This window comes from Carcharhinus amblyrhynchos, chromosome 21 (assembly GCF_965287045.1).
Source record: "Carcharhinus amblyrhynchos chromosome 21, sCarAmb.v2.hapA, whole genome shotgun sequence".
Taxonomy (NCBI): Eukaryota; Metazoa; Chordata; class Chondrichthyes; order Carcharhiniformes; family Carcharhinidae; genus Carcharhinus; species Carcharhinus amblyrhynchos.
The window spans coordinates 12,135,110-12,188,363 of NC_137344.1; the positions used below are offsets into that span (position 1 = coordinate 12,135,110).

A 53,254-nucleotide genomic window follows, 5' to 3' on the forward strand; every position below is an offset into this window, starting at 1 on the left:
CTCTTGTTCTGTCCAGTTTCTCCTGGCAAAGTTGAGAGATGCTCGTTCCCCAGCGTTCTGTCTTCAACTGCCAACAAATTCAGCTGAAGCTAAAACTTAAAAAAAAATTGATTCTTTGAAGGGCCTCCAGTTGCTAAGCAATCTCTACTAGTTCTGTTTATTCTTCATAATGTAACCCTCTGTAAGCACAATAGAATCACAGTTGAACAACACCCACACATACAAACTATTTGTCCAGCATGAATCTAACTATAGGTTTTATCCTTCTAGACACAGAAATATTAAATTCATCCCTCTTAAAACTATACCTCATTTATAATATGTACCAACACAAACATAAATCCCTTAAAACTATCTTTATTTTCCTAATAAAAGTCACATGTAGGCTGGATCAAGTTCGGACAGCAGATTTCCTTTTCTAAAAGGGGCATTAATGAATCAGATGTGCTTTTAAAAACAGTTTCATAGTCACCATTACCGAAACTAGCTTTAAAGTCCAGATTTTATTAATTGAATTTAAATGCTGCCAGATATTATACCACTATGCCTGTGTTTCCCCCTATAAACTTTCCCCTGAAAATGGGAATCCATAATATAGGCTCAGGTTTCTTCCTACAGTCCAAAAATGTGCAGGTTAGGTGGATTGTTTTAAACTTGATTTATTAGTGTCACAAATAGGCTTACAATAACACTGCAATCCCCAAGTCACCACACTCCGACGCCTGTTCAGCGACACTGAGGGAGAATTTAGCATGGCCAGTGCACCTAACCAGCATGTCTTTTGGGAGAAAACCGGAGCACCCGACCCGGTTTTCCCATGGAAACCCATGCAGGCACGAGGAGAAGTGCAAACACCACACAGACGGTGATCCAAACTTTGAGCTGACTGCAACTCCACTTACCGCGTGGAATAAGCCTCACAGTGAAGTAACCTTTAATATTAGTGCCAATGTGGAGAAAATGCAAGAATCACCACTACAAATGTCAAACATGTGAGGACAAGGATAAATTCGAATGGAAAGTTAAGCAGCAAGGGAAGGAATCCTACAAACTCCCGGAATCCTGATACTTTCAACATGGTGACTGTTAAGGAGTTTGAAAGTTTATTTATTAGTGTCACAATTAGGCTTACATTAACACTGCAATTAAGTTATTGTGAAAATCCCCCAGTCGCCACATTCAAAAGCTGGAAGGGGAAATCTGGAGATGGTGGGATGCAGAAAGCGTTTGGACCAATGTAAATATCGAGATCAGCCGGCTAGGCTGAATCTGAGCAAATCGTCATATTGTGTGAAGATGTGCAGCAATATTCCTGTTCTTTGTGCAACCGATCATTGAGGAAGGAGGGCTATTAAGGGCTGGTATAATAGATATATCTAGGCTCGAGAGAATATGCCATGTAACCCGTTTGCAGCCAGCATCATCTGCCCGGTGTTTGTTGTAAAATCGCTTTTAACTGATGGCCACAGCGTTGGAATTTATCCATCATTCAAATAGTCAATGATGACCATTTGACCGGACAAAGAGTGGCAATTATAATGTAGACCAGATACCTGTAAATTAAACTCATATTATGGGAGGAGGGGATTTAACATCTAACTGCAGACATACCATTTTGTACTGTTTATTTTCTGCCTTTTTCGTTCGCCTCATTATTTTTTCATCTATAATTGCGAGCAGCCAGAGGAGAATGAGGGTGGTTGTGTGAGCACAGTCCCGCACATAGGAAGATGCAGAAAGGGGAGGACTCACAGCGACTGTATGATCTCGCCCAACACACTGGCGACATTTGGGTTAAGATGACTGTTGGAACAGTCTGCCTGACCGCTGGCTTAATGGGACTCTCAAGTTTTGTGTTTCTGGCGGTGGCGATCGGTACGGATTATTGGTATGTCATCGACGTTTCCAGCTCCAGATATAACTATGGGAAAGATTGGGAAGATTTAAACTCTCACTCTGGCCTCTGGAGAATTTGCGAAGGTAGGGAAATCTATATAAATCTTCACCGAGTTATATTTCATAGAGACAGTAACTTGTGAATGATAAACTATGGGGCATTATCGGAGTATTAATCTGGCTATTTGACTGTGCAGTGACCTATGTTAATCTCATTGAGTGTCACTGCAATCTTACCTTGTTTTGGACCTTATCTTGTACTTGCCCAGAATGATGCTTGTTAAGGTTCTGCTTAGCTGCCAGGTAGCGTGCCGCAATGTCTCACCATTGGAACTGAACTTTCATATCAATTTCTTCCCCTCTTTGTAATGGAATTATTGTTGTCGAACAATCACCTCCCGAAATTAGCCTGGATTTGAAATGTATGTACAACTTGTACTCCGGGGTAGTAACTATCTTCCCTGTTGAGTTTAACCCCTGTCCAACATTGTCTATCCATTTAACATCAAGACCAGCCTTTTTGGCAGAATGGGCGCAGCTTCATTTAGTAACAAGAGCAATTGCAGTCGCATTGTAAAGTACTTCTAAAAATAAAATTTAAAATTCAAGGTGAAGCCAGCACGGTGTTTATCTCCAATTTAGCCATTGAGATTCAGATGTGAAGGATGGGGCTGTGTCAGCAACATGGGGAGCGGCTCTGTTAGAATCAACAAAACGCCAGTAAACTGAACAGCTACTTGGCTGGGCGGGGTTATATTCCACCTTCACAATGCTATAGGGAATTTTGATCTCTATTTTATACCCTGCCCCTCTAAGAGTGTGGGATTCCAGCCACGATCATCTCCTAAATATCTTTTTTTTAAATACAAGCGACGCAATGCCTTAATTCCTTCAGACACTTGGGGAGAAGCAATAAAACAACTTGACTGTATTTGCTGGTAAAGTTTGAGGTTATACGGCGCTGTTGAATAGCAACAGGATTCCATTGAAACAGCAAGGGTTTAGTTAGCAGTGTCTGTGGCTGCTTAAGGTGTAGAGCAGAAGAAGCATTGCAGATCTACACAGCGACCTGAGCCGGATTCTCGTTCGCCCCTACCATTGCCAGTATGTTTATGGTTCTGATAATTCTGTAGTAAACTAGAAAATAGACTTGCTGAGATTTTCCAGCATTTTTGTTTTTGTTGTCGTAGAAAATAATGTTTACTGGTTTGGATTGAATGTGATGACCACAATCTCTCCCACCTGTTGGGTGGCATGCTGGCACAGTGGTGGCACTGCTGCCTCACAGCGCCAGGGACCTGGGTTCAATTTTGGCCTTGGGTCACTGTCTGTGTGGAGATTACACATTCTCCCTGTATCTCTGTGGGTTTCTGCTGGGTGCTCCAGTTTCCTCCCACAGTTCAAAGATGTGCGGATTAGGCTGATTGGCCATGCTAAATTGACCTATTGTCGGTGGGATTTGGAGGGTAAATATATGGGGTTATGGGGATCGGACCGAGGTGGGATTGTTGTCAGTGCAGACTCGTTGAGCCAAATACCCTTCTTCTGCACTGTAGATTATATAATTTATCCCAAGCAACATTCTCAGATTGGAGGTAAGGACCACATAGAGCACTGCCAGATTCCACTCTCATCTGCTCCCATCCTGAGCTGCAAAGATAAGTCTGGTTTCTTTGTTCTACCTTAGGCTTCTTAAACTTTACTTGTCTGTCTCCTCCACCCTCAACTTTAACAAGTGTGAGGAGCTTATTGACTTCCTTATCATTAGGGTTGAGATCAGCTATCTCTGCCACCTCTCCCAGCCCAGCGGAGTAAATTTCTCCAGATTCCCCAGGCCCGAGCTTCCATTTTTCTCTCTCTCCCATCTTCCCCCCAACACACTCTCTAAGTTTGTTTTGTCCATAAAGCACTTTCTACTCCCTTGACCCAATTCTGAATGAAGTACTCACCACCCATTTTTAATTGGGAGGGGAGGTGATGGCCTAGTGGTGTTATTGCTTGACTCTTAGGCTAGAATTTTAGCACCCCGCCCACCACAGGAATCGGAGTGGGCGAGGGGCGGACAATGGAAAGGTCCATTAACCTCTGGCAGGATTTTACAGTTTCGGCACAAGTGAGGCTGTAAAATCTCATCCTGTCTCCAGAAACTCAGCTAATGTCTAGGGACGGGGATTCGAATCTCACCATAGCAGGTGGTGGAATTTGAATTCAATAAAAAATATCTGGAATTAAGAATCTATTGATGACCACGTTGATTGTCGGACAAACCCATTTGGCTCACTAATGTCCTTTAGGGAAGGAAATCTGCCATCCTTACCTGGTCTGGCCTACATGTGACTCCAGGTCCACAGCAATGTGGTTGTCTCTCAACTGCCCTCAGAAATGGTCTCATTCAAGGGCAACAAGGGATGGGCAATAAATGTTGGTCAGTCTGTGACACCCAAATCCATGAATGAATAAAAAAGGTTTTCCTTGTTTGGTTTGATGTTAGCTCACAGTATATCCTCATGTCCCCTTCTCCTTCAGATCTGCTGCCTTCATCCCCTGTTCCCCTGTTTTTGCAGTTTCAACGTCAGTTCTGCTCCAAAATCCTTGAAGTGCTGTCACCTCCCAAATCGATGCCTATTTCTCCAGGGACTCCATGTTTGAGTCCCTCTGCGGTGACGTCTGAATTGTTGAATGGTTTCAAGAGGGAGATAGACATATTTCTGATGGGAAAGAGGGATGTGGGGAGCTGGATTTGAGAGCAGGGAGAGATCAGCCATGATCTGATTGAATGGCACAGTAAGCTCGAATGGCTGAATTTGCCCATGTCTGCTCCTAATTCCTATGTTCCTATCAGTTATCACAGGTCTGCGACACCAGCAGCGACGTCACTAACTTTTATACATGACAGCTCCTTAAGCCAGGCAGTACTTTGCATTAAAGAAAGGATAAACCTGCATTGCTGCTCAAGCCCTTTGAGTCTTTGGAAACTCCTTTGTTAGTGAAAATTAGACCTCTATAACTGAAATGAAGGAAAAGCAAACCAAGATATGGAAGTAATGTGATAAATCCAAGATGTCAAAGTTCCTGGCACCACCAGTCCCTTAAAACAATTCAGAATGATTGATAAATATCCAAGTCTGTTCTTGTAGTCTCATCGTAACCGTGCTAGAGCAGGGATGTTTCTTAACCTTTTTACTTTCTAACTCTGCCCGTGATGCTCTTGGCTGTTAGCTGAACCCAGAATTAATTGAATTAAAGCTATTAACAATGTGCTTTATTTCAATAAAGATCACAGAAGGCAGCTCCCTGATGTTCTTCTAATCAATGATTTCAAACGCTTCCTGGCATTAATGGTTACAAAGTGCTTTTAGGAGTGTTGTGTTTTTTCAAAAGGTGACTATACAAGCAGAACATTACTGAGGTGGTACTGCATTGTTCTGATTGGATTTACCCTTGTCTTCCTCCTATTTCTTATCTACATACTGCTCCTTGGCACCATCCTCTGAATACGTAACTTCAGGTTCCACATGTACATTGATTACACCCAGCTTGGCATCACCTCCATTTCTACCAACTCCTCTGTTGCCTCTATGTTGTCAGACTGCTTGTTTGACAGACAATGAAGTGCATCATGCCGGCTTACAGCAAGATCTGGACAATACCAAGACTTGGTCTAAATTTGTTTTGGTAACATTCATGCCACATAAGTTCATGGCAGTAATAATCTCCAATAAGAGTCTAACCACAATCCCTTGGCATTACCATCATCAAATCTCTCACCATAAATACCCTGGAGGTCACCATTGAAGCTTAACTGGACCAGGCACATAAATGATGTGACCATCAGAGCAGTAAAGAAGCTGGGTATTCTTTGGTTGGTGACTCACCTTCTGACTCCTCAAAGCTATTCTATCCACCAACAAGTCAGCAGTGTGATGGCTTACTGTCTGCTTGCCTGGACAAGAGCTACTCTAAAAATACTTACGGAGCTTGACACCATCTAGAAAAAATAATCTGCTTGATTGGCAATCAATCCATTTCCTTAAATATTCACTCTCTATACCATCAGGATAGGACTATAGATAGGGATATAGATAGTCTAAGTGAGTGGGCGAGGGTCTGGCAGACGGAGTACAATGTTGGTAAATGTGAAGTCATCCGTTTTGATAGGAATAACATCAAAATGGACTATTATTTAAATGGTAAAAAATGGCAGCATGCTGCTGTGCAGAGGGACCTGGGTGTCCTTGTGCAGGAATCTCAAGGAGTTGGTTTGCAGGTGCAACAGGTAATTAAGAAGGCAAATGGAATTTTGTCCTTCTTTGCTAGAGGGATGGAGTTTAAAAACAGCGAAGTTATGTTGCAACTGTATAAGGTGCTGGTGACGCCACACCTGGAGTACTACGCACTGTTTTGGTCTCCTTACTTGAGAAAGGATATACTTTCAGAGGAGATTATGCAGAGGAGATTCACTAGGTTGATTCTGGAGTTGAGAGGGTTGGCTTATGAGGAGAGACTGAGTAGACTGGGACTATACTCATTGGAATTCAGAAGAATGAGGGGAAATCTTATAGAAACATATAAGATTATGAAGGGAATAGATAAAATAGAAGCAGGGAAGTTGTTTGCACTGGCGGGTAAAATTAGAACTAGGGGACATAGCCTCAAAATAAGGGGAAGCAGATTTAGGACTGAGTTGAGGAGGAACTTCTTCACCCAAAGGGTTGTGAATCTGTGGAATTCCCTGCCCAGTGAAGCAGTTGAGGCTACCTCATTGAATGTTTTTAAGGCAAGGATAGATTAATTTTTGAACAGTAGAGGAATTAAGGGTTATGGGTGAGCGGGTGGTTAAGTGGAGCTGAGTCCACAAAATGATCAACCATGATCTTGTTGAATGGTGGAGCAGGCTCGAGGGTGCCAGATGGTCCACTCCTGCTCCTAGTTTTTATGTTCTTATCAGTGCAAAGTGAACACAATGTGTATAATCTATAAAATGCACTGCAGCAACTCACCAAGCCTCCTTCAGCAGCACCTTCCAATTGCGTGACCTCTATGACCTAGAAGGACAATGGCAGCAGATGCACAAGAACACCACCACCTGAAAACTCTCTTCCAAGCCACGCAACATCCTGATTTGGAAATATATCACCATTCCTTCACTGTCGCTAGGTCAAAATCTTTGATCTCCCTAAAAGTCCTGTGGATGAACATATAGCACAAAGACTTAAACAGTTAAAATGGTAGTTCATCACCACCATGTTCATAGAGTCATAGAATCCCTACAATGCAGAAGGAGGCCATTCAGCCCATTGAGACTGCACTGATCACAATCCCACTAAGGCCCTATTCCCATAACTCACATATTTACCCTGATAATCCCCTGACAGCAGGATCAATTTAGCATGGCCAATCAACCTAATCCGCACATCTTTGGACTGTGGGAGGAAACTGGAGCACCCGTTGGAAACCCATGCAGACTCGAGGTAAATGTGCAAATCCATACAAACTGCCTCAAGTTGGGAATCGAACCTGGGTCCCTGGCACTGTGAGGCAGCAATGCTAACCACTGTGCTACCATGCTGTCCCAAGGGCAATTAGAGATGGGCAATAAACACTGGCCTTGTCAATGATGCTTAAATCTATTGAATGAATAAAAATAAAATCCCAATTAAAATTAAAAATAAAATCCAGTCATGGCAATTAGACATTAGTCTCTTGCTGGAAACTCTCTGGTTCTGCCCTAAACCAAACAGGACTGTTGACAATCTTGTTGTTCTAATTGTCCCCGAGCGGAGATCCTGATCTTTGTATTCTACACATCACAAAAGCTGTCTGCTTTCACTGCTAAAGTGTTCATTCCTTTGAAATTCATGTCTGTGACTTTGCCAATTGTACGCTCGCTATTCCATTGCTTTTCTAGAAGCTGAGCTTCTACCCAACAATTCTATACATTTCCGCTGATCGAAAAATCTATCTTACTCCAAACCAAGTCCTGTTCATCCATCACTCTGTGTCCTTGCTGTCCCACATTGATCCTCTCCATGAAACATCTTGTTTTAAAAATTCTCAACCTCCCAACCAAATCCCTCAATGGACTAACCTGATCTCTGTAACCTCCTATAGCCTTACAATTCTTCAAAAATTCTACATTCCTCTAACTGTAGCCTCAGCTAAAGCCCTTCACACATCTACTGTCCAGGCCCTGAGCTCTACAATTCTGTCCCTAAACTCCCCATCCCTGTCTCCTTCTTTAGAATTTTTAAAATGCAGTCTAAAAATAACATCATTAACTCACGGAGAAATTCTCCCATTAAGTTGAGGAAGGAGAGGCATAAGCCTGCACAGCTAGCTTGTCATGGCCAACAGAATCCCTGTGAGGCACCTGAGGATACAATATATTTATATGGGCTGGATCCCACTGCTTGCTTCTGTACTCTGCAGTTCAAAGGCTGAACCAGTAAGAAGTCTCACAATACCAGGTTAAAGTCCAACAGTTTTATTTGATAGTAAATGCCACAAGCTTTGGGAACGCTGTTCCTTTGTCAGGTGAGTGGAGAGTTCTGATCAGAAACAGGACATATAAAGGCACACACAGTTTACAGAATACTGATTAGAATTTGAGTCTTTACAGCTAATCTGCTATTCTGTGTGTGCCTTTATATGTCTGTTTCTGATTAGAACTCTCTACTCACCTGACAAAGGAACAGCATTCCCAAAGCTTGTGGCGTTTACTATCAAATAAAACTGTTGGACTTTAACCTGGTGTTGTGAGACTTCTTACTGTGTTTACCCCAGTCCAACGCCGGCATCTCCACATCGTTCAAAGTCTGAACCAGACTTGTTTGGAGTGATGGGGTCTAAATTCAATTGGTTTCATCAAGGCACAACTACGATGTTTGAATGAGAGGTAAGTAATGTTAAAGGGTGAGATTGCGGTGAGAGTATTAAATCAGACTTAACTGAACCTCCCATTTTGTAAGACATTGGGTGGAATTCTCCCATTTTTGAGACTAAGTCCCGTGATGAAGGCAGGAACATGGAACGTTTCTGGGCCAGCTCTGATCCCCCCCCATCCCGGAGTGCCCCAATGCGCAGCCCATCCCCCCTCCGTCCGCCCCAATTGCTGCCCTCCCTCCAGACCGATCCTGTCTGCAGCGTGGCAGAGGGACCCCCCACTCTCACTGATTGCCCCTAGACCCCACCCACAATAGGCCCCCCCCCCGGTACTGCCCGATGCCTGGTGGGCAGTGCCAAGGTGCCCCCTGGCCATGGCACTTGGGCAGTGCCAGAGACACAGGCTGGCACTGCCAAGGTGCCCATGCCCGGGGACACCACTCTCCCACTCCCTTGGGGGTTCCCAGTTGTCCCCCTTCATTGTGGCAGGATTTCCCCTAGTTCCTCAAACGTGGGGAACTAGAGTAAAGCCCACTGGATTAAGTACTCTTGGCAGGGTGGGAGATTCAAACGGGACCCGAAAGTTCCTGATAATTAAATTTAGACCATATTTAAAATACATTTAAAAAAGATTCAAATGACTTATCTGCCTTCCCATCGGTTTCTAGCATGGTCTAACCAGCGACTGTGTGCCAGCTTTGGGAGATGTGTATGCATTCCCGGCACAAGCGCAAATCGCGATTCTTCCACTGTGAGCTACCAGAAAAGTTGCAGGTCGCGGTGGGAGAATCACGGCCATAACTTTGAAGTGAGAAATTATGATGATTAGTGAAAGACCAAAAGATGGATGGGCAGGTTTACTGACAATATCCGATCAATTATAGTCACTGAGGGACAATAGGATAATCTTGACAAGTGTGAAGGATATCCAATAAATAGCAGATCCAGTTGTCATGGGAGTAACTGAAGGTCAGTGCTGTCTCTCAGCCTCATTAAAGACAGTGGTTCTAATTGAAAGAAAAGTGTCAATTATGAGTCTAGATCATAAATTCCTCTTTTTTTTAAGGCATTGATATCTTTCGACGTATTGTTTGATTTAAAATTATTTTGTGTGACCATATTATTAGAACTTTAAGATCCTGCCTTAAATGTTTTTTTGTTCACTGTAATATTGAACTCTGCCATTAATGGTCTGATCATCTTAACACAGAAATTCTACAGTGCAGAAGGAGGCCATTCGGCCCATCAAGCCTGCACCCTCTGACAGATTTCCTTACCCAGGTCCTTTCCCCTACACTATCGCTGTAACTCCACGGTTAATCCATCTACCTACACATCTTAAAGGTAGAAAATAGAAGCAGGAGCAGGCCATTCAATCCTTTGAGCCTACCCCATTACAATCATGGCTGATCATCAAATTCAATCTCCTGATCCCACCTTCCATCCTTAGTGTTCTTGGGACATTAATGGGTGACTTAGCATGGCCAATCCACCTAACCTGCACATCTTTGGTCTGTGGGAGGAAACTGGAGCACTTATACAAATGCCACACAGTAACCCAAGCCCAGGATTGAACCCAGGTCCTTAGCACTGTGAGGCAGCAGTGCTAACCACCATGCCACCGTGTTGCCCTTGTATTTAAACTGTGCTTGTATTGCCTGATATCTAACACTGGAATGTGACTACCAAATGATCAGAAGTGGGCTTTCTGTACATATCTTGATGTGCATCTTTGCAATTTTTTCAAGAACAAACTAATACTTTGTGAGACAAGTTAAGCATGAATGGCCAAGCTGATTTATTTCACAGACAGGAAGTGAACATAAACTCAAGACAAAGCAAATTGCACTCAATGTCACTCTTCCCTTCATAAGTGTGGAGAAAAATAGCAAACAACACGTTCCATCCATTTGCACTGATTTGCATTAATTTTTCTTTCAGTGTGCTTGGAAGAGCAAAGCCTGACCAGGTACATTTTTAGTCTCCAATTCCAGGCCAAATATACTTTGCTTAAAATCCTCTTGTGCATACAGTGTTGTGCCCCAGCTAAGTGGAAGACTGAGAAAAGGTTAAAAAACCTAAGAAATATTCAGGGGACAAAGAAATCTGACCAGAAATTTACAGAACCAGTAGTTTCTGAGCAGTTATATTCTCTGCTTTTTTTAAAAAAAATTCATTCTTGGGATTCTCAGGGAGTGATGACAATGTTACTGGACTCATAATCCAGAGCCCAGGCAAATACTCTAGGGGCGCACGTTCAACTCCCACCTCAGCAGCTGGTGGAATTTAACTTGGGACAGGGTGAGGGGACAGATGGAGGTCCCAAAGGTTGAGGGAGAGGTCCCAGAGTGGCATGGTAGCACAGTGGTTAGCACTGCTGCCTCACAGCTCCAGGGACCTGGGTTTGATTCCCTGTTTGGGTCACAGTCTGTGGGGAGCTTTTACATTCTCTCTGTGTCTGCATGGGTTTCCTCCCAATGCTCTGGTTTCCTCCCACAGTCCAAAGATGTGCAGGTTAGGTGCACTGGCCATGCTGAATTGCCCCTTAGTGTCCCAGGATGCGTAGATTAGAGGTATTAGCAGGGTAAATATGTGGAGTTACAGGAATAGGGTCTGGGTGGGATTGTTGTTGGTGCAGTCTAGATAGGCCGAATGGTCTCCTTCTGCACTGTAGGGTTTCTAAGATTTCAATTAATACAAGAAGCTGGAACTGAAAGCCAGTCTCTTGCAGCATAATTCTGTTGGTTAATTTCTGCTTGTTTGATTTTCTTCTTTAAATGTTAATGGATCCCAAAAGGATTGTTACAAAACCGAGGACTGTCAAGAAATCCAAACCTATCTCTTCCAGAACAGAGGCTGGGAACTCCAAATCCTGGCAGACTTTGGGAGTTTTGTGCATGTACAATGTGGCAGTTTTATAATTCTTTGAGACAAGAATGGACCCATTATACCTGTGCAAAAAGAAATGGCACAAAGATTCGGTCATCTGACTCAGGAGTGGGCCACCATAGTAAAGAAGAGTTCTGGGCAGGGAATGGGAAGAAGGGATCCAGGGAGACTCCCCAGTGAGTCCCAAGCAGCAGACAAGGAGAGGGGACAGGCATAGGTCCCAAGGGGTGAGGGGACAGAGAGAGGTCCCAGTTAAGGAAAGGGAGTGGAAAAAGAGGCTCCACACTGGAAAAGAGCTATGGTTGGCAGACGTTTAAAAGGCAAAGGGTTCAGGAGAAGCTCTGGCAATCAAAGAGTGCTCAGCGGAGGCTTTGGAAATTGATGAGGGCTCAGGTGAATCCCTGGGGATTACAGAAGGTTAGTTACTCCAAATGGGAGATGAAGGTATCCCTATGGAGCAGGAATGGCCAAAAAGCTGAAGGTGTGTTTCTGAGTTAGTATTTGAGTGCAGATTCGACAACTTAGGGTTTCGAAGTATTGGGAGATGAGATTGAAACATTGTGAGGTTAACTATTGTCAGCTGTTTGAGGCCTTCCAAGTTAGAGCAACTTTTGGAGAGAATGCTAAGGTGAGGTCTTTGAAGGTGAAGATGAGAATTTTTCATGAGGGAGACAGAGTTTCAATGAGCTTAGTTGACTCACAATGTTTACTGACATCTGAGTGGGTTACTGAAAAATCTGTGGACTCTGTGTTTTGGTCTCATTTATAGTGTGCTCGTTAATTCACATGTACCTCATATCAACCCTAAATGTTAGAGTATAAGATAGATATTGTTGATTGTTTCATCTTTCTGACATTGTCTAGTAAAGTTTAATTCTATTTGCTTGAAACCCGTGGAATCTTGCGGCTTTATTCACTGCGCAAGTGTCTTGAATCTCAGATGTTGACTACTTTAAAAAAAATGTTATTGGTTCAGGATAATAACAGGGCTTGTCTGGGATTGCAACAGAGTTGTTACATTTGTGGTTTTCCAATCCAGTGGTCCCTTTGCAGAATTTAGGAAATTTTGGAAGATTACAACAAATGCAGCTGCAACCTCTGCAACCATTCTTTGAAGAGCCTAAGATGAAGGCCATCCTGTCCAGAGGACGTGTTAGCTTTTAGTTCCATTAGTTTCCCCAATACTTTGACTCATTATTGTCTTAATTTTGATTTGGATTTGATTTGATCTGATTTATTATTGTCATATGTATTAACATACAATGAGAAATATTGTTTCTTGCGTGCTTTACAAAACATACCATTCATAGAGAAGGAAATGAGAGAGTGCAGAATGTAGTGTTAGTCATAGCTAGAGTGTAGAGAAAGATCAACTTAATGCAAGGTAGATTCATTCAAAAGTCTGACAGCAGCAGGGAAGAAGCTGTTCTTGAGTCAGTTGCTATGTGATCTCAGACTTTTGTATCTTTTTCCTGACAGAGGAAGGTGGAAGAGAGATTGTTCAGTGTGTGTGGGATCCTTAATTATGCTGGCTGCTTTACAGAGTCAATGGATGGGAGGCTGGTTTGCCTGATGGATTGGACTTCATTCACAAGCTGAGTGAATTTTAGGAACCACATAGTGGTTAGGGGGATTGGCCAAGTTAAATTCTCCTCAGTACCTCAACAGGCGCCGGAGTGTGGCGACTATGGGATTTTCACAGTAACTTCATTGTAGTGTGATTGTAAGCCTACTTGCGATAATAAATAAACTTTACTTGAAGTTCTTTGGAGGAGTCACATGTGCTATGGATAAAGGGGAACCAGTGGATGTACTGTATTTAGATTTCCAGAAGGCATTTGATAAGGTGCCTCATCAAAGGTTATTGCAGAAAATAAAAACTCATAATATAGAGGGTAACATATTAAAATTGAGAGATTAATTACCTGGCAGAAAACAGAGAGTAGGCATAAATGGGTCTTTTTCTGATTGACAGGATGCGATGAGCAGTGTACCACTGGGGTCTGTTCTAGTGCCTCAATATTTTACAATTTATATCGATGATTTGGATAAGGAGAATGAAGGCATGATAAGTAAATTTGCAGATGACTGAAAGATAGGTAGGAAAGTATATTGTGAAGAGGACATAAGGAGGTTGCAGATGAATGTAGATAGGTTTAGTGAGTGGGTAAGAATCTGGCAGATGGAAGTTGTTCACATTGGCTGGAAGAGTACGAAAGAGTTTTATTAAATGGAGAATAGCTGCAAAGTTCCGAGGTGCAGAGGGATCTAGGGACCAGATTCTCTGGCTGCATGGGCTCCCAAACCAGAAATTCCAGCCTCAGCTCAACGTTGGCAGAATTTTCTGTCTTGTCCAGTACTATTCCCAAGGTGGGTGAGATGGGAGAATTTCAAATGTTCTAATGCAGAAGTCATAAAAGGTTGGTATGCAGGTACAGCTAGTATTCAAGAAGCTGAATAGAATGCTATTCTGTGTTTCCTCCAGGTATTCCGGTTTCCTTCCACACTTCAAAGATGTGCAGGTTAGGTTGATTGGCCATGCTAAATTGCCTCTTAGTGTCAGGGGGAATATCAGGGTAAACACATAGGATTACGGGGATAAGGCCTGGGTGGGATTGTGTTGGTGCAATCTTGATGGATTGAGTGGCCTTCTTCAGCACTTAGGTAGTCTATGACAATGAGAGCAATTGAACATAAAAGTATGGATGTTACTCTTCAGTAACACAAGGTCACATCTTGGATATTGTGTGCAGTTTTAGTCTCCATATTTAAGGAAGGATATAAATACATTGGAAGCAGTTCAGGAGAGGTTTACTAGATTGATACCTGGAATGAGTGGGCTGTCTTGTGAGAAAAGGTTGAACAGACTGGTCTTGTTTCTACTGGCATTTAGAAGAGTGAGGGGTGACATGATTGAAATATATAAGATCTTGAATGGGATTGTTGTTGGTGCAGGCTCGATGGGCTGAATAGCTTCCTTCTGAGCTGTCGGGATTCTTTGATTCTACTCTTGCCCTGGGTCTCTAGATTACTAGTCAATGGTAATATCACAATGCCACTACCTCAACCATGATCAGCCATGACCTTATTGAATGGCGGAGCAAGCTTGAGGGGCCTTGCTCTGCTTCTAATTCATTCATTCCTACTGCTCAAATAACTGAATGTGGAAAAGTGGGATTAGTCCCTTACTAAAAGACTAAACATGAACAAAATGCACACACTTAATACCAATTCTCACATGGACAAAATGTACAAGATTCAAAGAGTTAAAATGATTTTCACCCATTTCAACTCTGATCAATAACTGGTATTGAAAATAATTAGGGTACATTTTGTAATTTCAAAATCTCTTTGCTTGAATGGGATTTGTAATAAAGATATCGAGAGAATAAAGTCAAAATAGCTGCAAAAAAGCTCCATAGGTCAGATTAATTTCTGATGTGTTACAATTTTAGGTTTTCACAGAACTAGTTTTTCTCTGAATGGTTCTGCAATGGCTCCAACAATTGCTTATTGTCCCCATGGTCACAAAAGCGTTACTTTTATGTAATATGCCCTTGCCCAGTGCTATGAGCTGATGGGCTAACATTTATCTTTACTTAGCTTAGAGCGGTCTATAGACTGAATTCAATGTTAAATGCTGCAATATTCCACTCCCTTAGGAATACTTGAAATTACATTCAGGTCAGATTTCAAGGACTAAACAACTAATACATTTATTTATAGTCAAATAGAAATATGAAGTTAGGTGAACATTAATACAATAATACAAATATTGAGGAAAGTCTGTACTGGGTCAATTACCCAACTACCCAGTTAGCACTCCTTTTTAAATAAATGGAATCATCCTCTCCATTTGAAAACAATAACAACTTGATTACTGGCAAATTTGATTCACTCAATCATTACATTTTCATGTGCTGCCCTCAGTATTATAGCAAAATGAACAGGATCGCCCAGATAAGGACCCACACACACAAGCCTTCCATTTATTAAAACGACACAATTGGCTGGAACTACTGAACAAAAGCAGGCTCCTATTCTTAACCCTTCAATTCCTCTCTGAAGTCAAGTTAAACAGATTATTTTAGTGTTACCTTGCAGTTATAGACAGATGCTACATCGCAATTGTGTCCGTGCAAATACACAACTTCAAACCACCCATCCGATCAACAAGTAAATAGCATTTTGATTTGTGAATGTCAAAATACCCCATTTCTGATCAAAAGAAACAAAGCAATTTTCGATTCGTGGCATGAAGAAATTAACAAAATGTGATATACCAGGACATGCACAAAAATGTGGGATTTTAAGGCCTTGCTTGTCCCAAAACCATTAAATCCCACCCAAGGTCAACAGACCACTCCAAGGTCCGCCCCTCGCTCGCTCCGATTCCCATGTTGGGTGGGACAGTAAAATTCCAGCGATTGACATTGTAATCCCTTATTTAAATCTCTGGCTGTTTCTTGGAAAATTGATTGACATGGAAAGAATTTTTTGATGCTTTTTTAGGAGATTTCCTTTTTAACACCAGCATACTAATTGTGTTTATTACAATGCACTAAACCTCAAATGTTCTGAAGCCAAAAGCATTCAACCTTTCTGTTTGCAAATCACATTCGTAGATTAGCGTGCAGTACCATGTTCTGTGAGAATACATATTAAATTTGTAAATGATTGTGCGCACAATGATGACCAGTATTAAGCAAAATTAGAGCATAACATCAGCGAAATAATATACATGTTTGCCTTAAAATGTAGTCCAGTAGTAAGGTACTCCCATACCTATTCAGTTAGCTATTAGTCAAAAATTGCTCAACGAAACACAGCTCTTCAGGATGAAGGACAAGGATTCATTGTTGGTTTTTAGATGGCATGGTGGCACAGTGGTTAGCACTGGGGCCCAGGTTCAATTTCCTGCTTGGATCACTACCTGTGTCTGTGTGGGTTTCCTCCTGGTGTTCGGGATTCCTCCCACAGTCCAGAGATGTGTGGGTTAGGTTGATTGGCAATGCTAAATTTCCCCTTAGTGCCAGAGGGATTAGCAGGGTAAATATGTGGAGTTTCGGGGGTAGAGACTGGGTGGTATTGTGGTTGGTGCAGACTCAATTGGCCAAATGGCCCTCTTCTCCACCGCAGGAGTCTTTGATTCGGCGATTCCTAATCAAAGTCAACCAAAATTTGGATGGTTAACCATCCATGTGCCAGTATGAACTCAGTTATTGGTGAAGCATAATTATTTCTTCATTGTCTTTTAACAGTTTATTTTCTTATACTTATTGACATCTGACTTAGCTGTATTTCTTGACATCAAGTAAACATATAAACTTTGCATTTTTGGTGTTAGTTTCCAATCTGCTCTCCAAACCCAGTTGACATGAATGGGAGTGGAAAATCCCAGCCCAGGTGTGAACTTTGCAGTGCTTGTACACTTCTGTATTTAGTTGGGGGTCGATTTAGCTCTGTTGGCTGCATGGCTGGTTTGGGATGCAGAGCGATGCCAACAGTGTGGGTTCAATTCCTGTATTGGCTGAGATTATTCATGAAGATCCTGCCTTCTCAACGCCCTTTGCCCCTCTCCAGAGTGGTCAGACCCCAGGGTTGTACGGTTTTAGAATTTCATTCCAAGTCCAAATGATGAGGCTTTTCACAGCAAGTTCTCCAAAGCAGACTGTTATACTGTGATCCTCAGGTTAAATCAGCACTGGTCAACTCTCCCCCACAAAGGGGACAGCAGCCTTTGTCATCTGGGACTATGGCGGTTTGACTTTATATTTACCTTTGAATGTATCCATCAAAGTTCCTAGAAGTCACAGTGACATGGTGTCGTCATGTTACCATGATGCTTCTGTGGGCTGGTTCAATACTTCTTCAATCACTCCATGACCTTGTCCCCTCTCGACTTCTGTAACATCCACCAGCCTTACAACCCTGTGAGATTCCTGTCCTCTCCTAGGCTATTGTACATCCCTGAGTCTAATCACTCCACCAGTGCCAGCTGCAACTTCTCCTTCCCTCCTTTAAGACACTCCTTAAAACCCATCTCTTTGGCCATTTATCCTTTATCCCCTCATGTGGCTCCATATCAAATTTTGTTTGATAACACTCCTGTGAACACTGCATTTTACCATGTTAATGGTGCTATACAAATGCAAGCTGTTGTCCTGCAGGTCAGAGTGTCACCAGTATTACTGTACAATAATATTCTCAGTGCAAGGCCCATACCTGAAGTGCTGTACTTTGTTCTGATGACATTCTAATGAATTGCTTTGACAAAGAGTTAATTCCATTTCAAATTCATTCCCAAGCACAATTTAAGTTAATGGGGTTCTTCCTGGTTCTACCAAACTTTATTTCCTCAGTCTCATTGTAACAATATTGTTCTCAAAGGCACTAACCCACCTCAAAAATTGACCAGCCTGATTTTGTGCTTCTGGTGAAATCTGAGGGTTTTCATAATGCAATATTTTTGTGAGGAATTAATAACACTTCTGTCTGACCAAAATACCAATGTCTCAAAAATTACAGCCAGTAACAACAGTCAAAGTGTATACTTGTTGAAGATGACTTGAAGTTGTGAGTCTGTGCCCAACACATGCTGGATTTTCTCAGCATCTTCCTCCTTCAGGGACCATGTTCTAAGAGGATATTGGTGACCATGGACTGTCATTGGATTGATCCATGATTATGCTTGGTAAAGTACTGCAGTGATTTGCCATTGCTTGCTACAGCGTGGCTGACCAGCAATCATCAAAATATTGGACGGATTTACAGGCGGATAATTAACCTGTTTTAATCACACGATGAACACACTACCTGTGGCCCTCAAGTCCTGAAGTGGGACTTGAACCCAGCTCTGCCAGACTTCATTTCTGCTATCCTATTGTAACAAGATTGTTCTCAAAGGCACTGCCCTCTGCACCACCAGATCTTCCAGCGTCACATATGACTCAATTTAAAGTAATTCGAGAATGTGGCATGGATGAGTTCAGCTCTGTGGTCGAATGATTCTGGATTCATAACCAACAAGAAACGAAATTGCTCATTATAGTTTTGGTATCTCACAAGAAGAAGGGTGGAAGAAATTAAACCATCAAGAAGAAGAGTTTTAAATCATTATTGCATTTCTGGCAAAGACATTTTGAGGGATTGAATGTTTGGGTTTGTTTGAGTTTAATGTTATTTTCCTGTCCCAAAGGATTGATTCTCATATTCCAAATCATCATAGAATACAGTGCAGAAAGTGGCCATTCAGCCCATCGAGTCTTCATCGATCACAATCCCGTCCAGGCCCTATCCCCATAATCTCACCCATTCACCCTAACTAGTCTCCCTGACACTGAGGGGCAATTTAGCATGGCCAATCGATCTATCCTGCACATCTTTGGACAGTGGGAGGAAACTGGGGCACCTGGAGGAAACCCATGCAGACACAGGGAGAATGTGCAAACTCCATACAGAGGAGGGAATTGAACCTGAGTCCCTGGCGCTGTGAGGCAGCAGTGCTAACCACTGTGCCACCGAACCGCTGTGTATTATAAGAGAATTTTGCTCTTATATTCTTGTTTTGAATGTGAAAAAACATTCTTTTGAGTGTTTCATATTTATTGTACATTTCTTGAATTTTCTGCCAATCCCAGCAAAGAGGCTGGGCCTGCATCCTGTTCTTAGGCCTCAACCAATACATTTTGAGACAGCCACCAGGAATTGCAAGATTAAGACTAACCAGCAAAGTCTCTATGAGGTCTGTGTGCTTCCAGGAAAACAGATCTGGTGACAGAAGTTAGAATCAAATTGATTATCTATGGTAGACTTTTCTAATCCAGTACTGCTCCGGCAGTGCTTTGCGCTGGCTGTCCGTGCATTAAAGTTAAAGTCCAACAGTGACCCTCTGGAGACCGGATAACCTCTCTCATTACCACTGGAACCGGATACAGCCTACTGTTCCCATACCTCACCGTGTTTATCTAGCTGATTTGTATTCTTGATTTCCAGTTGGTAGTGAATTAGCTGGGAAGGTTCAGGCTAATTGGTATCAGTGCCCTTGATCAGCTGTTACTTGGCTCTTGCTGGGAGTGAAGGTGTGTGGAGTTATTTTCCCGGTTGGTAACTGTGTGACAGATATTATCCTGGTTGGGATTTGTATGAAAACTCTTCTGGTTAGGACTTGTGTGTCCTAGAAGGTGTAATCCTGGAAGGTGAAACCTTGGAAAGCGAAGTTCTGGAAGGCGAAACTCAGGAAGGCAAAATTCTGAAAGGTGTAATCCTGGAAAGCTAAACCTTGGAAGGTGAAACCCGCAAGGCATAATCCTGGAAGGTGTGATCCTGGAAGATATAATCCTGGAAGGTGAATTCCTGGAAGACAAGAACCTGGAAGGTGAAATCTTGGAAGGTGTGATCCTGGAAGGTTAAACATTGGAAGGCAAGTTCCTGGAAGGCGAGATCTTGGAAGGTGTGATCCTGGAAGGCTAAACACTGGAACGCGAGATCTTGGAAAGCGGGATCCTGGAAGGTGAGATCCGGGAAGGTGAGATCCTGGAAGGTGAGATCTTGAAGACGTGATCCTGGAAGGTGTAACCCTGGGAGGCAAAACCCTGGAAGGCGTAATCCCTGAAGGCAAAACCCGGGAAGGCAAAACCCCAGAAGGTGTAATCCCGGAAAGGTGTGATCCCAGAAGGTGAAATCCAGAAAGGTAAAACCCGGGAAGGTGTGATCCCGGAAGGCATAATCCTGGAAAGTGGAACTGAGAAGGCGAAACCTGGCAAGGTGAGATCCTGGAAGGCGAGATTCTGAAGGCGTAATCCTGAAAGATGAAACCCGGGAAGGCAAACAAGAGGAGGGCGAGGTGCTGGAAGGCGAGGTGCTGGAAGGCGAGGTGCTGGAAGGCGAGGTGCTGGAAGGCGAGATCCTGGGAAGGTGTGATTCTGGGAAGGTGTGATTCTGGGAAGGTGTGATTCTGGGAAGGTGTGATTCTGGGAAGGTGTGATTCTGGAAGGCTAAACAGTGGAAGGTGAAACCTTGGAAGGTGACAGATAACTTATCTTAGAATGGATTCCATTTGCATTGGAAAGAAGGTTGTTTGCTGTTGTATTGAGAAGGGTATGTTTGCTGTTGTATTGAGAAGGGTATGTTTGCTGTTGTATTGAGAAGGGTATGTTTGCTGTTGTATTGAGAAGGGTATGTTTGCTGTTGTATTGAGAAGGGTATGTTTGCTGTTGTATTGAGAAGGGTATGTTTGCTGTTGTATTGAGAAGGGTATGTTTGCTGTTGTATTGAGAAGGGTATGTTTGCTGTTGTATTGAGAAGGGTATGTTTGCTGTTGTATTAAGAAGGGTATGTTTGCTGTTGTATTGAGAAGGGTATGTTTGCTGCTGACATTATGATTATATCAGCTTGTTATTTTAATAATTTATTATTGTGAAATTATAATGTATTTGGATTGTAACGTACTTGGATGAATTGTTTAAATAAAGTTGGGACTTGTGTATATGAAAAGCAAGACTCGGTTTGGAGGTGACGCCTACAGTCAGGTTTCCCCTCTACACTCACTATTTAATTTCACATATGGAGATACTGAGAGGCTACACAGTGGACCCTCCATGAACAGTACCTCAGCCAAGTGTCACTGCCTTCCTGGGAGAAAAGAAGGCGAGAGCAGAAAATCAGTAAAGAAAAACTTACATTAATTGATACCATTTATGATTCCTGTAATTTCACTAGGTGAGAAACAAAATATTTTTAAATGTGGATCACATACTTCCTTTTCTGTTAGGTTGTCTCTGTTTCCTGTGAGAATTTATTAAACCCAGCTTTCTTAGAGGTTTACTGAGGTGAAAAATGATTAAATATTTTATGACTTAATTTCTTTCTCAGATAGGTTCGCCTGAAGGCACCATACAAACTGCTTTTATTGCTGGGATCTGCGAGGCAGAACACACAAACAAATTTTGGATAAGGTGCTTAATCTGACAGCATTTAACCTTAATTGAATATATTGCACTTGTAATTTATCTGACAATTGTAAGTCACAAAACATCAGAGGAATATAAACTAACATTTAAAGCATAAATATGTTACAAACACCGATACAGTGGTAGGAACCACAATGATAAAAAATATGAACTTAAATCAAACATCATAAATTATTTCCTGCTGATAATAAGGCACTAATGATATCTTAGAATTTATTCCCTCTTTTTGAGTCAATGACACTGTAGTGACTGTCTCATTGATCTGCCTTGTTTTAACTTGATATAATTGTAATTGGTCAGATATCGTTCCAGTATCTCAATATTGATGTTTTAATCCAGCTTCACCTGCACCCCCCCCCCCACACACACACACACACACACACACACACACACACACACACACACACACACACACACACACACACACACACACACACACACACACACACACACAAGGCCCTCCACTGGCTAAGGCAGTAAGCACATTGGAACTCAACAAGGCCCATGAAGTAGATCTCTTGCATTATGAGTTCCCTGGTTGAGGTAATGATTACCTGCGCTTGCCATCTACAAGTCCAGGCAGCGGGGTGACGGAGGGGGTTGTCTGACCCGATGTCTCCCCCTCTATCGCGGCTATATTCGCGACCAGGTGTCCGAGGGCATCGTTAACGCCTTCTGTACCCGCTGAGCACCGCAGGAACGGGGGTGCATTATTGACCCCTTTAATCACACTTTGATTGGATGTTTTAAGTTTCCTTTCTACTTTGATTTTGATTTCAGGCGGTTCCTTTCCTTTGGGGAGCCGCCCTTTTTAATTTATCCCCTTGTTAATTTGAGTTAGTCTATTTGGCTGGTTAAAAAGATTAGTAATGATTGGGCAGGCAATCATGTGTGTATATACTGAGGCTACTGAGGGCGGGAGAGGGCGGGAAAGTGGAACTGAGCCACGACAGATCAGCCATGATCTTATTGAATGGCAGGGCAGGCTCGAAGGGCCAGATGGCCTACTCCTGCTCCTATTTCTTATGTTCTTACTGACACTCTGGATTCTGACTTTGTACTTGAAACAGTCTTGGGAGTGGAATTGAGTTGTAAATAAGTGAAGGGACACTGGCCTCTCAGGAGTTATTTCGGAAGGATTCCAGTTTGATCTGAGTTCAGACTGATGAATTAGTTGACCTTGTCTTGGCTGAAGGCAGTACAGACACTCTGATTTGTCTCAGCAGTTGCACAAAGAATTGACCAGGATCCCCTTTCTGAACACCGTCCATTAGCCTGCTTTAAGTATTTGGGCTTGGATGTCAGATGAAGACAGTTAGCTGAGGGAATAAGATGGCCAAAAAAATGAAGAGAACATTAAAATATTCACAACCTTAAGATCTGTCTGTCCTTGAGATTGGAATTCTACCCATTGACACAGTCCACAGGAACAGGAGTGCACTCATCCAGTTAGATCATAGTAAGAAGTCACGCAACACCAGGTTGAACCTGGTGTTATGAGACTTCTTACTGTGCTCAGCCCAGTCCAATGCCACCGTCTCCACATCACAGTTAGATCATGGCTGATTTGTACCTTGACTCCATTTACCCACTTTTGTTTTATACCTATTGATACTGTTACTGTAACTACCTCATCATAGATTCTGGAGCCAATTCATCTAAATAATTAAACCCCATGTGAAATGGAAGTGACCTGCCATTGGGTGCTTCTGCAGCCTTCACTCAAGCCAAGAGTGGCTGCAGCAACAGACTGGGTGGAATGGTGAATAAATGCAAGAGTGTTGACAGATTAGCTTTGCTGTTCAGTAGCTGCAGTGAAGGAGCATGTGTGTCCTTGTATTCCTTTCAACCACGTCTTCAAGAAGAGAGCTGGAAACAAACACAAAAAAGGACTTCATTGCAAGGAGGCAGAGAGGGAAAACACGTGATTTGAACAAGACCAAGGATCAGATGTTCCTGCATATGATGGTGCAAAGAGTAGAATGATTGCCTGGTGCCATGACAAGAAATTGCAGAAAAATATCTGGTGTGGTCTGTAGCGAGAAGTGGATCTGATCCAAGAACTTGTTCAGTGACCTGGCAAGGGCAGAGAATGCAACACCCAGGCTGCTGTCCCTTTCCTCCACACTGTTAAAATGATTAACTGTCGCACTGTGCTGTGGTTAAGGGGTCACTTACTCGGGACTGTGCGGGGTGTGACACTATTTCCCCTAATGGCATAAAAGCAAATTACTGCGGATGCTGGAATCTGAAACTAAAAGAGAAAATGCTGGAAAAGCTCAGCAGGTCTGGCAGCATCTGTAAGGAGAGAAAAGAGCTGATGTTTCAAGTCCAGATGATCCTTTGTCAAAGGTTTCCCCAACAGCACTTAGTTTCCTACAGAACTTAGCCCATTCTTTATGTTAATGGGATCTATTACACCTGACATTATGTGGGAGACCTCTCACAATTGATGGCCCTCCCTTAATTCCTTTGATCGTATAGGCAAAGCCTGACCATGATACACATGGAAGACAAGGGACTAGAGAATTGGAAAGCTGTTCCCCACTTTGATAAGTAGACCAAAGACTTGCTAAGAAGTCGCTCCATTCTACCCATGGGAGATTACAGGTTGCAGGTTTACTGCTGCAGTCACCCTGGTTTCCCCGTGACACAGCGTACAGTCAGGAATTTCTAAATTCGTCTCTGTCTCCTTGTGTGTGAGGATGGTAAGCTCACCCACTCTTACGCCATTGGTTCCTGCAGATCTATCACAGTAAAGAATATCTGTTGATAAAAAGGAAGATGATGAAAAGGAACAGAAAGAAGAGAAATAATTCCTCACAAACTATGGTGACAGGAGTTTCCGGAGCAGTGCTCCAAAAGCTTGTGATTCCAAATCTCATAGAATTTCACAGAAACCCTACAGTGCAGAAGAAGGCCATTGAGCCCATCGAGTCTGCACCGACCACACTCCGACCCAGGCCCTATTCCCGTAACCTCCCACTAGCATGGCCAATCAACCTAACCCCACATCTTTGGATTGTGGGAGGAAATCGAAGCACCCAGAGGAAACCCACACAGATACAGGGAGAATGTGCAAACTCTGCACAAACAGTGACTCAAGCCAGGAATCGAACCTGGGTCCCTGGCACTGTGAGGCAGCAGTGATAACCACCTATGCCACCGTGCCACCCAAAGCAATGAACAATGCTTTCATGGTCATCGTTAGACTTTTAATTCCAGATTTTTAGAATTGAATTCAAATTTTGCCAGCTGCCATGGTGGGATTCGATTCTGGGTCCCCAAAACATTACCCTGAGTCGTTGAATACTAGTCCAGTGACAATATGCCACTGTCTCCTCCAAATAAATCTGTTGGGACTTTAACCTGGTGTTGTGAGATTTCCTACTATGCCCACCCCAGTCCAATGTCGGCATCTCCACATTACGAAAACTTAACTGTCATATAAAACCTCATATTCGTAACAGAGTTTACGGTGCTTGATGGGATACCCGTCAAGCAGACTTCTTTGTCCTGAACAGTATTATTGCCATTGCACCCTACCAGACAAGTGAAGAATATTCTATCCTGACTTGTGCCTTGTGGACACTTTAGAGACTTTGTGGAGTCTGGAGGTGAGCCACTTGTTGTAGAATTGCAGCACTGTGACACTGCATCTTGTGATTTAGCTGTGTTAAATCAGGATGTCTATAAATCACACAATTCCCACCCCCTGGCCTTTTATTATCAGTCCACTAATTTTATAGCTTAAACATTATAAATCTGAAATATAAAAGTTAAAATGGAGCATGAAATTATTAATTTACATTAAACCGATATGAAGGTTATTTGAAATTCACCACTCTTTATTACCTGATATTTAAAGAATATTTAGGGTCAGATGTATAAAATATAATGTTTCATTTTTATTTTATTTCCAGGTAAAAATGCTTGCATTGCTTTAATAGACCCCTTTGGGGAAGACAGTCAGAACGTACCTGAAGCACAGCGTCACTTACTGTGTAAGTTACAGTATATTCTGTGTGAGTCCCAGTGTTTTCCATGTGAGTTACAGAATATTCTGTGTGAGTCCCGGTACTTTCTGTGTGAGTCCCAGTATTTTCTGTGTTAGTCCCAGTATTTTCTGTGTGAGTCCTGGTATTTTTTGTATGAGTTACAGTATATTCTGTGTGAATCCCGGTACTTTCTGTGTGAGTTATAGTATATTCTGTGTGAGTCCTGGTAATTTTTTCTGTAAATGCCAGCAGTGTTTGTCTGAGTATCTTCACCATGAAATGAAAAATGGAATTGAAATTGTGCAGTGGATTGCCAGCAGATGTGTTGGAACAAAAACCCAAGGCAAATTTTTAAACAGGATAAAGTCCTACTAGGAAATGGACAGTTCCAAAATCAGGGTAAGAGAAGTGATTAGATATTTAAGGGATTGCTTATGGTCTGCCCAAAATACTACGGTGTATTTATGTTGCTGAGATTTGTATTTGTACCACTCATTTCCTGAAAGTAATCCATTTAGTCATATCCTCCCCGTTTTGTTTTTTAAATGTATTTATTGGTCACAAGTAAGCTCACATTAACACTGCAAGGAAGTTACTGTGAAAATCCCCTAGTCACCACACTCTGGCACCTGCTCAGGTACATTGAGGGAGAATTTAGCATGGCCAATGTGCCTAACCAGCACGTCTTTTGGACTGTGGGAGGAAACCGGAGCACCCAGAGGAGACCCAGGCAGACACGGGGAGAAGGTGCAAGCTCCACACAGACAGTGACCTGAGGATGGAATTGAACCTGGGTCCCTGGCGCTGTGCGGCAGCAGTGCTAACCACTGTGTCATTGTGCTGCAGGGAGAGGTAAGAGGTGAGTAGATTTACGGTTATTGGTAGAAGGATTAGAGGGGACATGTTTTCACCCAGGGGTGGTGGGATCTGGAATTCACTGCCTAAACTGATGGTTGAGGCTGAAAAGCTGAACTTATTGAAAAAGTATTTATTTATTTTTTTATTAGTCACAAGTTGGCTTACATTAACACTGCAATGAAGTTACTGTGAAATTCCCCTCGGAAATTAAGAAAAGGTACATATATCTGTATCCAAATGCTGTAACCTGCAAGGCTATGGAAACCGTACTGGAAAACGGGATTAAAATGAGCAGCTAGTTTCTTTTATTCCTCCATTTTGGCCAGCACTGACACAATGGGCTGAATGGCCTCTTTCTGCACCATTCCTTTTCAATGGATCTCTGGTTCCACATGGAGAGAGGGAGCTTGTGAGGTTAATCATTTGCGCGAAAAACATAGAGATGTAGAAAAGAGAAGTGGGAAGAAAATGAAGACAGAGAGGGACAGATTCTTGGGTAGTGTGAGGAAATGTGGAAAGAAACAGAACAAGTGATGGAGAAATATTTGAAAGAAGTTTTTCAGGAGGCAGGCCAACCAAAAACCTCCACCTCTAAAGATAAACATTCCAGTTAACGTCACTGATCTGGTCAATTCTCCTAGTGGAACAACCAGTACATAAACTCCTGCCCCTAGCGAGGCGATGACCTAGTGATATTATCACTAGAATATTCATCCAGAAACTCAGCTAATGTTCTGGGGACCCGGGTTTGAATCCCATCACAGCAGATGGTGTAATTTGACCTTAATAAAAAATATCTGGAATTAAGAATCTACTGATGACCACAAAACCATTGCTGATTGTCAGAAAAACCCATCTGGTTCACTAATGTCCTTTAGGAAAGGAAATCTGCCTTCCTTACCTGGTCTGGTCTACATGTGACTCCAGAGCCACAGCAATGTGATTGATCCACAACTGCCCTCTGAACAAGGGCAATTAGGGATGGGCAATAAATGCTGGCCAGCCAGCGACACCCATGTCCCATGAATGAATAAATAACCCAAGTGTCGATTCTTTTGGCTTCTGAATAAGTCGTGGACTTTATTCTGGCCTCCAAATAATGTCTGATCACATACAGAACAATGCAAAGAATGACAAGGACACAATAGATGGAGACAGCCAAAAGATGGTGTTAAGCCACCTTATTCCTGTGCAAAGTGAATAGTTCAAGCCCTCACAAACTCATCAGATAAACAACTAACCTTAAGTGGAATCTACACACACATGTGACAAAGAGCTAAACATGTTACAGGACAGCAGACAGAGGCTGGCGGAATTCCATCTGACATCATTTTTCCTTGAGACGTTACTTTGTTCCCATGCTACTGAAAGCAAATTTGCAGAGGAAAAGAAGAAAAGAATCCATGGGACGCTCTGCTTCAGAACTCCCTTGGGTTTCTTTCTCCCAGAAGTGCACCAACCTCTCTGAATCCATCCTGGTTTGTTTTTCCTCCCATCCAGTGGTGTACAAACTCCAGAGAGAGCCTGTCCAGGGAAAGTTGTCCACAGATCGTGACTTTAAGCTCAGATATCACTCTAATTTACAAAGGACCCAACAGAAGTTTGATGGACAGCAGGGTGGAGAGTACATGATATATGTTATATTTCATGATATATCACGTATTATGAAACAGTAACAAGTCTCACAACACCTGGTTGAAATCCAACAGGTTTATTTGGTATCACGAGTTTTTGGAGCTCCTTCATCAGGTGAGTCAACCCACCTGGTTTAACTTGGTGTTGTGAGACTTCTCACTGTGCCCACCTCAGTCCAACGCCGGTATCGCGATATCATGTATTATGAGAAGCATAGATAAGGTTGACAGTCAGAATCCTTTCCCCAGAGTTGAAAAGTCTAATATTACGGGGCATGCACTTAAGGTGAGAGGGGCAAAGTTCAAAGGAGATGTGAGGAGCAAGGTTTTACACAGAGTGGTAGGTGTCTGGAACGCACTGCCAGGGGTGGTGGTGGAGGCAGATAGTTTACTGGTGTTAAAGGGGCTTTTAGATAAGCACATGAATATGCAAGGAATAGAGGGATATGGACCAAGGGCAGGCGTAAGGGTTTAATTTAATTTGGTGTCGTGTTCAGCACAAAATCATGGGCTGAAGAGTTTGTTCCTGTGCTGTGCTCTTCTATGTTCTGTGTTAAGTTTACCCTCTTTTAACCAAGTAGTGAAGCAAATGATTTCTGCTGGGCTGGAAGGAAACCACACGTCTTTGGGCACAGCAAGAGTATTGTGGGTTGTTGCTGACCCAGGCTACTATCCCTACCATCACCCCATGGCCATGTCCCAGTTTCTCCCTGGCCGGGTTGGCCTCTGGATTGTCTGGCATTGCGCTGGCAAGCTGCAGTGGAGCATCCACTTGTTGGGTAGCAATGCCATTGTAGTAAGGGCTGTCTCTCAAAACAGATGGAATCCCCTGCAGCAGGATTCACTGGGCTGCCAGAGAGTTAACAAGCCCTTCTTTATGTCAAGTGCATTATCTGCAAGCTCCTACCCAAAGGTGAACCCACTTTCCCCTATCACTATAACCAGCTAAAGTAGAGTTATTATGTACAGTTAAATATTGGCAGTACCACTATCACCAATTATTATGAATATGCCAAATTTACCAAGATTGGCATCAGGGACCAACAAAAATAGGTTTTGTGTGACTGAGGTGACCATTAATAATCAATTAACAATTACACTTTCCCGTGATTTCATTCTTTAAACATGGCCTGTATTCCCTGGAATATAGAAGATTAAGGGATGAATTGATTGAGGTTTTTTAGGATTTGAAGGAAATTGATAATATTTCCTACTTTCCTGTTAGGGATGGAGTCTAGGCCCAGAAGGCAGCACCTTCAAATCAGAACCAGGGTGTTCAAGAAGGAAGTTAGGAAAGGTCGTCTCCGGGCAAGGGTATGAGAAACGTGGAAAATAATCCTACCAAAGCAGTAGGTAGTGTCTTGATAAATAATTTAGAATCAGGAATTGATAGTTCTTTACTAGCCAAGGTATTAAGGGACATTTAGCCAAGGCTGGTGGATGGAGTTGAGATGAAGACCAATCATGATCTTCTCAAGTGGCTGCTGAGTGGCTGAATGGCCTCCTCCTGTCTCTATATTCCATTGTTTATTTCTCTTATTGGATTAAAATCACAATAGTTGATTGTCCTGTTAATTCCTTACTGCATGGAACAAATTGGGAGAAAAGAATAAATAACTAAATTATTTACACAGAATATATGACACAGTTTGCACATTCTCCCCGTGTCTGTGTGAGTTTCCTCTAAGTTCTCCGATTTCCTTCCACACTCCAAAGATGTGTAGGTTAGGTGGATTGGCCGTGGTAAATGTGTGGGGTTACAGGGATAGGCCAGGGGGAACGGCAGGAAGGTTGGTCTGTCAGAGAGTCGGTGCAGACTTGATGGGCCGAATGGCCTCACCTGCACTGTAGGGATTCGATGAGTCTATGAGGCTGCTATAATATTATTCCAAATCTACAGTTCTTACTTGTATATAAACCCACCTTACTCTGATCAATTATTTGTCACATTCCTGTCTATGAATTTGACAATCTCTTCCAACTTTAATAACTGATACAGTAAGAAGTCTCGCAACACCAGGTTAAAATCCAACAGGTATATTTGGAATCACGAACTTTTGGAGCGCTGCCCCTTCATCAGGCGATGAAGTCCTGTTGGACTTTAACCTGGTGTTGTGAGACTTCTTATTGTACCCACTCCAGTCTAATGCTGGCATCTCCACATCATTAATAATTGATGGCATTCCAAGTTCAGTTGAATTTCTAAGAGCTGATATTGAATAAACTTTCATTCCCAGAACAAAGTCTCAAAACAAATGCCATCCAGGATACCTGTGCTCAGGGATTCATACTAGTTCATAGACACTCTTGAACGTGTTTAAAGATATTTGACTAGACAAAGCAGCCTTGTGACACAGCAATTACTGAGTATCTGACATGATGGATGCAAAATCAATGGACAACTCAGCACAGACTATTCCTTTGTACCTTGTTGCAGCTCTCTCCAGAGCCTTATCAATGGATGCCTATTAAATCAAATACTATGCTATTTAAATTCAAAACGTATATACATTTTAAGAAGGCTGATCCTGCCTTATTGTTACTGTTTGTTCCTGTAAGAAAAGTCTAGGGATTGGAGCAAAATTAAGTTGTTAGTATGAACATAGCTGTTGTAGGCAGTCAATTAAAATAGGGGCAGTAAGTTGACATTGACACTTCACTGTAATATGATCATAGAATTGTGGAATCTCTATAGTGCAGAAAGAGGCCATTCAGTCCATCGAGTCTACACTGACCCTCTGACAGAGCATCTTATCCAGACCCACTAACTGCCTATCCCTGTCACCTCCCTTATTTACCCCGCTAATCCCCCTAACCTACACATATTGGGACTAAGAGGAAGCTGGAGCACCCGGAGGAAACCCACACATTCACAGGGAGAACGTGCAGAGTGACCCAAGCCAGGAGTCAAACCCGGCTCCTGGCGCTGTGAGGCAGCAGTGCTAACCACTGTGCCACCACACCGGTTATGTTTTGTAAAAACAATCGGTTTGCAATGGCTTTACATGTTTACATATAAATCAACTGTTTTTCTTTAATCTTAAATGGCAAAATTAGAGGTTCCATACTCACCCACAAAATTATTAAAGCTGTGTTAACCCCGTTATTCTACCCCTGTCTAGAATGTAAACACAGTAAGAAGTCTCACAATACCAGATGAAAGTCCAACAAGTTTATTTGGTAGCAAACACCACTGGCTTTTGGAGCACTGCTCCTTCATCAAGTGAGTGGCTTAACTTCGTCCCCACTCACCTGATGAAGGAGCAGCACTCCGAAAGCTAGTGGATTTTGCTACCAAATAAACCTGTTGAATTTTAACCTGGTGTTGTGAGAATTCTTACTGAGTTTACCCCAGTCCAACACTGGTATCTCCACATCATAGAATATAAGCAACATTGGCAATTTCTGTAGCAATTTTCTGCCTTTTCATCTCCTGTTCCTGGAACGCATCAAATCAAAGGTCAGAAGCTCCCATCTCTGCTATGTTAGCGTTCAGCAATTTTCCCAGACTTTCTTCTTTGAATCCATTTCTCAAGAGGTAGTTCATGTAGTCCCATCTTAATAATTCCCAGAGTCATGTCAAATAATCAGCTTGGAATAACGACAGCTTGGATGAAAGATTCGAATCATCTTCTCAAATGGATCTCATTTTGTTAGTTTTCTAGCTCTACTGAGGCTATTGAGAGGCCTCAGACATAACTAAATAACCGCCAAAAACAACATCTGGAGAAGCTGCATACACGTATAGCATTGAGGACTGTATCAGGAGTAAAATTCCTGCCCCGTGATTGTTGAAAAAAGCGTTTCTAAACAACAACTGAAGGCTGGAATGCAGAAAATCTTGCCATTACCAAAATTCAATTTCCTCCCTGTATGTTCTGAGAATATAATAATGAAATGCAGACCAATCTGGTTCTTGCACACATTTAATCTTGGATTAAATCTGCTTTGTTATCAGTGGGAGAATATTAGTTCCCTGAGTTATCAGTTGCAGCTGCCTTTAGAACCACGTCTCTGGTGAAATGTCACTCCTTAAAATATCATATTTTTCCTTTTTCCAGTATTTTCTGTTTTAGAATGATGAGCACAGTAAGAAGTCTCACAACACCAGGTTAAAGTCCAACAGATTTATTTGGTAGCACAAACTTTCAGAGCACTGCTCCTTCATCAGGTGGGTGGGCTGTTTGAAGGAACAGCACTCTGAAAGCTTGTGATACCAAATAAACCTGTTGGACTTTAACCTGATGTTGTGAGACTTCTTACTGTGCCCACCCCAGTCCAATGCTGGCATCTCCACAGAATGATGAGGTCAGACATTATGGTTAGCTCTATTGCCACTTAGGGTCTGTGAACAAAATTCTTCTCATCCTCATTTTAGTCCAATCATTAATGTGTTTAATTTAGTATTGGCCAGGATGATGTTCTTTCCAAGTCTCCCTTCTCATTGTCTGGTCTCCATTAGACAGCACCCTAGCTTAAACAGCTCAGGCCAGACACTTGGGGAGTTCAACTTCCCACCTAGCACATCCCTAACATCCAGTAAGTTGTAACTCTGATAATCTACAGCAGGAGTGCCACATGTTACTCTCAGACTTTGTGAGAAATAGGCCAAATCTGAATCAGTAAGCAATATTGTATATCATAGAATATCATAGTATCTCTATGATATTCAGCCCATGGATTTTGCACTAATTCTCTGACAGAGTATCTTACCCAGGCCCTGCCCCACCCCTATCCCTGTAACCCCACACATTTCCCAAAGCTAATTCATCTAACCTACTCATCCTTATACATTAAGGTGCAATTTTGCTTGACCAATCCATAAGATATAAGGTATAGGAGCAGAATTAGGCCACTTGGCTCATCAAGTTTGCTCCACTATTCAATCATCGCTGATAGGTTTCTCAACCCCATTCTCCCACCTTTTCTCCATAAACTTTGATTCCCTTACCAATCAAGAACCTATCTATCTCTGTCTTAAATACAATCAATGACCTGTCTTCCACAGCCTTCCGTGGCAATGAATCCATCTAACTTGCAGATCTTTGGAGTGTGGGAGGAAACCGGAGGAAACCCATGCAGGCATGGGGAGAACATGCAAACTCCAGAGAGACAGTGACCCAAGGCCAGAATCAAATCTGGTTCCCTGACGCTGTGAGGCAGCAGTGCTAACCGCTGTGTCACTGTGCATACACAACTCTTATTGGGTTGCATACATGTGCAAAACAAAATTCAATTTTCAATTTTAGAATGCTGTTTTATTTTTCTGCAACTTGTTTGGTGCTGTTCCTGTACTTTGCTTTGAAAACTAGAAACAAGAGGGCATTTTCTCCTAAAAATATTATTTAAAAATCACGAGGCAACAGCAAGTATCAAAGAACCTAGAAAAGTACAGCGCAGGAACAGGCCCTTTGGCCCTTCAAGGTTGTGCCAATCATGATGCCCTAACTAAACAAAAACAAAACCTTCTGTCCTCACTTGGTCTATATCCCTCTATTCCTCCCTATTCATGGACCATCAAAGTGCCTCTTAAATGTTACTAACGTGCCTGCTTCCATCTTCTCCTCTGGCAGTGTGTTCTAAGCACCCCAACACTCTCTGCATGAAAAGCTTGCCCCGTACATCTCCCTTAAACTTTCCCCTCTCCATCTTGAACCTGTGCCCCCTTGTAATTGATGCTTCCATCCTTGGAAAAGCCTCTGACTATCCACCCTATCTATGCCTCTCATAATTTTGTAGACCTCTATTAGGTCTCCCCTCAGCCTCCATCTTTCCAATGAAAACAATCCTAGTTTATTCAATCTCTCTTCCGGTCACCCTATTATAGAAAGGATATTATTAAACTAGAAAGAATGCAGAAAAGATTTACTAGGATGCTACTGGGACTTGATGGTTTGAGTTATAAGGGGAGGCTGGATAGACTGGGACTCTTTTCTCTGGAGCGTAGAAGGCTGAGGGGGTGACCTTATAAAGATCTATAAAATAATAGGGGGCACAGATCAACTAGATAGTCAATATCTTTTCCCAAAGGTAGGGGAGTCTAAAACTAGAGGACATAAGTTTATGGTGAAATGGGAGAGATACAAAAGTGTCCAGAGGGGCAACTTTTTCACACAGAGGATGGTGAGTGTCTGCCTGCCAGAGGTAGGAGTAGAGGCAGGTACAATTTTGTTTTTTAAAAAGCATTTAGACAGTTACATGGGTAAGATGGGGATAGAGGGATAAGGGCCAAATGCGTGCAATTGGGATTAGCTTAGGGGTTTAAAAAAAAGGGCAGCATGGACGAGTTGGGCTGAAGGGCCTGTTTCCGTGCTGTAAAGCTCTATGACTCTGCTCATAGCCAACACCCTCGAGGCCAGACAACATCCTGGCGAACATTCTTTGCACTATCTCCAAAGCTTCCACACTTCTTATAATAGTGTGGTGACCAGAACTGCACGTAATACTCCAAATGTGGCCTAACCAAGAATGTATATCGCCACAATATAATATCCCATCTCTTGTACTCAATGCCCCGGCCATGCCATCCGCTTTCTTAATTACCACGTCAACCTGTGTTGCCACTTTTTTCCTGTATTGTGCCAAGGTAAATATCTTATCTTTCACAACCTGATTCTTACAAAATTTCAAATCGTTCTGTTACACACACTGAGAATACTGAATTCAATCATGTTCCTCGGTTACAATGCCTTCTTTTCATATCTTGGGGCAACGTTGATCCATTCTAACTCATTTGATAAAGAAAAGCAGCTAGGAAAAGTGTAGGAACAAAGCCCAGTGCAGACATAAAAAAGAATCAGACTCTGAGAGCACTGGCTGTCATCGGAGGTGGACTTAATGTTCTACCCGTTATTGTGTCAGATTTATAAGATGTATTTATGCCACCGGTTCTGTTAGATAATTGATGCTTTGGCTATGTATTAAGTTCCCTGAGTTTCCAACCTTTCCTAACGGAGCAACTAACTAGCACCTTCCAACTATCTCTCTCTTTTCAGTTATGCAGAAGGTGTTTGTCATTTTGCTCCCTCTGAGTCTGGTTCTTCTTGTTCTTGGAGGTATCTGTGGGCTGATCAGCTCTTTGGCGAATGGTCTCTACATGTTACTGTTCACTGGTTCCTACTTTCTGGTTGGAGGTAAGATTTCTTAATGTCTTTGTTCAGTTAGAGGCAGTAATCCAATACTTTTTTGAGCCCCATTCATTTTCTTTGAGTGAAACAGAAATGATTTCACAGTGATTCCTCAAGAAAGATTAAATGTTTGAGAAGCAATATTGAAATATTTCTGTTTTATGCTGTCTATATCTAGTGATTAATATTAGGAGCTGCCAGACTCAGCCCAATAAGGTGCTCTGACTCTTTTTTCTGATAGACACTAATGAACACAAAGAACCTGGTTTCAGAGGGTTACTTGCCTGAGTTCCATAGTCTGAAGTAGAGTTACAGTAATGTGGTTAACTTGCAACTGCCTTCTGAACAAGGACAACTGGGGATGGGCAATAAATACTGGCCCCCAACGATGCCCATGTTATTCCTGGATCTGCATGGGTTTCTTCCCTCAGTCCAAAGATATGCAGGTTAGGTGGATTGACCATGCTAAATTGCTCCTTAGTATCCAAGGATGTGTAGGTTAGGTGAATTAGCTGTGATAAATGTGTGGGGTTATGGGGATAGGGTGGAGAGGTGGGCCTGGCTAAGATGCTCTTTCACAGCATTGGTACAGACTCAATGGACCAAATGGCTTCCTTTTGCACGGTAGGGATCCTATTGAAAAGAAGCATGTCCAACAGTGCAGCACTCTCTCAGCACTGCACTGAAGTGTCAGTCTAGGTTACAGGGTTTGATGTAATGTTTCAGAGGTGCAACATTGAACCAAACTAATAAAAGACGGAAGGCTGAATCCTCTCAGGATTCAAATCAAGAGCCTGTTTGTCTCAGCTTGACCAGTCATGCTACCCAGTGTTTGATATGTAGATAGAAACTTAAAATCATGCTTTTCATTTATTATCAGAAATTTAAACTTGTCATAAAATTCATAATTTCCAGATTCTGTTTGAAAATGTAATCTCTTATGGAAATCCTTTGTAGCTTATTGGTCTCAACACTGGGGAGAGGGCCTGGGTAAGACACACTGTCAGAGAGTCAGTACAGACTCAATGGGCCAAATGGCCTCCTTTTGCACTGCAGAGATTCAATGATTCTATGTTATTCTTTACCTTACAATAACATGGGGACAGAATTGGAATAAGCATGCACAGAAATTGAATTATTGCATTGCAACAAGTCCCTGGAACTCACCACTATGTCACATTTCAAAATTGAGTGATTACATTTAGTATTAAAGTTTAATAGAGGGATGTCATACAAGCATAAGGATCTAGGAATAAAATATGTTGCCCATCTCATTTAAATTCTGTTCCAGGCAGGCATTTAAATATTTTTTCTGAGCGCAAAATCATTTATCTCTTCATTCCTCCAGAATCAAGAATTGCTCTAGTTTTGGTGAAAATACCTAGTTGGGGGGGAGGCGGGACGGGTGGGGGTGGGTGGGTGGTGGCGTGGTGGTGGGGTTACTTTAGTCCACCATCCTCCTAATAATTAGCAATCTACGTAGAGACTGATAACTTCTAAAGAGAAGTGGAAGCATCTAGTTAACAGCTGAAAAATTGACACCAAGAATTCATCTTTTAAAAGTTTTACTGTAACAAAGAATTAATAAGCACTGCTGATTAAACATTGTTTTCTTTTCAAAGGCAATTTATGTTTTAAACTACAGAAAAGAGATTTCCCTGTTCAGCTTTCAGCATGATCAAAATCCCCCTCTACAGTCACATGCTATATTGTCCCTTAAATTGACACTTCATCCTCCAGGGAGCAGTCTAAAATGATTCTCGTTTCTCAATGGCTTCCTTCCTTTTTACATTCCCAGCTGGGTAAACTTCTAATCCCCAAACTTCTTTTTTCTGTATGCTTATGCTATAGATTCCTTTTTCTAATGCCAAGTTGGGACTCCAACCTCCTTTAAATCCACATAAACTCAGTCTTTCAGTCTGAGTGTGAGTTCCCATTTGTGTTTCGCATGGTGAATGATAGAGTCAGCATAGTCTTTGCTTAAGGCGCAGACCTGGCTGCTTCTCTCTTTTGCTGAGTAGCTCCCAAACGGGTGCAGACTGTGAAGACAAAACTTCTAAACTGTTGTCTATTTGTGATATGCATGGGTTTATAGGGAAACCTGTAACCTGATCTCAAAAATGGCTTCCTCCATCCTCTTCTCCATGGTTAAAGGAATCACAGTTTTGTATATGAGTAGAAATACTAATAGTTGATAGGTGGCAGGGGGAAGGTTCAGCAAAAGGAAGGGAAAGTGCATTAAGACTTTAGGGACAGTGATTGAAACATTCCTATTAAAGAAATCAACAAAGATAGAATAAGCCATCAGGACTTTCTACTAATGTCACCAAACCCCTGTATTTCTTTCTAATTGTGCATGCAGTATGTGGTGGGGGAGGGGGGTGGCTTTGCTGTGCACAGAATGGTTGCCCCCCCATCGTATCAGTGATTATGTATTAAGAATACTTAATTTTTTTTCAAACATTTTGGGATAAATGCCTAGCTAATCATGCAGAAGTGTGATAAACACTTAAATCATTTGGCAGCCAGTGAGATATATGGACTTACTCAAAAAATTTAAGATATCCTGCGCAGAGTCTGAGATTAATACACACGTTATTGAAAGAATGGGGACTTGAGGATATAACTCTGAAATCCAACATGAGCTGGTGATTATTTTACATTACTAGTACTCAGTAGGTTGGATAAATGAAATTACTGCTTCTCTGGGCAGGGAAATTAAAACAGTCCTGAAGCAGCAGTTGAGTTTTCCCACTGCTGAAATATCAGGATCTGCAAGAGGCATCCGCAATGTCTTCAGATGTCACTTGTAAATGTTAATTGAAACATGTTATTGTATTGATGTGTTTTTCGTAATTTGACAGCCGACAATTTATCTTCAGTATTCCAATTACAAGTGCTCCTCTAGTTTGTAATAATAAAAGACATACATCAGTCTACTTTGTGCAGACTTCACTCAGAGGCTGTGAAGGAATACTATACAGCCTGCACACAGTTAATTCAGCAACACTTAATTCAGTGTAGACATGTCACAGTGTCAACTGTGGATGAAACCTATTCTTGCTCTTGTAGTCTCCTCCCCAGTTTCATCAGTCCTATGTTTTTATCAGAGTATATGGGGGTGGAAAGGTGGGTCAGGATGTTGAATTTGATGAAATGAAAGGCGGAGTAGGCTCGAAGGGCTGAATGGCCTACTCTTTCTTCTACTTTCTGTGTTTCTATGGGCACTTCACACATATTCACACACATGCACACAGAAACATGCACACCCAGTTGTCAATGCGTTACTATAACATCTTCCACAATATTCCTCGGAATATTGGCAAGCCCTTCACAACCAAAGAAATACTTTTAATAAGCAGCCACGATTACACTGCACGGGAGCTAGCAGGATTTAACAACAGCAATGGGATAAATGATTGGATGAATGATTGTTTGAATGATGTGGGCTGAGTGTTGGCCAGCACGCTGGCTGGAAGTCCCTCAATCATCTTTCAGATTCATTTCGAGGAGAAGATAAAGCCTCAATTAACAACTTAATTATCTGAAAAATTAACAACTTATCTGAAAAACAACAACCCTGACATTGCTGCACTGGTGCATTAGTCTGGATAGCCTGCTGAGCTCTCTACTGATGCTCGCCAATGACATCCTGCTGTCTCATGAGGCAGGAGGCCATCACTGCTGCTGGAAGGCCTTTTACACAGGCCAGGGAGAGTGGGTGAAAAGGGATGTGAAGATCATTATGTGAGTTTGTAGGAGTGAATGAAAGCCTAGGACAGTACCCTGAGGAACACCTGCAGTGATGTCCTGGAACTGATGTTATGTTTAATCATTGCTATTTATCAAAAGTATTTATTTGGTCATGAAGAGCTTGCTGATATTGTGAGGAATATTGTGGAAGATGTTACAATAACACATTGACAACTGGATGTGTTTCTGTGTGTGTGTGTGTTTCTGTGTGTGTGTGTGTTTCTGTGTGTGTGTGTGTTTCTGTGTGTGTGTGTGTGTGTGTTTCTGTGTGTGTGTTTTTGTGTGTGTGTGTGTGTGTGTGTGTGAATATTTATGAAGTGCGCATAGAAACACAGAAAATAGAAGCAAGAGTAGGCCATTCAGCCCTTCGAGCCAGCTCCGCCTTTCATTTTGATCATCAAATTCAATATTCTGATCCACCTTCCCCCCCCCTGCCCCCCCATGTCCTCTGATAGAAACATAGGACTGATGAAGCTGGGGAGAAGACTGCAGGAGCAAGAATAGGTTTCATCCACAACTGAGATGATTGACTTCCAATCACCACACCCATTTTCCTTTGTGTCAGGTATGATTCCACACAGCGGAGGGTTTTCTACCTCATTCCCATTGAACTCCGTTTTGCTGGGATTCCTTGATGCCACATTTGGTCAAATGTTGCTTGATGTCAAGGGCAGTTACTCTCATCTCACCTCTGGAGTTGACTTCTTTTGTCCATGTTTGAACAAGACTGTAATGAGATCAGGAGCTGAGTAACCCTGGTGGAATCCAAACTGAGTATCCGTGAGCAAGTTATTGCTGAGCAGATGCTGTCAATACCTCTTCCATCACTTTACTGATGATCGAGAGTAGTTGAAGGGGCAGTAATTGGCCGGGTTGGATTTGTTCTGTTTCTTGTGTATAGGATTTGGCTGGGCAATTTTCTACATTGCTGGGTAATGCTAGTGTTGTAGCTGTACTGGAATAGCTTGGTTAAGGGCACAGCAAGTTCTGAGCACAGGTCTTCAGTACTATTGCTGGAAAATTGCCAGGGCCCATAGCCTTTGCAGGATCCAGTGCCTTCAGCTGTTTTTGATATCACACGGAGTGCGTCAAATTGGCTGAAGACTGACATCTGTGTTGCTGGGGATCACTGGAGGAGTCCGAGATGGAACATCCACTCAGCACTTCTGATTGCAGATTGTAGAAAACGCTTTGACATTATCTTATGTCCTTTCATGCTGGGTTCCTCCATCATTGAGGATGGGATATTTAGGAGTCTCCTCCTCCAATGAATTGTTTAATTGTCTGCCACCATTCATGACTGGATGTGGCAGGATGGCAGAGCTTAGATTGGATCCATTGAACATAAGAACATAAGAAATAGGAGCAGGAGTAGGCAATCCAGCCCTTCGAGCCTGCCCCGCCATTCAATAAGATCATGGCTGATCTGTTGTGGCTCAGTTCCACTTTCCCGCCCTCTCCCCATAACCCTTAATCCCCTCTCCTATCAAAAACCCATCAGCCCGCGTCTTAAAAATATTTAGCGAGGCAGCCTCCACCACTTCAACGGGCAGAGAATTCCAGAGATTCACCACCCTTTGAGTGAAGAAGTTCCTCCTCAACTCCGTTCTAAACCGTCCCCCTTTTAATTTTGTTGTGGAATTGCTTAGCTCTGTCTATCACTTGCTGTTTATGATGTTTAGCATGCAAGTAGTGATGGGTGGAGATCATGGTTGGGATGAGTTGGCACTTAGTTGGCATGGGGCCAATAAAGGGCCATGGAAGTGGGTGGGAGCCAAAGGCTGCCATAGATGAGCTCTGAGGTTGGCTACAGGGCATGGATGGGGCAGGGGGAGTGTGTGTTTGGGAGGGAGAGTGTTGAGAGGTGAGGGTTGTACTTTGTCAAAGATACGAACAAAAAGAATAAAACAAAGTGCTGGAGCACTGAGATCAAACTTCCACCGAGCCCTACTTCAATTCCAGCAGCCACTGAATTCTTACTGGGTCTTCCGCCATGATGCCCATTTTCATGTGCCCAGTGCTTCCCCCCTTCAGCAGACCAACCAGGTGAGCCTGGGTAAGATGTCCTTTCGGAGAGTTGGTTCAGACACAATGGGCTGAATGGCCTCTTTCTGTGGTACTCTGACAGAACAGAGGTGGTTTAAAGATTGAGGGACATGCTAGAGAGATGAAGCTGGACATCAGGATAGATGTGGAAGATGAAGCTGTTTTATCCTCTTGTCCACATACTTGTCAGGATAGATTATTGGAGATTCCAAAAGCTGGGGTCATAGAATCCCTACAGTACAGAAGAAGACCATTTGGCCCATTGAGTCCCTGCCAACTCTTTGACAGAGCATCTTACCCTGACCCTATCCCCATAATCTCACATATTTACCCTGCTAATCCCCCTAACCTGCACATCTTGGGGCAATAGGGGACAATTTAGCATGGCCAATCAACCTAACTTGCACATTGCAAAGAATGAGTGTTTAGTCATGGGAGGGTGAGGGCTGCCTCCCTCCATTCTGTGGAGAGCAAGAAAAATCTGTAAAATAAAAAAAACACAGCTTTGTTTGTTCAGAGAAGGAGTTCAGAGTTAGTAATTGCTGAACTTCCATAATGAATGCTAAATACACTTGTACTGCATTCCTGGTGTGAGCTACTTTAACCTGTTTATCATCATTCAATTATAGCTGTTTCAAAAATAACACACAATATGATGTAGATATGTGGGCTACACAGAGACATAAAACTCACCATTTAGAAGTTACACTCTTTTGTTCCGTTTGGGAGTGAACCAATGATTTGATTCAGTTGCCCGTAGCTTTGCGGGTTAAACTCAGCAACTTTACAGACCAACAACACACACACGTGTAAGCTTTGAATCATACCCCAGGAAAAGAGTTAAAGTTTGTTTGTTAGTGTCATAAGTAGGCTCACATTCACATTGCAATGAAGTTACTGTGAAAATTCCCTAGTTGCCACACTCTGGCACCTGTTCGGGTACACTGAGGGAGAGTTTAGCATGGCCAATGCATCTAACCAGCACATCTTTTAGATTGTGGGAGGAAACCGGAGCACCTGGAGGAAACCTATGTCGACACGGGAAAAATGTGCAAATTTCACAGACTGTGACCCAAGCCAGGAATCGAATCCGAGTCCCTGGTGCTGTGAGGTAGTAGTGCTAACCACTGTACCACCATGCTGTTCTACAAAGAACAAGACACATGAGTGAATTCTTATTGACGTTCCAATCACAGATCTTATGTATAGTGACGGCTAAATGATTCACAGAAACAGCTTTATAATCATGAATCACATTAATTATTGCTCAGGTACTGACCATAAACAGAAAGCCGTGAAGAGCATGAACTGTGTGGTATCCATTGTGTCAGTAAACCCATGTAGAGTGAGCTGTTCCTCCCCAGGCCATGTGTAATGTGTGTAGTCTTTCATTCTCCCCTGTTCATCTGAAATCTTTAGGAATAGTAAAGCTTGAGGAGGATTCTATTCAGTAGGAGTCTCCTCTGCACCTTGGAAACCCATTCTTGAGAAGCAGGCAACTCCACCTCATTTGGACTTTTGTTTCACTGGCCAAACTTGTTTGAATTGTGAAAATCGGGAGATGTGGAACGGGCAGGGTTTACACTGTTACCTCATTGTTTGATGAATGTTAAGTCCAGCAAGATCTGCTGGTATTGAGATCTAATTCATGGAAACATGGATGATCGGTGGGGGAGTCGACCCATCTAGATGGCAGAGGGCCAGCATGGGTTTGATGGACTAAATGGCCCCCTTCTGTGCTGTAATACTCTATGATACCAAACCCGGGCTGATTCCATGACCGGGTATTCCTGATGCTGGCAGGAATCTGTTGGCAGGAAGTCACTGGTGAGTGGCACTTTATTTTTCTTACATTTGTTTAAATGGATGGCACAGTGGTTAGCACTGCTTCCTCACAGTTCCAGGGACCCAGGTTCAATTCTGGCCTTGGGTCACTATCTGTGTGAAGTTTGCACATTTTCCCTGTGTCTGTGTGGGTTTCCTCCAACAGTCCAAAGATGTGCAGGTTAGGTGGATTGGTCATACTAAATTGCCCCTTAGTGTCAGAAAGATTAGCAGGGTAAATACATGGGGCTACCGGGATAGGGATAGGACCTGGATGGGATTATTGTTGATGCACGCTCAATGGGCCGAATAGCCTCTATTTGCACTATAGAGATTCTATTATTCTATGCTTCTAGCTCAGACACCTGAGATTTCCTGGTAAGTGATCCCTGTGGGAGTTTCTCCTCCTGGGAGTCTGGGAATCTGCCATTCTGATTTAATTTCAATCCCAACTGGAATTGATGAGTGGGGGAGGGTAGTCCTCATAATCCCATTGCTTGTTATGCTAGTGTTGCAGGAGTTGGAATCAATCAACTGCCAAAGTTCACACTCAGAAAGATCCCAGTTCTCACGGGACCTGGAGTATTCCATCCCAAGACTTCACTGGGGTAATTGTGAGTCAGCTGGCTATCTGGATTTCATTTGTTTCCCCAAAATGGGTGATAAGATACGGGCTGCTTCAAAAGACAACCATTTCTCAGATCAATTGTCAATCCATTGTATTTATTTAATAATCTGTTCCCAGATAACACTGGTTAAGAACAAAAAAGAATTGGCAGGCATTTCAGGCTCAGAGCAGTGTGTTTTTTAACAAGTGTGTTGTGTGAGTAAGTGAGACAATTTTCTGCTACTGACCAGGGAGGATTTACAATCTATTTCATGGCTGGGTCTTGCACATTTTTCACCAAGTGTCATTTCATTGAACAAATCTGCACAGAGGGTGAAAACCTTGATTAGATTATTTATTTAATCTTTTCTTTGTATTGTGTTAAAAAGAGACTTGACTTAAAAAAGAGCACGTGTGCGGGTAAGCAGTTTGGAACACTGACAGCCATGGAACATGTAATGGAGTTAATGCTCTAATTCAGGCACAGTACTCGGGGAGTTTGTCCCACACAATCCTTTCTCTGATCATTGCTGTTCAAAGGGCTGTGATCCAAGAAGCCATCCAGAGATTTTTATTTGATTTTATAAATGCCCTCAGAAAGATTGCCTGCACTCTCATTTGAAGACAGCAGATGGATAGAGGGAGGGATGGATGGAGGGATGGATGGACGGATGGAGGGAGGGGTGTATGGAGGGATAGACAGACGGATGGCATCTTTCATGATATCTAATAGCACATTGCAGCCACTGAATACTTTTTAAGTGTTGTGTCTTTATAATGTAGGAGAAGTTGTAGGTGACCATATTTGTAGACTTCAGGATCTTGTAAATCTTGTAATCTTGGGTTAGCACTGCTGCCTCACCATGTCAGGGACCTGGGTTCAATTCTGGCCTTGGGTGCCAGTCTGTCTGGCGTTGGCACATTCTCCTCGTGTTTGCGTGGGCTTCCTCCAGGTGCTCTGGTTCCCTCCCACAGTCCAAAGGTGTGCAGTGTAGGTGAATTGGCCAGGCTAAATTGCTTGTTGGTGTCCCAAGATGTATAGATTAGATGGACTAGCCTTAGGAAATATGTGGAGTTACGGGGATGAGGTAGGGCAGAGAGCCTAGGTAAGATACTCTGCCAGAGAGTTGATGCAGGCTCGATGAGTCAAATGGCCTCTTCTGCACTGTAGGAAATCTATGGTTTTATGATATTCCAGAAATGATGGGAAATGAAGCTGGATGCATAGAATGATGTGTTGTATCGTGAGAACTAGCTTTTGCTCTGGGCACTTTCACACAATTGTGGCTTGACATGGAATCTCCTCCATAGAGGAAGAGCAAGCAATCTTCCTGTTCCCACCAGTGCTAAGTTCCACTCCAATCTCCTGTGAATCTCACTGGAGTAAGCTTGGTGTCACATGGGCAGAATCAGTGTAAACAATCGGGGGTCTAAGGAAAGCACCAAATATATAACGCATGCAACCTCTCCTGAAATCCCTTCCACCCAGGGCCTGGGAGATAATTCTTGGCTCCATGTGCTTCTCCTGCTTCCTGGCCCCTATCGACCAGTTCAAAGGAAAATGTTTACACATCACATTTCTTCCAGGAAGACCATGCCTTTAACTGCCACAACAGCATCAAAACATTTTTCTAAAGAAAACTCCCAACACAACCAAAAAAAAAGGAGTGACATAGCTGGAACATGTGCTGGTCTCCATTAGCCTGATGCTGATGAGCAATGCGTGAGATAATGAACTCTGCAGATATTTGCTTTGCCCCAAGTGAGCAGAATAGGACTACCAGCTGCATCAGAGTCATCCTGGGCATCCTGGGGAAAACGCACCCTGTCCCAGCCCCGGGAGTTTGGAGATGCTCCTCTGCACAAGCCCCCTTCTCCCAGAGTGGGGGTCCCATGTCAATGGGGGAAAACATTTTGCAAAGAAGGGTTAATCAACAGCCTGGTGGCAATCTGCCCACGTAACTGTTCAAACACTTGAGATTACATTTACTTCATCGGCCACTTCCATCTAGGCATTCTTAATGTTGGAGGTGACTGGAATCTTCTGCTGAGGATCAAGGCAGGTAGATAGCAACAAACCTCCTTCATCTGCACATTCCAAACCCATGACCTCCTACAGTGCAAAGGCTAGCAGATGTGTTGGAACACATGCACTGGCCGTGTGGAATTTGCACATTCTCCCCATATCTGCCTCCAGGTGCTCTGGTTTCCTCCCACAGTCTGAAAGATGTGCAGGTTAGGTGCATTGGTCTCCCTCAGTGTGCTCGAACAGGCGCTGGAGTGTGGTGACTGGGTGATTTTCACAGCAACTTCAGTGCAGTGTTAATGTAAGGCTACTTCTCCCTGTGTCTGTGTGGGTTTCCTCTGGGTGCTCCGGTTTCCTCCTACATTCTGAAGGACGTGCTGGTTAGGTGCACTGACCCGAGCAGGCGCTGGAATGTGGGCAACGAGACGAATTTCACAGTAACTTCATAAGAACATAAGAAATAGGAGCAGGAGTAGGCCATCTAGCCCTTCGAGCCTGCCCCGCCATTCAATAAGATCATGGCTGATCTGTCGTGGCTCAGTTCCACACTCCCGCCCTCTCCCCATAACCCTTAATCCCCTCGCTGATCAAAAACCCATCATGTAAGCCTACTTGTGACACGAATAAATAAACTTTAAACTTTAGAAACACCAACATCTGCAAGACCTCACAGACAGCTCGTGATAATTCTTAAACAGATTGACACTCCAAAATTGCAGGAAGGCATTTTTTTCTTTCAGTTCATTAGCTGCAAATTGTTTTGTGACTTGACCCATCAGCAGCCAGGCAGAGCTGGAAAGTGTCTCCATTGCTATTTTCTCGTTATTCCTTGTCGAATAGTCTGCCAATGCCTAATTTCCAAAGTGCAAACTTGCTGACAGCTTCCTCCCTAAACATGATTTAATGACAATTGCAGCAGCATTCTTGTTGCCAACACCCTACTTGAGACCCCAGTAGCCACTGGGAATTGAACCTGAGCTGCAGCAGTCAGCTACTGAGCTAGCTGACAAGTCCTGCTTCCTAATGTTAATTTTCATAAGATGGCATTTCACAAATCAATAATGGAAGTGCAAGGTCAAATAGATAGATGGCACAAAACTCATTAAAGCAAAATATCAACTTGGTGTCAGGTTGGGGGGGGATTGCGTAAGTGCAGTGGTGGGGGGAACAAGAAAAGTTATTCAAAAGCCTAATGCCTTACCCACTGTCCTGCCAGATTTTCATGGTTGTGTTACACATTGGTGTCTGCCTCTGTGAAAAGTTCACTTGCCATTTGTGGCACATGTAGACATAAAATCAAAATTTCCACCAGATTTCTGAATCTCTCCCATCCCAATGCACCCAGGATAGGAATATTAAGAAAACATAAACCATGTGGGGCAGCACAGTGGTAGCACTGCTGCCTCACAGCGCCAGGGACCCAGGTCTCAGGTCATTGTCGGTGTGGAGTTTGCACGTTCTCCCTGTGTCTGCACGGGTTTCCTCCAGGTGCTCTGGTTTCCTCCCACAGTCTGAAAGATGTGCGGGTTAGGTTGATTGACCATGGTAAATTGCCCCTTAGTGTCAGGGTATTTATTAGCAGAGTAAATACATGGCGTTATAGGACTAGGACCTGGCTGGGATGGTGGTTGGTGCAGACTCGATGGGCCGAACGGCCTCCTTCTGTCCTGTAGGGAGTCTATCAATGAAACCATTGACAATGTGGGGAGTGGAAAGGCACAAAAAATTTTGTAACTGACTGAGAACAAAGTTCTTTCAGAATGGAATATAGTTCCAGTCCTGCAATGTGATTTATGGATTTTGCATCTGAAAGCATATACAATACAGGGTCCAAATATCTTTGGTAAAACATATGGTGGGTGTGTTGGATGACTCAGTGTGTCCCCCTGCCTTGGCAAGCATTACTTTCGGAAGATGAATTCAGCTCCGTTTCCCACTTCACCTGAATGTACCACCACAATGCTGCAATTCAGTGTACATTTAGAAATCCAGTCCAGGAGATTTCCACCCCCCAGAATACTTGAGGCGATAGAAGGCCTCAGTTCATATAAAACATCACTGGAAAGAGTCAATAACACACAAACTTAATGCCTGAATAATGTTTTCTGGTATTTTCACAGTTGTAACTATTAAAATCAAATGGTACACAGAGTATTTGCTTGGGCAAGGACCTTGTTTGGCACCCTGGGTGCCCCTGTCTTCTTTCCTCTCCTCTCCTAGGCCTGCTCCCATCATCACTTACCTATGGCCTGGATTTCTTTACAATCCTGGGCCTCCAGTAGGTATAGTTCCTGCAGCAGCCACTGCCTCCTGTTGGTGGTGCTGAGCAAAGGATTGACTGGCAATGCTCAGAAAGTGGGACCTGCCACCTTGAGATCCTGACCCTATGGAAAGCCTGGTAATGGCCATACTAATTGGCCCACTGGGGAAGGCCAAAGGAGGCAATCGGTAGGGTATTTCAAGCCTCTATATGCAACATGCCTGCCTAGGTAACACATTTAGTATTTGGTGCAGATCCACAGCACAAAACTGCCCATTATTTACCATACAATGGCCTGAAACATCAGAGTCTTTTTTTGAACAAAGAACAAAGAACAAAGAACAACACAGCACGGGAAACAGGCCCTTCGGCCCAACGAGCCCGTGCCGCCGTCCCACTGTCTGTGACCTATTCATGATTTTAGTCTACACCTAACGTGCGAGGATGTAAATCTTAAGGATCTTAAGGATGTAAGATGGAAATGAGTTTGTTATCTTTAGAAGCATGCACAGAATTTCTTCAAGGAACAGGTCTGTGTTGAGGAAGATTACTTCACTGTAAACTCGACATAATTTAAATAGTTTGGAAGGACGGCAAGATTTTCATGGTTGTGTTACACATTGGTGTCTGCCTCAGTGGAAAGTTAATGAAGATAAATGGGCAATAATTGACACGTACAAAGGACAGCTAAAAAATGAGATTGATAAATCAGTACAGCTAACCAGGAGAGAAGCTAATTAAATCATCATGAAATATGGTGAAATTAAATTGTTGTGTAATAAAAGCACAGAGACAATTAGAAGAGAAACAGATTCTGGACTAATTGTGTGTGAGGGGAAGCGACATGATCTTGAGTTAGTAAGGTTGAAGTTACTGCATAATCCTTGTTAGTTTGTGAGACAATCTCCTGCATACCTTAGACTTTTAGTCTGCTTGGTATTTACTCGATGACACAGTTACCCATTGCATTGAAGAGAACTTAAAAATATTTTACATTGATTAGAAAGTTCACTACGTTTATCATTTATTAACATTTAATCATAGAATCCTACAGTGCAGAAGGCAGCTATTTGGCCCATCGAGTCTGCATTGCCCACAATCCCGCCCAGGCCCTATCCTCATAACCCCATGCATTTACTCTGACTAGTCCCCCTGACACTAAGGGTCAATTCAGTATGGCCAATCCACCTAGCCCGCATATCTTTCGGACTGCGGAAGGAAAGCGGAGTACCTGGAGGAATCCTACGCAAACACAGGGAGAATGTGTGGAATCTGTGTGGATTCCACACAGACAGTGACTGAAGCTGGGAATTGAACCTGGCACTGTGAGGCAGAAGTGCGAACCAGTGTGCCACCATGCCACCCATTAAAATCTCTGCAGACTTTTACGCAGAGTTTTTTTACCCCAAAATATTCTGGTTGAGCTTTTAATTATTCTGAGCAAATAAAGAGACTGATAGGATGTCAGTCACACAAACAGATTTGGGAACTGTAACTTGAACCCTACAAGATACCCATGGAGCACAATGCACCCAACATGTGTGAAGTCAGCACATAGGTTAGGAGAGGGCCTCATTCAACTCTTGACTTGCACTTTATTTATTCACTCACCTCATAATAATATGGCCGGAGTTCCTGAATTTGTTTGATTTGATGCTTAAAGGGGTAGAGCTGTTAACTGCTGAGATAAATCTAGCCATCCTCTGCCCCTCAGTGCCTCTGAGCTTTGTTCCCTATTATACCCAACCCCTCACTCTGCCCATGGCCCTGCCCGCTCCTTTTCTCTTTCACTTCCGAACTGGGGAAGTGTCTGGCTCACTGCAGCCAGCCAGCAGCTCATCTGTAATGAATAAGAATACAGCTCCAGCAATTGTGATGTATTCTGAGTGATACAGCTAAGGGGAGCTGGCATTAACTGTCTGGGCAGGACACAGGTGCACATAGAAATGATGAAGATCCTTCTTTTGTATTTAATACCCTAGGATGTAGGCCATCAGGCCCGGGGGACTTATCTGCCCCCAATCCCAATAGTTTGCTGAGTACCTTTTCCCTAAAGATGTAGTGGCATTGGAGGCAGTTCAGAGGAGGTTCACTAGATTGATACCAGAGATTGTTGTATAAAGAGAGATTGAACAGTCTGGAACAGTCAGCTTATACTGTCTGGAATTTAGAAGAATAAGGGGAGATTGAATTGAGGTATTCAAGATGATAAAAGGTACGGATAAAATAGACGTGGAGCGGATGCTTCCTCCCGTGGGGCATTCTAGGACAAGAGGTCATAGTCTTAGGATAAGGGGCAGCAAATTTAAAACAGAGATGAGGAGAAACTACTTCCCCCAAAGGGTTGTGAATCTGTGGAATCCGCTACCCCAAAGGGCGATGGATGTTAGGACAGTAAGTAAATTTACGGAGGAGTTACAGATTTTTAATTGGTAATGGTTGAAGGGTTATGGGGAGAATGCAGGAAAATGGGAATGAGGAGGATATCAACCATGATTGAATGGTGGCGCAGACTTGAGGGGCCAAATGGCTTAATTCTGCTCCTATATCTTATGAACTGTGCTCAGCATGGCTCCTGTGACACTGAAATGGAAAATTTTCGTTTCCCTAGTTTGTGAATTTATTTTGTGCCCAGCTGCCTCTTTTGAGTGACAAACACAGAAATGGAAATAGTGTGGATATATATAGTGAGGTTCTAACATCACTTGTTCTCTATGTTTCAGGTGCACTGACCCTGGCTGGCATCTGTGTGTACGTCGCTTATTCAAAAGCTGCCTTCACCATTGCAATGCGTTTGTATGGACACAAGCTGTTTGACGATGTTCACATTAGTTTCAGTTGGTCCTTGGGCTTGGCCTGCCTTTCTTGTGTGTCAGAGGTCATTGCTGGGGCTTTATTCCTTTTGGCTGCCAAGCTTGCTGCTGCGCAGCATCTAGAACAATCATCCACAATATGAGCACTCTGTTCATGTGCTGCTATGTTGCAGTCTGTTATTGTCTAGTATTGTGCCTAGTTTTGTAATAAGCTAAATCTGGGAGATGTGTTGTAACCAGCGCTGATAGCTGTGAAGTCCGTCTGCTCATTTGGGATATATTTTTCTCTGGATGTTATGTTCAATGAAAAACTAGAGGTGATCAGAGAGAGTATATTTGTTACGGCCTTGCTTAAGACCAATTACAAGATGTTTACACAGAACTAAGTGGCAAGAAGAAGTGAATAAAAATTGAGCTCTGAACACGCAACCAGGTCTGTAAGGTCATTGTGCGAAGGGTGGGGGTTTTCATTCCCAGAGCACAGCAAGCATTCCCAGGAGGATGAAGAGAATATGGGCTGAGTGTGCAACAGCATAGGAGGCATTACCTGGGCATGAGTGCATGGGCACTGGGGAGGCCTCACCAAAGTGCGTCATTTAGTCCAGAACTACAAAGAAAGGTTTCCACCCTCCGTACACTATCGATGAATGTCATAGTTGACTTCAACTGTCCTGTCCCATCCATTCTGGTGTCGACAGAGGACATCTCAAGAGTCAGCCATTTTGACATCCACAGTTCCATTAAGGAGTTAACTAAATCTCTGCTTCATCATGTACTTATTCATATAAACTTCAGAAGTGAGCATCAGATCAAGTTGGAGCTTTCTCCAAGGTATCTTTCAGCAGTGTTGAGATGGAATTTGAACCCTGTCCTCAGAGCAGCACCCTGGATTTCTGGATTACTAGTCCAGTGACAATACAACTAGCCACTGCCTCCCTAAAATTATTCTTTGGCAAGGCAGCATTTGCTGCCCATCCCTAATTTCCTCCTGCATTGAATGGCTTGCTAGGCCATTCCAGAAGGCAGTTAAGAGTCTGGAGTCGTATGTCATACGTAGGCCAGACCTGGTAAGGATGGCAGATTTCCTTCCCTAATGGGCATTAGTGAAGCAGATGGGTTTTTATGACAATCGATGATAGTTTCATAGTCACCATCAGTGAGATTTGCTTTCAATTCCATACCTTATTAATTTAATTTAAATTCTACCAGCTGTTGTGGTGGGATTGGAACCTGTGTCCTGAGAGCATTACCCCAGGCCTCTGGATTACTAGGCCTGGTAAGAAGTCTCACAACACCAGGTTTAAGTCCAACCAGTTTATTTGATAGTATTCCCACAAGCTTTCAGAAACGGTGTTCCGTCAGGTGTGTGGAAAGGTCTGATCAGAGAAGGGTATATAAAGACACACATAGTTTACAAAATACTGATTAGAATGCAAGTCTTTACAGCTAACCTACTATTCAAGTCTTAAAGATGCAGACAATGTGAGTGGAGATAGCATAACACAGGTCAAAGAGATGTGTATTGTCTCCAGACAGGACAGTAAGTGAAATTTTACAAGACCAGGCAAGTCATGGGGGTCACAGATAGTGTGACATAAACCCCGGATCCCGGTTGAGGCTGTCCTCACGTGTGTGGAACTTGGCTGTCAGTCTCTGCTCAGCGACTCAGCGCTGTCGTGTGTCGTGAAGGCCGCCTTGGAGAACGCTTACCCAACGATCAGAGACCAAATGCCCGTGACTGCTGAAGTGTTTGCCAACAGGAAGGAAACTTTCTTGCCTGGTGATTGTCGAGCGATGTTCATTCATCCGTTGTCATAGTGTCTGCATGGATTCCCTAATGTACCATGCTTTGGGACATCCTTTTCTGCAGTGTATTAGGTAGACAACATTGGCCGAGTTGCAAGAGTATGTACCATGTACCTGGTGGATGGTGTTCTCGCGTGAGGTGATGTCATTCATGTTGATGATCTGGCATGTCTTGCAGAGGTTGCTATGGCAGGGTTGTGTGGCGATGTGGTCACTGTTCTCCTGAAGGCTGGGTAGTTTGCTGTGGAACACCGTTTCCGAAAGCTTGTGGGATTACTATCAAATAAACTGGTTGGAATTAAACCTGGTGTTGCGAGACTTCTTACTGTGTTTACCCCAGTCCAATGCCAGTATCTCTACATCATTACGAGGCCTAGACAATGCCACTTCACCACCACCTCCCCTTACCGTGCATCTCATTGCTGCCCCCTGTTGGAGAATCAGATAACTTCAGGTCAAGCTTTCTAGGTAAGTGCTATGTACCCTTTTCAATTATCCCAGAACGTTGAGATATGGCACAAGGTCTTTTAGCAAACTCTCAAGAAATAATATTTGTGGAGTCACTTTGGGTCAGGTGAGGTTCTCAGAGAAGCAATGATGAATTGTCCACTAATATTTTCCACTGCGTGTCTTTACTCATATCCACACTTTCATCATCTTATTGAAAACAGAAGCAGCAGCCCAAGAACACTAACAGTTTGCTGCAGAAGATGAACCACGTGAAGTTTAAAGTTTATTTATTAGTGTCACAAGTAGGCTTACATTAACACTGCAATGAAGTTACTGTGAAAATCCCTAATCGCCACACGCCGGCGCTTGCTTGGGTACACTGAGTGAAAGAGAATTTAGCGTGGCCAATGCACC

The 53,254-nt window shown here is 42.9% G+C and overlaps 1 protein-coding gene across 1 annotated transcript; it reads left to right on the forward strand.

Annotated features, from left to right (window-relative positions):
• The first annotated feature begins 1,709 nt into the window (after window positions 1–1,709).
• LOC145356651 (transmembrane protein 235-like) lies at window positions 1,710–50,928 on the forward strand. The gene is made up of 4 exons (XM_080209503.1): window positions 1,710–1,980; window positions 25,562–25,642; window positions 35,124–35,261; window positions 50,495–50,928. Exons 1-4 carry the CDS (start codon window positions 1,731–1,733, stop codon window positions 50,725–50,727), a joined length of 702 nt encoding a protein of 233 aa, XP_080065629.1. The 5' UTR covers window positions 1,710–1,730; the 3' UTR covers window positions 50,728–50,928.
• Window positions 50,929–53,254: the final 2,326 nt, after the last annotated feature.

Excerpts from the sequence above, each read along its gene's own strand:
- LOC145356651 (XM_080209503.1), top strand. The coding sequence starts at position 1,731 with ATGCAGAAAGGGGAGGACTCACAGCGACTGTATGATCTCGCCCAACAC. Across the intron at positions 1,981-25,561 it reads CCTCTGGAGAATTTGCGAAG|GTAAAAATGCTTGCATTGCT; the intron begins GTAGGGAAATCT and ends TTTTATTTCCAG. Across the intron at positions 35,262-50,494 it reads TTCCTACTTTCTGGTTGGAG|GTGCACTGACCCTGGCTGGC; the intron begins GTAAGATTTCTT and ends TCTATGTTTCAG.